Source organism: Quercus robur, chromosome 8, assembly GCF_932294415.1.
Source record: "Quercus robur chromosome 8, dhQueRobu3.1, whole genome shotgun sequence".
Classification (NCBI taxonomy): domain Eukaryota; kingdom Viridiplantae; phylum Streptophyta; class Magnoliopsida; order Fagales; family Fagaceae; genus Quercus; species Quercus robur.
This window is the reverse complement of record NC_065541.1, coordinates 13410947-13482758: the sequence shown is the minus strand read 5'-3', so window position 1 is coordinate 13482758 and position 71812 is coordinate 13410947. Positions and strand designations below refer to the sequence as shown.

Genomic DNA, 71812 nt, shown 5'->3' with positions numbered 1-71812 from the left:
CTTTCTGGTTTAGTATGGATTTTATGGAGCTAAATCTGATACATCTCTCTTCATCAAAGCATCATCTAGTGATATTCTTTATCTACTAGTATATGTAGATGATATTATACTTACAAGATCTTCTATTGTGCTCATTCAACAAATGATTCAAGCTCTTCATCAAGCCTTCTCTATCAAAGACCTTGGCTCACTTAATTACTTCTTGGGAATTGAAGCCACTAGAGGACCCCACGGGCTCTTCTTATCTCAACAAAAGTACATTCTTGATCTGCTCCTCAAAACCAATATGGACCAAGCCAAATCATGTCGCACACCCATGGCAAGCAATCTCAAATTGTCCAAGAATGTTGGTGATCCTTTCCAAGATGTCACTTTATATCGAAGCACAGTTGGCGCCTTCCAATACCTCACCTTCACAAGACCTGATATTAGTTTTTCAGTCAATAAAGTTTGTCAATATATGCAACAGCCAACTGATGTTCATTGGATGACAGTCAAACGAATCCTTCGATATTTAAAGTTCACTATTGATCATGGAATCCTCATTAAGCCTTCTACCAACATCCAACTTCATGCATTCATAGATGCCGATTAGGCTGGTTGTCCAGATGATCACCGCTCTCAAGGTGGCCATTGTCTCTACCTTGGTCCAAATCTTATTTCTTGGAGCTCCAAAAAGCAAGCCACTGGTTCAAAGTCTAGCACTGAATCTGAATACTGTGGTATTGCTTATGCTACTGCTGAAGTCACATAGATACAATCTCTCCTTAAAGAACTCCAAGTTTCTCTTGCCAAACCACTAATCTTATGGTGTGACAATCTTGGTGCTACTTATCTCACTGCCAACCCCATCTTTCATGCCTGCATAAAATATATTGAAATTGATTTTCACTTTGTACGTGAAAAAGTAGCCAATAAGGACATTGATGTTCGCTTCATCTCATCTCGGGATCAAACTGCAGACATCATGACTAAACCTCTTGGCATAGCACGACACACGCTTCTTCGCAACAAGCTCACCGTCTCACCAAGACCGTTGAGCTTGAGGGGGCCTATCACAGCTCATAAGTCTAGCTCACATACTTGAGCTGTAATAGTAACTGTTCCACAAAGCTCTCACTCAAATCTCTCTTCAATTCAAATTTGAATTTGAATATGTAATTACTCCTATAATCTCTCTCCCTAAAATCTCTCTATTCTGTAATTAACCACTCCTATAATTCCTCTTCTTGTATAGTTATGGATTAATGTAAATTCTCTTGTAAAGATGCAGAAAATATAATACAAGTATTCTGTTTTTATAGAGACATCAAATTGAAGTGATCTTGGTAGCATATTCAATGATCAACTTCATCAGTGATGATGATCATGATCCAGATCCATTTCTCAAGGATAGCTCAGGGAATTTTACAACTGTGGCTAATCTAGAGTATTTCCAATGGAAGAGTCGCGAGCAAGCCTTGTTCACCTTTCTTAATTCAACTCTTTCTCCATCAATCTTGGCTCTTACTGTGGGTTAGAAGTCTGGACGAAGGGTTCGGAAGGTGCTTGAGAAAAGGTTTGCATCAGTATCACGATCTCATGTGCTCAGTTTGAGGGATGAGCTAATGAGTATCAAGAAGGGTTCAAAACCAATGGATTCTTTCTTTCAAAGAATCAAAGCGGTTAGGGATAAACTTGGGGTTGTAGTAGTCTGTGTTGATGAGGAAGAGTTAATCCATTTAGCTCTTGATGCCCTGCCTCCAAAGTATGATGCATTTTGTTTTGCGATCAGAATTAGGAATGACATTCTTACTATTGAAGAGTTGAATACACTTTTGAATGCTGAAGAGAGGTCAATCAAGAAGAGGTCCACTCATTCTGATCGTAGAGATTCTACATTATTTGCTATGGCAGCTAATCAATTCAATCAAAGTTTTACAAAAGGAAGAGGCAAGAATGGAAATAATAGAGGTTGTGGCAATGGCAAAGGTGGTAATCAGTTCTCTGGTGGTGGTCAGTTCCATCATAATTAGTTCTCTGGTAGTGGTCAGTTTCATAATACCAATAATCCAGTACTGGATTCTTAATTCTTTCCACAGAACAAGTCCTCTTTTTCTCAAGGACAGAAGGTTGCTTGTCAAATTTGTGGCAAGAATGGCCATTCTGCTTTGGACTGTTATCATCGTATGAACTTTGCTTACCAAGGTAGGCATGCTCCAGCTAAGCTTGCTTCCATGACTGCAAGATCAATGGCTGTAACTTCAGGTGCTAATTAGAATTAGAATTGGTTGACAGACACTGGTGCCTCTAATCACATCACACCAGATTTGTCTCAGCTTTCTCATGCTCAACAACCTGCAACTGGTAAGTCTGTAACAATTGGCAATGGGCAGGATTTACCAATGACACATATAGGCAATGGTAAGCTCATTACTTCATCTCATAATTTCTGTTTGAACAATATTCTTAGAGTTCCTCAAATTGCTTCAAACTTGCTATCTGTTCACAAATTATGCCTTCAAAATAATGTCTTTTGTTATTTTGATGCATATCAATTCTTAATTCAGGATTTACCTACGTGGAAGGTTCTTTACAGAGGGCTGAATAAGGATGGAGTTTATCCTATACCCTCTTCTACTCTGCCTTCCTCATCTTCTTCTCATCTCAATTCCAATGGCTTTGCTGCAATGTCTCCACAGACTTTACTTTGGCACAATAGGCTTGGTCATCCTTGTGCTAAGGCTTTACATTCAACTATATCTTCTTTTCCTAATCATGTATCAAATACTGAATATCCATTTCAATTAGTGCACTCTGATGTATGGAGCCCTGCTCCTATGACTTCTGTTCTTGATCATAGGTTTTATGTGATCTTTGTTAATGACTTTACTCATTTTACTTGGCTATTTTTGTTGAAAAGGATTTCTAATGTGTTTCAAGTTTTCTTACATTTCAATTGATTGATTAAGACTCAATTTAATGCTAAAATTAGAACATTGAGTTTGTTATTACCAATTTTAAGTCCTTTTGCTTAGAACATGGTATTCTCCATCAATTTTCCTGTTCTTATTCTCCTCAACAGAATGGTGTTGTTGAGAGGAAGCACAGGCAAATTGTGGAGAGTGCTTTATCCATGCTTCACCATTCCAACCTCTCCTCTTCTTATTGGTCTTATGCCTTTAGTGCTGCTGTTTACCTTCTTAATAGACTTCCATCTTCTGTTTTACATTTTGTCTCACCTTAGGAGAAATTGTATGATCACAAACCTCCACTTCATGCCTTAAGAACCTTTGGTTGTGCTTGTTATCCTTTGTTGAGACCATATGCCTCTCATAAGTTTGATCCCAAGTCTAAGCAATGCATATTTCTTGGTTACCCTCCTCAGTACAAAGGTTATATTTGCTTAGATGTTTTTACTAGCAGAATTTACATTTCATGTCATTGTGTTTTTGATGAGTCTGTTTTTCCTAGTTTCCTTGTATCTAGTGATGGGTCATCTTCCTCTCCTGCTACTTCATCTTCCTATAATGTGTGGTCTTTCTTCTTTACTTCCAATTTCTTCTTTGAGTTTTCCTCAATCTAGTTCAATTCCTTTTGCTGATTCTGTTTTATCTAATTCTAATCATTGTTCTGAGAGTTCTTCTTCTATTCCATCTGAAAATCCTTGTTCTGATTCTGCCTTATCTGTCTTACCTGTTTCTTCCTCTGCTGTTTCTATTGAGTTTATCTTACCTGTTTCTACTGATGCTCCTAGTCTCTCTACTTCTGTTCCTACTCTTGTCCCTATGAATACAAATGCACATCCTATGCTTACTAGATCCAAGAATGGTATTTTCAAGCCTAAAGTGTTTGCTGTTTAGACTGATTACAGTTGCACTGAGCCCCCTTCCTATTCTATTGCATCTAAGTATCCTCATTGGGTTGAAGCTATGGATTCTGAGTTCACTAGTTTGCAGCAGCAGCATACATGGTCTTTAGTTCCTTTGCCACCTAATAAGAATGTTGTGGGCTATAAGTGGGTGTACAAAGTTAAGAGGAATAGTGATGGTAGTATTGCTAGGTTCAAAGCTAGACTTGTTGCCAAGGTATACTTGCAACAATATGGTCTTGATTATGCTGAGACCTTTAGTCCAGTGGTTAAGCCTACAATTGTAAGGATTATTCTTGCTTCAGCTGTTTAGTTTGGTTGGTCTCTTAGATGTTTCTAATGCCTTTCTTCATGGAATGTTGCAAGAGGAGGTTTACATGAGTTAGCCACTTGGGTATAAGGATATCTCTAAGCCTCATCATGTTTGTCTCTTGCACAAAGTCATTTATGGTCTGAAACAGGCCCCTAGGGCTTGGTTTGACAGCTTTACCACTCAGCTCTTCCATTTGGGATTCCATGCTTCTTCTGCAGACAACAATTTGTTCATTCTTACTCATTCATAGCATGTTGTTTACTTACTCTTGTATGTGGATGACATTATCATTATTGGCAGTGATAAGGTTCTTGTTACTGACATAATTACTCAGCTTGGAGTCTCCTTTGCTCTCAAGGATTTGGGTCCTTTGCATTATTTCTTGGGTTTGCAAATTGAGTATTCTGATGATGGCATTTTTATGCATCAATCCAAGTATGCCACAGATTTATTGTCTAATTTTCATATGCTAGATTGTGAGCCTTGTTCTAATCCATGTGCTTCTGCTCATTCTCATGCTTTTGCTGTCAGTCCTCTTCTCTCTGATCCAATAGCCTATAGAAGTCTTGTTGGTGCTTTGCAATACTTGACCTTTACTAGGCCAAATTTGTCTTATGCTGTCCAGAAGGCATGTCAGTTCATGAGTAAGCCTTCTCAGCTTCATCTTGTTGCTGCTAAAAGGATCTTAAGATACTTAAGGGGTATACTACACAAAGGGGTCTGTTTTAGGCCTGGTTCTCTCACCCTTTCAGCTTATTGTGATGCTGATTAGGTTGGGGATCCTTTTGATAAGAGGTCCATCACTAGCATGATTGTTTTCTTAGGGAATTCTCCTATCACCTAGTCTGCTAAGAAGTAGTCTGTTGTGTCTAGGTCTTCCACTGAGGTTGAGTACAGGTCCCTTGCTCTTACAACTGCTGAATTGTATTGGTTGTGTATGCTTCTCAAGGACTTAGGGGTTTATTTGCATCACCCTCCTCTATTTATGGTGTGATAATGTTTCATCTCTTGCTTTAGCCTCAGATCCTATTTTTTATGCCAGAACTAAGCATATAGAAGTGGATTACCACTTTGTCTGAGAGAAGGTGTTGAATAGAGATATGGTTCTCAAGTATATTTCTACCTTGGATCAATTAGCTGATATATTCACTAAGGGCTTGCCTTCCCCTCGTTTTCATGCTCTGTCTTTCAAACTCATGGGGAATCCTCCCCTTCATTTGAGGGGGGATGTAAAGGATGCTGGTGTTGCCTTAAGTGAATCTGCCAACAGAGATTTAGTTCATAGACAAGATTGCATAAACGACTTGTAGTTTAGCAATGATATTGTAAACTTGTATGTAGTTTAGTATGATAGTTTTGAGTATAGGATTAGTTACACTATTGTCCACTTGTATGTTTTCTATTAGTCTTTACAAGATATTGTTAGAGTAGTTTAGCTCTAAAATCTGTTATGATTGGTGAGCCTATATAAGTTGTATCTGATGTAATTTATTGATATAGAGAAGATTCAATTTTCATTTCTTCTTCTTCTAGAACATTCTCTCTAAGAATCACAGATCTCTTTCAGTAACTACATATACGAAATGTTTTGGAGTTCTTTTACTTATCTAGCAACCAAATTGAGAAAGTGTCTTTTAGAAGTGAGAATTGATTTTTTTTTTTTTTTTTTTAAAAACATTATAGATGTGGCTTGAATCTATAAATAATCTGGCATTAAGATTTAAGAGTAATAAAGAATTTTTTTTTTTTTACAGGTAATTATTTTTCATATTTGAATTTAAATAATTTAATTAATGGACAATTTTTCATTTATTTATTAATATTTTGTTTAAAATGCTCAGACCAATTGAGTTCAAGAGGTTCCAATATCTTATTTTCCATAGCTTGATGCAGGAGAAATATATGACAAGATAAATACGATATCATATATCTCAGTGGACAAGAATAATTTAAAGCTTGTGCTTGGTTTATAGAGAATGAAAAACGATTTCTTATTTTGAGAAAATTTTGGTTAAGAGGAAGAGATACATGGTGTTGATGTTTATTTTACAAGGGACAGAATATACTTCATTTCATGTCGTTAACAAACTTTTTGTAAGTTAGTTTAATTCTTTTACTTTATGTAAATTAATGTTTTTCAACTTTTATGAGTCGGTGTCATTAGGATAATGTTATGGATGTTGCATATATTAATAAGTTATTATTGACTTGTGATTAGTTGACTCAACAATGTTACATATACAGGAATTTTACATTTTCTTTTTTATATGTATAATTTTATAAATTTTGGTTAATATTGATAATATTTATTATGGGATAAAGTTTTCCTCCAAACCAGTTTGAAGGAATCTTCTTTAATCCACTAAATAACGATTTATAAAACTATTCACGTATTTTATTTAAATAAGTTACATAATTCATTAAAAATATCATGTAACTAAAAGTATACGTATATGGTCATTTTAACCGTCATGTAGTGTGTTGGGGACAAATTTCTTGAAACTAGTTTGGAAGGAAACTTTTTCTCCATCATATCATACTTTCTACGTTTGTTACATCGAAACAATAAAATTTATGATCAATGACAATTTAAATAATGCAATTGCAAATCTCATATTTTATAATTTCTTGTGTAATTAACCATTCTTCATCCAAAGTGTGCACCACGCTCCTTAAAATACAACAGCATGGTCTCACCCACATAATGCTCTCGTAGTGGACCACTGGCCCATTTTTTGCAGGACCATAATGCATAAAACATATTGCAAAACAATCTGGATGATAATAAGAACAAATTGATAAATGTGATCTTTAAGAAGTGGGGACGTCCAACGCAGGACCTGAACCACTGCATTTTTTTTCTCAAAACATATACTCTTAATAGATAAGAAAAACAATAAATGTTTAGATTTGCATCACTGATAGAGGAGACTGCATTTATGATTCACCAAATGGTTTTACATTTTCAGCTTTAGAGTTTGACCAGCAAAGCCACCAACAATGAATAGCTTGCTTTTACCTCCTGATAAGGTACAAGTACTCTTTCTTTGTTAGCATAACTTATTAGTTCCTTCCATCATCACCTTATTCATCTGTTTTCATATATAGTTATGACAGTATAAAATTTATCACCGGCCACCTTAAATATAGAGGTGCAGATGACTTACCAAATTCTGAGGTGTTTTCTTTATTTTCATTTACTCTTATTACCAAGAAAGTTTAATGAGAACAAAGAAATTGAATGCTTCCAAAAAAAATGAAAACGTTCACACTTCACATGGTATGGGGGAATGAAGTTCAATCACATCTTTCCTATGACAAATTTTAAAACAGCAATAAAATGAAAAGCAAGAGACACTCAAGTTGCTTCACAAAGCAGAAAAGCATCCTATTCTTTTCCCTTGTTATTGAAGACATGAAAAGAAAGTAACAACTAACTTAAACTGGCCATGAAAAGATCTATCCTTCCTTTTGAGTCTTACATCATCATATGATACTAATTGGGTAATGAGATTGGATGTCATTTCAAGAACCATAATAGACCTGCTATATAACAATTCAACATGTATCACTATCTACTAATCCCTATCAAATGCTGATCAAAATCCAAGTTATGACCCAGGTATACAGCAAACATTTAAATGAAGTCAAGTAGTTTGAAAAAGGTACAGTGGTAAGCAACTTAAATGTTTTAACTGCCAGCACATGAATACAATGACCATATCACCATCCAATCCTCCTACCAGGCAAGAATCTAATGCTCTTCACTTTAGATAAAGAACATGAGGTAAAGAGTTCATGTGAAACACCAGGTACAAAGCAGAAACAAATGACCCAGACTCAAAGCAATTTCCTCACCAAGACAAGACCCCCCAAAGCCTCCTCTCTTCATCCACAAGTCTCCATCACTCCAACCAAACAAAACATGCATAAATCAAGCACCATTGCCACAAAAGTCCCTGAAGAAATGGCACACACTCCAGTAGAAATAGGTACTAGAGGCACAGTTGGAACCCTTATAATGAAAGAAATCGAGTACTTCAGCCAGCTCGAATTAAGCTGCCAAGGTAGCTCACAGAAGCCTCAGTTCCCTATTACAGACAAGGCTTCCTCTAGCAGTCATTCCAGACCCACTTTTGGATCCGTGACAGCAACCCAAAAGAAGAAAAATAAAGGCAGCAGGCTCCTACCAGGCATATGTTCTATGGTGGAAGTTTCAGACAACAATCGACCAATCGGGATTTCTGGTTTCAGTTACAGGAACCTTAAATCTGATCTGAAGAAGTTGTAGGCTTAGATAATGCTCTCAGATAGCTTCGAGAAACCCAGCTTCTTGAGACGATTTGTTATACTTATAGGGCTAGCCCATGCTTTATCCTGGTTCCCACATTTTATGTCCACAATTTCAACTATGTTAGATCCTTTCTTTTCAGTTTTCTTTCTACTAAGAGTTCTATCCAGCGCAATACTATCAGAACCGAGCATTGGTATTCGATGAGTATTTCTAGTGTAACTTTTTGTTTTCCTAATAATCTCATGGCTTCTATCATCAATGTAGCTACTGCTTCCACTGCTGCTTGCCCCATCACATGATTTTCTAGCTTGTACCCTTTTAGGAGTTGCAGCACCACAGGGTATTGAAACAGGTACTGCACGTGGTTTAGTTCTGGAAGACAGAGGCATCTGAGGTGCAGATTTGATCGAATCCAATTCCCTTGTCATCAGGGAACTAATTGTCCCAGTGGTCCCAACTCTGATGGATCCTCCCCCACCCTTGATAGCTTCCAGAGTCTGAACCATGTTAATAATATTCTCAAACAAAGGTCTATGCAGATATCTTATTGCACGGAACTTGTAAACCTTCAATTCTTGTTGAGAGAGATGTAGCAACTAGAGCAGATTAACATCCTGTAATGCAATAGCACCACACAATGTATCTAGATGTCAATGTTATGAAATAAAGCTGAATTTCTTTGAATTGAAGTCAGTTTCCTGATATAATTTACAGTCGTGATAACAAGTACATAGATGCATGTGCAAATCTCAATTCAACGAAAAGAGCAGTATAGCATGCAATCACGCACGTGCGCGCACACACACACAGAAACACAGACACGCATACCAAACATGCCTAAATAATACTGCTGATAGATTCTGCAAGCAAATGCAGGTCCATAATAAAGGTTATAGAATAGAAGAAAAAAAGCCATATTCAACAAAGCTTAGCAACAAAGACTCATATTTTTCAAGTGATGGAAATCAATGGAGAATTGAACCCCAGAAGAAGAGACCCAGTAAAGTATGTCCTGAATTGTGATAACTACAAGTGAGTAAAGCATGAATCTGACTGGTCTGAAGAGGTAAGTCCCTACTGAATTTTCACCCAAAACAGAATTCCCCACAACTTTTTTTCATAACAAACCCAATTAAGGAAATGGGTTTAAAGCCTAGGGATTCAGAAGTAGTGAAGTAAATTCTATCTATAGATAAATCATATCTTAAAAGAAATTGATAATTGCTTGCAAACCCAATCAAAATGTTGGCCAATGGGAAAGGAAAAAAACTCCACCAACTTCAACCATAACAATTAGATAACAGTGATCTCAGCAGATTCATTGGTTCAAACCAAGCCAAATTTACAAATTATTCAAATTTAAATAAATAAATAAATCACCATAGATCTTGAAAAGTTTGAATTGTATTTGTAAGCTGATCAACCATGGAAACTAAAAAATTTTAAGTAAAATTACGCTTTTGCTAAATAATTGGAGCCTTATATTGCACCAAAGTAAAGCAATCTTACCCTTAAAAGAAAGCAGAAAGAACTCTTACAGTCTACTGGGTCTTTTAAAATTGCAACAAATCTAAAGACTAACAAAGCTCACTTAGTCATCAAATGTACAGACTTTTTAGGCATAAACAACCAGTTATAAATACAACAACAGTGATTCAAATCCAAATCAAACGAAATTTCAAGATTTTGCAGAATGACATATCATATAAAATTTCTTTAAACCGCTTGAAACAAAAACCCTCCAACTATCAATACCCACAACCAGAATGGTAAAAACTAACTATACAACACTTTGCAGATCATAAAGAATGAGAATTTAAAGCTTACCCACAAAGCAAAAAGCCAAGAACTTTGAGCCACAACTGCTTTAAGATGCCAATTTGGAACTGAGTGAGTGATCACCCAACAGAAAATGAGACAAACCCACAAGACAGTTTTTTCTTAAAATCACTACTGTATAACTAAGGATCTTGAAAGTTTTGGACTTTGGTACTAAATTTTGCACATGTATGATAATGTCACCTTCAAGAGAAGGTATCTAAATCTAATTTCTCTACTTTTTAATTTTTATTCTAACTTTCCACAAACTGTCTGTCAATGTCTGTTGTGTGTCTCATCTTTTTTGGAGTTTTGGAGAGCAGTCAACGCACGCTCCATGGTAGTGGATTTGACACTAACTTTTTTTTTAAATAAATAAATAAGAATATACACTAATCATTGTTTGGTGGGTAATGGGTATACTCTTTTTTTTTTTTTTTTTTAAATGGCCTTTATTAGGGGACTTTGATTAATTTTGTAGTTTAGAAGGGGTGTATTGAGATGAGCTCAGTAATTTGGGGGTCAAGGCGTAATAAATTTTTAAAAAAAAATTAAAAAAATAATTCAATCTTATTGGTGGAATTCCCTGATTCTGGGTGGTTTCCTAGCACTAGAATTCTAAACTAATTGTTTGGAAAAATTTGAGGGAAGAGAAAGTTAAAAAAAAAAAAAAAAATAGGAAAAAGAAAAGAAAATGTTTCTCTCATATGTAATTTGGAAAAAGAGATAAAAGGTGAAAAGAAAGAAGAAAATTTTCTTCTATATCTTTTGTTTGGTTTGGAAAAGGAAGAGAAGGGAAAGAAATTTTTATTTTTATTTTTTTACTTTTAAACCCTTATGAAGTAAAGAGGATAGAGTACTTGAGGGACAAGAAAGTAATTTTGTAATCCTAAAAAGTCAAACTTTGCAACCACAAATTTTTGTAAGCAGACATCAAATTATTATGGGCCCAGTTGTGCCGTGTGTGAGGGGAAGAAAAAAAGAAGAGGAGAGAGTGAAAGGAGTGACAGGAGAAGAAATGAAAAAGAAAATGCATCCCTTTTACATGTTTGGAAGGGCTGAGGAAAGAGAAAAGAATAAAAAATAATATATTTTAAATTAGATATATTTTTTACTTTTTTTTTAATTAAGATATATGTTTTTACTTAAATACTCCAAATAAAATATAAATGTGTTTTTTTTTTTTGTGATAGATAAAATTGAAATTTTAAATTTTATTAGCAGTAGGCCTTAAAAAATTGCACATTTTACTGGGCTTTCTCCTTATTTTTGCCCAATTTGGACAAATGAGAAAAGTGAGCCTGGATGGATACTCATTCCCCCCCCCCCCCCCAATTCTCTCTCTCTCTCTCTCTCTCTCTCTCTCTCTCTCCTATAATGCCAACCAAACAAGAGAATGTCATGTTAACCATGGTTTTAAAAACCGAACTGGCCATAGAACCATTTTTTTAATTTCCGGTTTTTGGCCGATTGTTGACCGGTTTTGAGGCTTTTAATCGGATTGGATTGACTCCCGGTTCTCGGTTGAACCGGTCGGTCCAGTCCGGTTTTTAAAACAGTGATGTTAACATAATTTCCATTCTCTTCTCTTCTCCTCCTTTCTTCTCAAACAACGCGATTATGTTTTTCAACTTGTTTCTCTTCTCTCCTATCAACCAAACAGTAGATATATAGGGTTTCTCTTTCTCTTTGCTTCTCTCTTTTTCCTCAAATTCCAAACACTATATATATATATATATATATATATAATTTTGAAATCTTCTATAAATGTCGACTTTAATATAGAACTACATATTAATTATCTAAAACACACGAAAATGTTTTACTCTAACAATCACCTCATTTGACAATTTGTGACAAAAACACAAGACTATATAAATATCATGGAATACATTATACTCAAGGTACATTATAAATAAGCCTAATCTAAACTTGAACTCTAGAAGATATTTGCAAGAACACAGCTCTAGTCTTGACACTACTTAAAAACCTCTTTCTTAAAATACACTTAAACAAAACGCATGAAGGCATCAAATGAAAAATATGACGAGTTGTAAAAATCTGCTCAAAGCAATAGTAACACATGCAACACATAATAGTCAATAAGAACGAGCATATGGAAAAAAAAAAATACAAAATCACAAGTTTAGAACCATAAAGAACATGTATCATAAATGGTTACAACAATTAAAAAGGTTCATGAGAAAGTAAGTAAAGCAAGTACATCAAAAACATAAAATGTTCTCCCCCTCACTACAGGAATCAAATAATATATACTTGAAAGCTTTTGCGGAAGCAATATAAAACAAAAATCATATTTTCATTTAAAGATCGTTGTACCACACAACCATGGATTTTAAATAGAACAAAATTGCGTACCTCTCTTAGCAACCCAAGCGTGTTGCCTCCCAAGGTATTCACGTCTCTCTCTCTATTTCTTTTGAGTTTTCAGAAGACTGCAGTATCACATAGTAGTTCTGATGGCTAACTACTAAATATGATATTATAAAATCTTATTTTATAGTAGACTTCTAAAATCCTAGAGAGAGATTGGACGTGGGATCCTTAGGGATCCTAATCTTCAGCTATAGGATTTTATCAATAACCTTTTTGAACGTTATTGACTTATCTTGAAACACTTTCCAAAAATATTTCTTAATTTTCTCAACCATATTAAGAAAATATCTGAACTTCTACATATTGCAATAATGTCCATCAACACATTGCAATTGACCCCTGAAGATTAGAGAATTACAAATGAGGTCCCATTTCATACAATTTTATATCTATGTCCTTCCACCATACTATATTCCCACAAGCCACTAGGACTGGATAAATATCATTGTCATGTCCCTAGCTTATGTGACCCTTAATTTCTTGATTTCATAATTTCTATTGGACTCCAAAATATCTTTAAAAAAACTCTTTAAATATATATATATATATATATACAATATTATATATATGAAAAACATTTTTGAAAAATGTCACCGGCCGGTTTTGTTTTGAGTCCAACTTCAATATGAAAATCAACTGAATATACTATCTTCTTTAGAGACCGGTGGATTCATTGTTGAGCATTTATATATTTTACTCATTACATACTTAACCCAACGTGTCTGTATATAGCCTTTAAGATTGGCATCACCAGTTGACATTGTCAAAGTTATGTGCATAATAAATAAATATACACAAACCCCTCATGTTTGAGGACAATAGAAAAATTGCGATAGAACAACCTTTTAAATAACAATGATCACTCCATAAGGTGTCCTTGATCGGATCCAATTCAGTGTATGTACTTGTTACATTACACCCACTTGTTTGCTTAAAGTCACTACTTCAATGATGGAGTAAATCATCCTATCATATAGCAGCACAGCAAGTGTAGACTTCAATGGTAATATTCAATTAATATTCACAGTCTAGAACAATTTAATAATATATGAAAAATCATTATTTCTTGGCTTTATTTCCTTAACCATTAACATGATTTTTTCTACAGAGGTGACATCACATGCCACATTTAAACAATGAAATATACCTATAAAAGTTATGAATGTGAAAATAGAATTTTATCATCAAATAAAAATGCATAGTATTGTTTTTGAGGGCACATAATTCTAACAATACTCTATTCTCCTTACTCAGCCCTATCAACCAGCCTAACTACCATAGTTGCTTTCACTATCAGAAACAACAAGCTCATCATCGTCGTCGTCGTCATCAGCTGGTGGATCCACAGGCTCATCACAACCAACACGTTTGTTCAGTTGATACATGTTAACAAGGAGAGTGTTTGTTTCCTTAACCATTAACATGATTTTTCCTACAGAGGTGACATCACATGCCACATTTAAACAATGAAATATACCTATAAAAGTTATGAATGTGAAAATAGAATTTTATCATCAAATAAAAATGCATAGTATTGTTTTTGAGGGCACATAATTCTAACAATACTCTATTCTCCTTACTCAGCCCTATAAACCAGCCTAACTACCATAGTTGCTTTCACTATCAGAAGCAACAAGCTCATCATCATCGTCGTCGTCGTCAGCTGGTGGATCCACAGGCGCATCACGACCAACACGTTTGTTCAATTTATACATGTTAACAAGGAGAGTGTCCAACTTCTGCCCATGATAGATCTGAGTATCTCGAACCTGATGCACCTCATCATACAAAGAAGCTAATCTCTCCTCAATGCAAAAGAAGCTGGAGCAGAAGTAGACCGACTAGTAGAATAGGCAGCGTCTTCACCAAGATCTTCTGGCAATGGAATAGTAACATTTCTGCCAGGCCTTCTTTGCTTCTGTGCATTAGCAGAATCCTCTGGCGATGAATGAATAACTTTTCTGCTAGGATTTTTTTTCCACTCTGCATTTGGCAATGGAAGAGTAACTTTTCTTCTGGGCTTTATTTTCTTTTGTGCATTAGCAAGATCTTCTTGTGATGAATTAGCAACTTTTCTGCTAGGCTTTGGAGCTACAAAATATTTGGTTTTGCTTACTTTTAGTGTCAACTTGACAACAAATACTAATTAGTAGAAGTAGTAGTTTTGCAAACCCACCCTACATGATGCATAGAAATAAGGGCAGTAGAATGTAACAAAAAGATGCACATGGTTAAAGAGTCAATTTTTCATATGAGAAAATAATATACCAATCAACTTAAAACAAATACAAAAATTTAAGAGAGAAGAAAAGAGGCCCATATGATTAAATCCTGCAAAGAAAGAATCAGGTTGTATCATCAGAATAGCATATATAGTTTTTTGACTGTACAATGTCACTAGACATCTGTCTCTACTTTTTAAGTTCTAACATGACCATGAATCTTTTAGTGGTAGTTTCTCTAACTATAAGCAGATCTTATACAGCATTTCAAGGATGATTACATCTTCTTAGCATTCAAGAATGAGTAGAAGAAGCAAATCTGCAGAAATTTCTAAAAGATAAGAGAGTTAAGGGTACCATAAATCGTGCGGGAGATCTAAATGCAGCATGAATACCAAGTGCAACATCTTTTATATACAAACTAATTGATGTATATCAAAATCAATTAGCGATCAAAAGAAAAAAAAATACTTGATGAAATTAGTATATACCTTGAGATTTCTTTTTGTCTAGATTCCTCTGCCTAAATTGCTCTAATCGCCGCTGGCAGCTTCTTTTCTGGTCATGGAATTCTTTCAATTCATGAAACCTGCGCTCATTTCACCCACCCATGCTCACACCCATTAATCTTGTACAATATAAACACTATTTCTCACTACATATCTGTTTAACCAAGTAAAATAGAAAATTTCTCTCATATAAAAGATGCCCACTAGTATTCAAAGAAAAATAGTTCTATTCAAAATGGTAAATAGCAAATGTATAGGAAAAGACAAAAATTTAATAATCAAATTGTAGTATCTTTAATCTTCTTGGGATTAGTTTTCCGGACTTGCTTCTCTTGTCTAACATGAAGTCTAAATGACATAAAAAAGACGGAACTGTAAGACATTACTTGTGACATAAAGTACAGAAGCGCTGGTCTAAGCCTTGAACAGTGGCACTGGAAGCCTTTTTATGGTCTTCACAGACCTTGTACTCCCTGCATGTTCTAGATACATTGTTGTCGAGTACCTTTCCACAGTTATCCACCCTACATTTTCTCACTGATGCTGTTGATTGTTGATGCAACGATGGTGATGAGGAGGAGAAGGACATTGTTGCGTTTCTTGGTTTTGAAAGGGATGAATAAAGAAAGGAAAGAGAGGAGTCTCTCTTAAATCTTGGGACTCTGAAAACTGCGCTGAAGTTTGGTTGATAAAACAGATGGAATTAAGAAAGTGGACTTGGAATATGAGACAGTCTTCAACTGAATGTGAACCATAGAGCATTGAATCAGTAACTGAAATAACTAACTTGTGTGACTTGGCGTCCAAACTTCTTATCTTAGCCGCCTTTGTATTATTCTTTCATGCATTCACTGTCCCTTAAATAGTTAAATTAGCCAACTATTTATTAGCATGACTTTTGTAACACACCTCTTGAAGGATTTAATATACAGCCCCACTGATCTCAAAAAAATATATACAGCCCCACTAAATTTTCTGAGGACTTTTGTTGAAATTAAAAAAGAATATAGGAAATTGATGATGAGATGTGGAACGGTGGAAACAAAATAGAAAATGACACGGTGATTACGTGGCTTGGCTTGATAGCATATATCCACAAAGGAAGCCCTTTTCTGTATTTAAAGAAGAAAATACGAAATTGATGAAATGGGAAGTAGCTACGTTCACGAAAAATCTCATATATATATATATATATATATATAGACACTATGGAAACTAGGGTTAAACCTAGTCAGGTTTTATAAAATATTGGACTTCTTAGACCATTACACAAAATAAGCCATAAAATGACCATTATTAGATCCTAATGGATTTTCAAAATTCTCACATTATTAGATCCTAATGGATCCATTTCTTCTCTCTTTACTTGAGTTGAGCCTTTTCCTCGATATGATTATTATCATTTCCAAAACTTTTTCAATCCCAATGGATCCTCTCTTTGCTTCTCTCATTCTCTCTTGCTCCCATTCTACAGATTTTTTATCCTAATAGACCATTCTCTTATTCTGGCCATGGTAGCCAATGTCAGATCTAGCTGTTGATGTGGCTATGAAGCTCACAATTTTGTTCATTACAATCGCCCTTTCTGTTGGTCTCTTTAAAGTGCTCCAAAAAAATATATCATTTTTGCAAGTTGTGCATCAAGGATTCCAAGTACAACTTGATGTATAAAAAAGTATACGCTTTCAAAATTATGACAGTTTTGCTGTCTGGTGTTTTTCAGCTAGTTTTTTTTTTTTTTTTTTTTCTTTGTGATATGCTGTCGATTTGGACTTTTAGTCCTAATTGCATTATGTTACCTTGTTGTATTGATTTTCTGCTTGTTCTAGGACAATGTATTTGGTTTGGTCAGTTTTTTCTATTAAAAAAAACCAACTTCAAATGAAAATCAATTTTGAGGTGTCATGGCGACACCTAAAATTGTGACAGTTTTGTTGTCTGGTGTTTTTTAGCCAGTTTTTCTCTTCTTTGCGATATTCTGTTGTTTTAGACTTTTAGTCCTAATTGCATTCTTTGACCTTGTTGTATTTGCATATTTTCTGCTTGTTCCAGGACAATGTATTTGGTCCTGTTTTTCTAATAAAACCACTTCATCGCAAGCCAACACCAGTATGATGAAGTTCTAAAAATAGTAAATACTAAATCCTAATGGTGCATAGATGGAGACTGGCAGCAACATCAATCTTGCCAGGATACTTGTCAAAAAAAAAACATCAATCCTGCCAGGATGGTGTGATATAATCAACAAAAGCAGAGAAGAAAAAGAAGCTAAAAGAGCAAACTTAGTGATAATCTAACCCCATCAAACTGGAAAAGAATTAACAGTACTAACAAAACATTTCAAAGCTTCAAAGATGACATATATAACTACACAATGAAGTAAAATTTTGTAACTGCATTTTCGCTTCATGAGTGAAAGATAAGAACTCCATCTGTAGTAGTCAAATACATTCTTTCATAGTTTTAAAGGGTTGGGAAAAGATTATTAAGCCTGCATGGTAGCCCATAGAATTCATCACTTCTAATATCCGAACTATATAAGCTGAACCTCTCCCACCAATGCAAGCTAGTGTCTTTTTGTGTGGTATCAGTTTCACGAGAGAGCGAGCAATCCAAAATCAAAGCAACCAGTGCAGCCACTGTCGTGTGAGACATGAAGATGACAGTCACCATATCGTCAAACTGCAATTTATAAATCAAAATTAAGTAAAATGCCAATGATGGGAGCATTAACATATATATTGACTAAATAATTAGATATGTAAGACCAACTTAGTTAAAATCTCTTACCCATCCAGAGCTGGTGTGAAAGTGTCCAGAGCGGAAATCTATATGATAATATTCTCTGAAGTATTGTGGTACTGAAATGCCCAAGAAGAAAGAAAAACCCAATATAAATTTTGTTCTGAAACTGTTCAAGTTACAGAATTGGAGAAAGCCAAGACCTGCAGAAGCTGCATGCAACATTATAAACCATGTTACCATTAATTTTCCATTGACAGGACAAAACAAATCACTAAAAACTGAGCATGATTCCCTAATCATTGGGAAGTTAGGGTGAAATAGAATACATACAAACATAGCCAAAGAACACACAGTATAAAGCTGCTACGATTGGTAGAGGTATAGACGCGAAAAGTGCTCCAAATTTTCCTGGTCAAGAACATGATTACCCACATTTAAAATGATTAAATCTTAATTATAATGCAATAGTCATGACTTCAACTCTTCTATATACTTTTAGATGCATTTCAGTTATGAAGATTTCAAAGAAAGTAGTTGATGGGTGAATGATAGAAGTTGTCCTCTCTTCTAGTTTCACATTCTAAGAATAGGATGAAATGTTGCATTCAAATGGGCATGGTTTAGAACCTGATTAATTTTAACACTTAACACTGACAGGATCTCGTCAGTGAATTTTATTTTAGTACAAAAATTTATCTGAAAGAGCTCTTATTTAATATTAACCACTGCTTACTACAAGCGCCAACAAGCTATAAGCATTGATATGATGAGTTACTTGAGCTAGCATACCAAACACAGAGAAGAAAATCATAAACCCTGCTGATATTTGGATGACTCTTCGACTTCCAACTCTTGTCAATGCCAATAGACCAGCATTTTCCCTATACATGAAGCAAATCACAATTAGAAAAGGTAATAAGGGACCAAAATGTTCGAATGCATGTGTTGGGTGTTTTCCTTTATCTGTAAATCATGTTTCGCCATATGTGTGTGACTCGTTGTAACACGCTTGATGATCCAATAAAGAATTAAACATATTTCAATTTTCCTACAGTTCTTTATGTCCTTGAATGGGCTGCTCAACTTATGGGAACTGTTCATGATATTTCAAAGAAGCCAGGAGTTTTTATAGAACTTTGCCTTAATTAACAGATTATATTGAAAAAATATCAAATGAATGGTGTAGTTGGATCTCTAAATCTAAAACTTTTACATTATTGGCTTATTTCTAATTCAATACTTGTTCACTTAATCACTTAACCATTATTCTAACAATGCCAAATGAGTATCAGATTGGATCATTTTATGTTTTTTCAATTACTTCAGTTCAGATCACTATTAACAGATGATATTTAAAATAAACCTACTAGTCCATAAACTAGAGTCAGAGGTGGAACCAGAAGACCTGCATCTGATATGCTCAATTATAATCTGTATTGAATTAGAGGTTTGAGCTTCTTACACTGAAGCAGAAGCGCCAGTTACACAGCCAAACATGCCATTGAGCAAAACTCCTATTCCCTGAAAATCAAACAAATTACAGAAGTGAAGTAGTGGCAAAACTTTATTCTAGAATGAAGAGAGAATCATGATATGTAAATGAGATGTCACATAAACACATCCTACCAGCCAGCCAACACCACGGCCAATAATGGAAGGTGGCACAGGTGTAGCACTGCCATATCTTGCTGTTGCAAAAAATGTACCAGTAGACTGCAAATAGAAGGGGAAAATTAGGACAAGTATTTTTCTTGGTCTTGCAAATTCACATAGTTAACAAAAAATCTGAATTTAAGTGCATTATTTGCTGCAGACTAGTTTCTGCTTTCAGAAGTAAATTAGAGAGCTTGGTGGCAGAGTAGCTAGCTAATAAACAAGAAATACATGTAATTGTTGTTCAGAAGTGAACCTCAAAAAGTGAAACAAAAGAAGCGGCCATCATAGCAAAAGCTTCTCCGGCATGAAATGTGGGGCTTCCCCACTGAAACGGGTAAGGAATATAAACCCTGCATGTGATGACACAATGGCATAATGTCATATAATGTAGTCAAAATTTGTTGTAAGAATGTGAAAAACATAGGCTAAGTTGTCTGAATGATTATGGCCTTCCCATTTAACTGGGTGTATTCAAACCTTGAAAGAGTAAAGTCAGGGAAGGACAATGTTCTATCAGAATGAAAGAATACAACACCATTTCAATGTTCTGTCTTATGTAAGTAATAAATGTGGCACTGATTTGCATTGGTTCATACTTTTGTAACATCTTAGAAGCGTTAAAATGCAAAGAATAGAAATAACACCCTCCATGATACATAGGATCACCATGATGTGGTAAAAGGATATATTCAGGCCATTCTACTCTAGATGCTATTAAAGCAGTTAAACAACACAGGGAATTAAAATTATAAAAAATAAAAATAAAACCTCTTTCTCATTATTCTATATGTCAAGAGTATTAATGTAGAATCTCGTGTGGCTTTATGAACAATATGCATGGAATATCAAAAGGGAAGATAAAAATCTACTTTACAAATAGGCCATTATGGATTTAGAACATGATGTCTAGCTCCTGAGTTTGGGGAGAAGGGGTGGTCAAACTTTGCTTTTAGGTGCATTATGTAACTTTACATTGTTAATTGTGATACTCAAATGTCAATCTTAGATATCTTATTGATGAGTCCTCATCAAAGTAAGAGGGGAGATTTCTGTGTTTTCAAGAGGAGGGAAGAAAAAAAAACTAAATACATATATGACATTGTTTGTAAAATCTCACCAAGGGGCAGCTGTAAAGAGTCCAGCACGATCTGTGCGGCAACTAATCTGAGTTTTTGCAGGTTTGTTGTTGTACACACCACTTGAGGTGAGAAGTTGTGCGTATAACCATGCAATTGCAACTGTGAAGAGCACTGCAAATCTATCCCATATTGGCCTCTTTGATTTCAAAAATTGAGGAAGATACTGCAAAAGCATAAACCAACAACAGACGTGAAAATTAAAGAGCAATAAGAATCACAATCATCAAACTTCAAATGATAGAGATACACACACACACACATATATATATATATATATATATAAAGCACATCTACCTCACTCTCCACTCCATCTTATGATGGGAGGGAATGGATTTGAACTAGAGCTTATTGGCAATTTGAAAATAAAAGATGATCATATTAAGTGAAACATTATGCAGTAGGAGAATTAGGCCTTTTTTATATCTACTACTGTCCTAAAAACATAGTAGACCAATTGAATGACTATTTTCCTCGATGCATCCTTTTTATAAGTGATGGTCCAGTCAACTCTACTTCGTTTAACAAGTATTGTTATTGCATACAAAGTAATAGAGTCTTCTTCATTTCTGTCTCTCTCTAGAAACAAGAGAGCCTTCTAGTGGTTTGTCCTAGAGAGAATTTAATCCGAGCAATTCTCAAATAACTGATATGATATGGTATGATCCTAAATGGGTGTCACCCAAAATAAATAGAGTAAGCTCGGGGTAAGTAGAGAACCTGGCTACTTGCCTGTGAGATGAAAACCACAACAATCAACCCAGGAAGCCCAATTTCAACACATTTTGCCATCTACAACATAAGAAAAGAAGAAGAACAGGGAAAATCTTGCAAGTCAAACAAAAAAGAATGCTTTGATAAATTTTTTTAAAAAAATAGCAATATTAACCAGGGGCAAAGATGAAAGTTTTAGAACTCTTTACCATGGGGAAACCAAGATGATAAAGACCAAATCCCGTCAAAGTTACATATGGAGCAACAGAAAGGGGGCTAAGAAACCTAATCCAAGAAGAAATTAAAGATATCCATGATTACGATATAGCAAACATATTATTTTCTTGTAAACTAATTAACAAGACCAAGATTTTATGAAACCGGGAAATTATGGATAATGTACCTTACAGCATTTCTCCAAAAGCCTAAGAAACCCATCACAATCTGGAAACATGCAGTAATAATTAAAGCACCTTGTATTCCTCTCATAGTCTCTATGAACCTCTGAAAATTCACCCATGAGGCAAAGTCATTAGTACAGCACAATGTCAAAACACTCAATTAAAATGAAAAATTACCAAAAAGAAACCAAAGAAATGTATAAAGATTAACCTCATGAGGATCTACGTATGCATTGTATCTACGAGCTAATACAATTGAAGTTGTGGGTATAATATATGCATATGAACCCACAACCACAGAGGGAAGTCTGGTCCCAAATAAAGACTGCAAGAGTGTGCTCAATCCTGAAACGAAAAGTAATGTCTGTATCACTCTAGCCTTCTCAGCCTGTGATGACAAAAAATAAAACTCTAGTAAATTAAATAAGTTGACAAATTAATTAAGAAACAAACAAACAACTTTAAAGAAAATGAAGTGTAATCCTTACATCACCGCCTCCCATTTGAGGAACAATGATACTTGGAATCAAAACAGTAATGCCAACAGTCAGAAGATAATGCTGGAATCCCAACACAACAGCTTCAGCTGCATCATGACAGAAATGTAAGTCCTTCTCCTCATCCAAATTTGGACTTAAATTACAACAAAATAAGAATTTTAAAAAAAAAAGATAAAAGATAAAAAAAAAAAAGACATAAATATTGAATTAAGAATATACATTAATCATTGTATTGGTACATCTAATTGATAAAAGGATCAGTACAATGATCCAATAGAACAACATAAAGATCAAAGGAGAAATATAACATCAAGAAGCAAAATCAGTAAATCAAAATCAGTATAAGACATATGAGAAAGAGTACGGACGCCATGGAGGAGGACTGTTAATGCAATACTGAATGCCGGGTAGCTGCTCTTTTACTGGTTGTGGTTGAACCTCCTCAGGCTTTTTGTTGTTGTTGTTGTTGCCACCACCATTATTACCAGTATTGCCAGCATTGTTGCTGCCGCCACCACCACCACCGTCTTGGGCCATGTTATTTTGAGAAACTGTTACAAAGGAGGGAATGGTAAAGAAAATGTTTATTATAGAAGAAGGAGAGCTATAAAAGTCTAAAATGGTGACTAGTGCTCTTGAAAAAATTTGACCGTTACATGTATTTATAAGGAGATATTATTATTAAAAAAAAAATCAAACTAATTTATTAATAATAAGAATGATAATCAGAAATTTGTACCATTTATTGGTCATACTTAATGCTGCATGCAGCAATGCAGAAGCTATAAAGACTATAAGAAATTTGAAATAGTTTGGGAAGAAGAAGAAGAAAGAAACAAATTATGATGGTTAATTATTTACTCTTTTCTTCGCAGAGCCATGAGCAAGGTCATCATCTTCTACAATGTACAATCTACTTGCTCTAGCAGGTCGGCGTAGTATGGATTTACAAAAATTATACATGCTTAACTAAAAGATATGGGAAATTGATGTCAATTTGCTGGCTAATTTTTCACTATTAATTAATTAAATTTATTAAGAAAAATGTATCATTTTAATTACCATTTATATATACTAGCCTCATCACACGCGCCGTGCGATAATGGTAATTTTTTTTTTTTTTTTTTTGTTTTAGTGTTGAATGTTTAAAAGTAATACAAAGACAGTTTGATTATTTACTTGGGTTTAAAGTTTGAAAATTTGATTTTAAAATAAAATGTTGTAATTCTATTATTTTAGAAGATAAAAAGTGGTAATTCAGATAAAAATGAGAAAAGAAACAACCTAAAACTTAGAAACAGTAAATTACTCTTTTAACCCGTTTGTATTTTTTTTGTTTAAAATTGTTTAACTAAAAGATATGAGTATTTTTGAGAGTTTAAAAATTTGTGTAAGGATATTTTAGTACGTAAAATAATGAAATCCTAATAGAGAATTATGTTATTAGTAGTATAGGTATAACACAATATCACTGTTAATTTTTTTTTTTTTTTTGGCGAAAGAATTCATTTCTTATTAGTACTACTGTTAGTATCTAATTAAATACCACCACCATCCAGTATTCTAGTTGGTTTCCCATTAAATTTTTTTTAGGAAAAAAAAAAAAAAAAAGAGTATTCTACTAGTTGGTTGTCCAACCTCAATTACTCCTAAGAAAATGAACTTTTAAACGTTCAAATTCAAATCTTAATCCACATTTGTGACCATTGAATTTAATATCTAATCAAATCTAATTATTTAATTATGAAAAAAAAGTTTAAAATACTACAAATTTTACTACATAAATGTTTTTACCCTTTTTGTCGGTTACACTATTTTACTTGCTGTTCTCATATTACATTGGTTACCTTAAATTACTCTATTGCCTTACTCCCTAATTTCCTTTTTAAACCACCTTTGAAAAGTCAGTACATTTTTTATATTTTCATATTTTATAATGCTTAGAAATATACTATTCAACCCATGTGTACCCTTAGCGCAATTGTCACTTTATAAATATATTAATATATTTGGTACACTGAATGTAGATTAGATTAGTAATAGTAATCTTTATTACTAAGAATAGAAGTCATTGTAATGAAATAACTATTATTATTCATAAGTTTAGTTGTTATATATAGAAAGCTTGTAAAAGATAATGTATAAGGAAACTTTATATTTTTGGAAATATATTAATTTTAAAATCTATTATATGCACTAAGGAATAACTATTACATCCATTTTAAAGATGAATAACTATTCTTCAATTTAAAGAATAATTATTTCAATATAATAACTAATCCATATAATAAAGATACAACCAAATAACCAAATTGCTATTACACATGAATAACTATTCCATTACATGAGCTATTACAGCATACCAAACGTACCTTAAGGCTCCGCTTGAGAGTTCATAAGGGAATGGAATGGAATGGAATGAGATGGTCATAAGGGAATGGAAAGGAATGGAATGTATTTAAGTAAGGGAAAGGAATGGAAAAGAATGAAATGGAATGGAATTAAGTAACCTTGATTGGATCTTTTAAAATAAAGGAATGGAAAGGAATGGAATGTAAGTAATCCTGTTTGGGAGCAACATGGAGAGAATGAAATGGAATCATTTTATGACAATATTACTATTAGACCCCTATTTTAAAATAAAAGTTTGAATATATAGGGGTATTTTGGGAGTTCTAGTAAAAAAATCATTAAATCTAATTTCATTCCCTCCCATTCCTCCCAATTTCGGGGGGAATGAAAATTTGAGATTTTAAGGGAATAGAGAGGAATGAGTGTTCCCTCCTATCCATTCCATTCCCTCTCACTTAAACTCCCAAACAAGGGAATGGACTTTCCATTCCCTCCATTAAAACTCCCAAACAAGAGAAGGGAAGAATATTCTAAAATTATTCTTTTTATTCCTTTCCATTACATTCCATTCCCTCCTCCCAAGCGGAGCCTTAGGCTCCGCTTGGGAGTTTATAAGGGAATGGAATGGAATGGAATGAGATGGTCATAAGGGAATGGAAAAGAATGGAATGGAATGGAATGGAATGTATTTAAGTAAGGGAAAGGAATAGAAAAGAATGGAATGGAATGAAATTAAGTAACCTTGATTGGATCTTTTAAAATAAAGGAATGGAAAGGAATGGGATGTAAGTAATCCTGTTTGGGAGCAACATGGAGAGAGTAGAATGGAATCATTTTATGACAATATTACTATTAGATCCCTATTTTAAAATAAAAGGTTGAATATATAGGGGTATTTTGGGAGTTCTAGTAAAAAAATCATTAAATCTAATTCCATTCCCTCCCATTCCTCCCAATTTCGGGGAGAATGAAAATTTGAGGTTTTAAGGGAATAAAGAGGAATGAGTGTTCCCTCCTACCCATTCCATTCCCTCTCACTTAAACTCCCAAACAAGGGAATGGACTTTCCATTCCCTCCATTAAAACTCCCAAACAAGTAAAGGGAATAATATTCTAAAATGATTCTTTTTATTCCTTTTCATTCCATTCCATTCCCTCCTTCCAAGCGGAGTATAAAGTGTTTGTGGTATGTCAGGAGTAAGTCTCTAGGAGTGAACTTCACACATATATAGAACTTCTTTTTTTTTTTTTGAGAAACAAACTAACCGTTAAACACATACACACTTAATTACACTCTCTCACCAAGCTCAAACACATTACTTAACCTAAAGTACTACTACAAAAGGGATATACACTTAAATTAGACTAGAGTTAATAATTACAATAAAAAATAAAAAATTATAGGAAAATGTATATTGTACCATTGTTTACAATGACCAGGCCTTAATGTGCATTATTAATTTTTTCCTCACTTAAAAAAAAAAATCATATCAACGTTTTTTATTTTGGTTTTAAGATCTTAGATTAATTAACTAAAAAACAATTAGATAAAGTCTTCTCGACAAAAAACCAAAAAAAAAAAAAAAAAAATGATCCATCTTCAACTATTTTCTTTCTTTCATTTTTTTTTTTTTTTTTTAATTGGCTTAAACAGTAAGATTTGGGACAAATGTTCACTTGAATAAGGTTGTCCCCAGTTCACCCAAAATGTTCATCTCTTTCAAAAAAAATTAAGGCTCTGCTTGGGAGTTAATAAGGGAAGGAAATGGAATGATCATAAGAGAATAGAATAAAAAGGAATAGAATAGAATAGAATGTATTAAAGTAAGGGAAAAGAATGTAATTAAGTAATCTTGATTGAATGTGTTAAAATAAATGAATGGAAAGGAATGAAAATGAATGGAATGTAAGTAATCTTGTTTGGGAGCAACATGAAGGGAATGGAATGAAATCATTTTATAACAATATTACTATTAGACCCCTATTTTGAAATAAAGAATTGAATATATAGGGGTATTTTGAGAGTTTTAGTAAAAAAATCATTAAATCTAATTCTATTCCCTCTCATTCCTTCCAATTTTGGGGGGAATGAAAATTTGAGTTTTTAAGGGAATAGAGAGAAATGAGTGTTTCCTCCTACCCATTCCATTCACTCTTACTTAAACTCTCAAATCAGGGAATGAGTTTTCCATTTCCTCCATTAAAACTCTCAAACAAGGGAAGAAAAGAATATTCTAAAACTCTTACTAATTTTTTTTTTTTTTGAATAAAAAGGGATGAGATTTTTAGCAATTTGTATTTTGCAATAAAATGAATTGAAGGTTTAATTCAGTTGTATGATTCATTTTTTAAAGCAATTATATGGTTTTCTTTAATTGGAGAATTTAATAAATATCTCTAAAGGGATAATTTTTTTTTTTTTAACCCTAAGAAATGGTACCGAAGTTTGTGTCTTTTCCATACTTTTAGGAAGCTTAATGTAAACTCCAATTTAATTGAGTTTAGCTAATATTAAGTTTTTATTTATAAAGAGAGAGATAGTTTCAATATATGGCTTCCACTTTAAATGATTGCTCTCCAAATATTTTATTCAATAATAAAAGACTTTACTAGTTGAAACAACTGAAACCCACAACTACTATTAAGCTAGAGTTAAAGTTATAGAGTTTAGTGTGAAAGGATCCCCTTTCATTTTAATCCTCCTATTCTTTCTAATTTTTAGAGAGAGAGAGAGAGAGAGATGTGGACATGTGGAATTTAAAAACTCTAATGGTCTTAAAAACCCCCCACGTAAACCACAAAATAAAATAAATTCACAAGATTTGTTAAAAATTGGAGGGAATTTGTTATGATCCAAGCGTCTGACATGGATCCCGAAATGGGCGACCTAGAGATTAGATTAAAATAACTAATAGATGAGTGGAATCACCAAAAGAGAAAATGCTACCATTGGGTCAATGTCGCTAGAGTGAGCCGTCGAGAACATCAATTGCAAAGCATGGTGATATGTTCTGATCTTAGTGTCCCATATGGATTAAGTGTAAGTTTAACCATGTGTTTATAAGCTCTTGAACACCCCCCTTACAAGCTAGTTTTAAAGGGTGAGTTCTACTCATGAGTTTGTAACATTTGGCACCACTCCTAGTAATTGGGTGAGTGGAATTAGCAAAAGAGAAAAGGCTACCATTGGGTCAGTGTTGCTAAAGTGAGTCATCGTGAACATCGGTTGTAGAGCGTGGTAGTATGTTATGATTCTAGTGTCCCACATGGATTAAGTATAAGTTTAACCATGTGTTTATAAACAATCATAGTGTCTACAATGCCTTAAAAAATACACTTCATTAATGTGCAACATGTACTTGAAAGTGAAGAGGAGTTCCCACAGAAGTTTGCGAGCCATTGGTTTAAGGCGTGTTGATTAACACTTTGATGTGGAAGGGGATTGCTCATCTACTATTGTAATTGCCGATCGACAAGAGTAATTGCCAATGTGGAAGGGTTTTTTTTTTTTTTTTTTTTTTTTTGTAAATTTAAAAAAAATTGTTTCTTTGGCTTCTCGTGAGTTTTTGACATCCTGCAAATATGGGACAATAGAGTCAATAGACTATTAAATAGTACTAGTAGTAAGTCACAATGTCTATTTTATAGTTTTCACACTTTCAAAATACATCAATATAATAAAAGATCAATAACTTTATTATTCATAAAATACTTAAATTTATTCTCTCTTTTTTTTTTTTTTTAGTATTTTAAAGTTATATGCAATAAATAAGGTTAGTGATTGAATAGATCACATCTAAGTAACATGAAATTTGGCACAATGAAAATATATAATTCAATAGTGAGATTTTGATTCTTGGATATACTAATCCAAGTCCAACAACATCAGGGACAGACCTACAATAGGGCAGAGGGGGGGGCCATGCCCCCCACCCCACCCCCCCCCCCCCCCCCACACCAATAAAAAGAACTAGTATATATAAGAAAATGTGTTTGTGATTCAGACCAATGATTGTTTGAGTGCACTAGATTTGGCAACATTATTAATGTCGAATTTTGAGTATGCATCATTCTTTTCATAGAAGCAGATAGATGAAATATACATGGGAGGCATTATTCGATCAAAATAGATGTTAGACAATGATTGTAAAAGTCTTTGCACTGGGTCATTAAATTTTGTCTTTGTCACTTTGTGTGGTGTGGGCTGTGGTGGCCAATATATTATATATATGAAATTGTGTTTGTCTCTTGTGATTTAATTTAATTCTTTGTGTGGTTGTGATTTAAGTCTTTGATTTTATACATTGAAAATGAGATTGCTGCAAAATTTGGTACAGAATCAATCATAAACGACTTTAGAGATTTAAAATAGTATCAAGTTCCATTTTGATATTGTGTTGAAATGTTTAAGAAATACTTATTTTATATGTTATACTTTGTTGATGTTTTTATAATATGAAATGTTTAAGAAATACTTATTTTCTATGTAGTATTTTGTTGAATATGAAACATGTAGGATTAAGGGCCCAAATCATGTATTGGGCCTTGGGCCTTGACCGGGGATGTGAGCAATCCGAGGACGAGTGAATGGTTCAAACCCAGGATTCAATGAGCGAAATACAGATAGGAGGATAGTTCGAGGAGAAATATCTCCTCGAATATGATAAATTCGTCTCAAATACGTATTCCAACAATCACGATGACCTTCCAAGAAGCTCCAGTGATAAAGATGTGCCTCATGAACATACGAGAAAAAATGAAATCTAAAAATATCTAAGAGAAAGTTGTTACCACCACATTAAATGCACTGCAACTACTTTTCTGGCCGCATTTATATGGAAAAGACTTCTGAACAATACTGTCTTGGCCATCACAACTTACAGAAAGCCAAAGAGGGTATCCAATGAGACATGTACTCAAGTAAGGGCTCAGATGATCAACAAGTGTAGAATCAAAATGATCCAAAGGAAGCTATATAATGTGAGAGACCCTCAATGAGATGGGGATCAGAACATTCATCAGAGAAAGTATTGTAGGAATCTAAATTGTATTTATACTCAATTGTGATCAACTTATAAAAGGGAGACCTCCTCGGACTGTAAGTCTATTGATATCAGGATTTCTTATTAGTATTTGATTGTTATTTAATTCAATATTAGCCGTTGTCCAAACTCACTAAGGCCTAGTTCTTTGATCCACTCTCTACAAATTTATTGTATTTGACTCACTGGGCCAAGACCCTATAACTTGGGCTTGGGCCGCAAACCGTGTCCCTACAAAATAGATGTTAGTTTTTATTTTCATAATTTTTTTTTTGTTTTAAGCTTTGGCCCCTCCCAAGTTCGAATTCTGGTTCCGTCTTTGAACAACATGTTATTGTTAATAATGGATAGTTGCACCTCTCTCTCTCTCTCTCTCTCTCTCTCTCTCTCTCTCTCTCTCTCTCTCTCTCTCTCTCTCTCTTCTATATATTGCAGTATTATTTAGAAAATTTTGAAATGACCAACATTTTAACTTGAAACAATCGGGTCTTGAATTGTCAACCCCTATTCATCTCTCTCCCTCGTATCTCTAGTATCTAGATTAAAAGAATTCACGTTCTTGCCGTGACAATCTGCAGTGTTTTCAGGAAGCTAAATTGTGTCACATCACATATATAGCTACCCCAAATACACTGAATAATGTGAAATCCTTATCTTGTGTCCACAATAAACAATGAATTTGATCCATTGTACGACACCATTTTTAAATAAAGAGAACAGTATCAATCTTTGATAAAGAAAGGAGTACAGATCATATTCATGGTAGACTTTTTTAATTTTTTATTTTAGCAACAATTCAAGCAAACATGAAGACGAATTCCATGCCCAAGGCCAAAGATCTAAGAGGTCGTACTTGTCATTCATAAATATGAAATGCCACCTTATTTTTTTTTTTCAAACCGATAGTTATTACTTTATCATTGTAGGGTCTACCTTAATCAAATTCTCTCTCATTCAACAGGTTTAACCTTCACTCTTTTCTTATAATAAAGACAATTAAGAACCTAATCACTTTATTTAACCTCCACTAACAACCTTACCCACACCATAACCAATTCTAACAAATACATACCCCACTCACATATTTTTTTCAAACGTCAATATCCACTCATCTTTTTCTCTCTCTCCATTTTAAAATGTAATTACTAATTAGTACATTTTTTTTATATTTTTCCTAAAAAAATCTATTCAATGATTCAAATTAAATAGTATAAATCTAAATGTGTATTCCTTATCAAGTTAGTTTAAGATCCTCCCCATTTAAAATGGAACCATTTTCTTGATTCGAAATGAATTTTTGAGTTTTAGGAGAGGATTCCTTGAATCCCTCTCATCGAAGTATTTTTAACTAATTATCCTTAGAATAGAAAGAATTTTTTTATTTTTTTATTTTTTATCTTGATTAAAATTTTAAATAATATGATAATTTTAAGACATCAATATAAATGAACACTTATCATTTTAAATGAAAAAGAAAGATGACATCAATCTTATTTTATTACCCTAATATGTATCTAACGTAAAATAAAATAAAATAAAAATTAAGATATACTCTATTTAAAATAGATCCATTTCGAGCCATTTAAAATTTTAAATGACAGGGCTTTCTGTAACGGTCAAATCCACCGTTAAATTTTTTGCTTCCCTCTTATGTTTAACCGACAATCCATATAAATAGAAATAGAAAGGATCTTGTTTTTATTACCCAAACTAAAATTTGAATCAATCTAAGATACGAATTTAAAGTTAAAAAAGAAAAAAGAAAAAAGAATGTTATTCCCCACAACCCCAACCCTCCATCACATTGTCATTGACAGTCCAAACAAGATGAAGAGTCAAGATCACCCCAAAAATCTAATCAACATTTCCCTTCCATTAAAAGTCACCATTGGTCCACATATTCCCTCCCTTTCACACAAACCCAGCTCCCCTCTCTCTCTCTACTCACTCACTCACATAATCACATTCCCCCATTCATTTTTTTCAAAAAAAAAGAAAGAAAAAAACACCCACATACACACACTTTTTTCCTTCACTCAAACTCACTCCAAAAAACAACACCTAGATCTCAAATGTAACAACTCTCTCTTCTCTCTCTCTCCTTCAAAAATGTCATCCCAACAACAGCAACAGCAAGAACCCAAATCCAATCCAAAAGCCACAAAGCAAAACACAAGATCTCCTTCCATTTCAACCCACCTAGCAATGGTGGAGCTGAAGCAGAAAATCCTGACCTCTCTCTCGAAACTCTCCGACCGCGACACTCACCAAATCGCCATCGAAGATCTCCAAACCACAATCCAGAACCTGTCCCCTGAAGCCCTCCCAATGCTCCTCAACTCCCTCTACGACGCCGTTTCCTCCGACCCGAAACCCTCCGCCCGCAAGGACTCCCTCCGCCTCCTCGCCTTCACCTGCGCCGCCCACCCTGACTCCTCCTCCGCCCACCTCACCAAGATCATCGGCCACGTCATCAAGCGCCTCAAGGACTCCGACTCCGCCGTCCGCGACGCCTGTCGCGACGCCATTGGCTCGCTCTCCAACCTCTACCTCAAGCCCCCCGCCGGCAATAACGACAGCGTCGTGGGCCTGTTCGTCAGGCCGCTGTTCGAGGCGATGGCGGAGCAGAACAAGGTGGTGCAGTCCGGTGCGGCAATGTGCATGGCCAAGATGGTGGAGTGCGCCGCCGAGCCGCCTGTCTCCGCGTTCCAGAAGCTCTGCCCTAGGATCTGTAGGTTGCTTAACAATCCTAACTTCCTCAACAAGGCTTCGCTCTTGCCCGTCGTCGCTAGCTTGTCTCAGGTTTTGTGCTGATTTCGTTGCTTTTGCTATGTGCATTGTGTTCAATCGCTGTAATTTTGAACTGAAATGTGGTTATTGGATTTGATTTTGGTAATTCTGTTAGGTGAATTGAGTGGAGTTGAATTCAAAAATGTGTTAGATTTGGTGGTTTTAGTGACTTGTAATTAATTTGGGGGAAAAAAAAAGAAACCATTTTTGGCGGTTTTAGTTGAAAATGTATGTGCATTCGGTTTAGTTACTATGTAGTAGTACATTGTGCATTGTATTTGGTTTTGGATTCGTTTCGATTAGTATGTGGTTATTGGATTCGATTGTGGTAATTGAATAGAAAGGAATTGAAGTTTGTGGTAGATTTGGCGATTTTAGATGAAAATGTATGTGGTGACCAGATTTGTTCTAGTTACTATGTACATTGTGGGAAATAATCGAACTGAATTGTGGTACAACTTTGTTATTATTGGTAATTACACAAAAACACTTTGTGAGTATTTTTTTTGATAGGTAAAACACTTTGTGCGTCTTGAACTCGCGTCCTTACCTTGACTTTGCTCTTACAAGGGACAAAGTTCCATTTGAGGTAGTCTTTATTGGCTGAATTTGTGGTACATTTGGTGGGGTTTTTTTTTTATTGGAAATTTTATGTTATGGTTGTATTATCTGGCTGAAATCTAAGCTCTGTATGTTTCATTTGTTAGAAAATATAGGAATTCAAAAGATATATTAATTTGTTAATAACTTGGAACAAGCTAGTGTAGGAACAACTATTATATCTTTAGGCCTATATTGCACAATCTAGGATTGAAAGATATATATTCATTGCATGCTACAGCTGGACTTGAGTGGCCATTTACAACTTGTTGAACAAAAAATTTGTATAATTTTTTTGAGAAAATAACACATGTTTTGCTTTACCAGGAGAGGAATGAAAATAGCTGGTTATTTTGTGTTTGAGATGTTATTAGAAGTATTATAAACAACCGTTCCAGATTCCACCAATAAAATAATAATAAAAAAGATCTTATAAAATTAGAATAAAGCTATAAATATATTACAGAGGCAATATGAATATCTAATTCACATTCATTTTTTATTGTAAAAATTTAGTCTTTAAAGTTCTCAATATTGGAAAATAATTATTGAGTTTTACACAATGTTACATGAAAAGATGATATCTAATTAAAACTTATAATGTTATAAAATCCCAAAGAGAAATTGAATCTAGAACCTTGCATGTGGTGTTAGTTTTGTCCTTTCTTAAAAAGTAGTCAAGCATAGAGTTTTTCACTTACACTTTTAAGTAAAACATATATATACTTGTATACCTATATACAACTATGTGTGTGTGTGTGTGTACGTATTAATTATATTTTGATACTACTGGGACCCCCAACAAAAAGTTCTGGCTTTGTCCGTGGGAGCAAGATTATGAATTCTCAAGTAGTGTGATCTTGTTACAGGTGGGAGCAATTGCACCTCAAAGCTTGGAAAATTTGTTGCAAAGTATTCACGAGTGCCTTGGGAGTACAGACTGGGCAACACGTAAGGCAGCAGCTGATGCATTGACCGCCTTGGCATTGCATTCAAGTGTTTTGATTTCAGATAAAGCTGCCTCCACACTGACAGTTCTTGAGTCTTGCCGTTTTGACAAGGTGGCTTCTGCAATCTTTTTTGAAATTATTGTTGTCTGTAGCTGTACTTTATAGTTGCTTATCTCTCTCTCTCTCTCTCTCTCTCTCTCTTTTGCTGGTCACTAGGTGTAATGTATTTTTCTTTTTTCTTTTTTTTTTTTTTAATGTTAAATTTAATAAAGGAAGATCAACATACTTTTGTTTGTGGCCTTGTTACATGATCTTTCTTCAGTGGGATCCTGTAATTGTATATCCAATAGACGATTTATGCTTCAGTGCTTAAAAAAAAAATTTCTTGCTAATATTTTTGTCATTTGTATATAATCATTAAAAAAATTAAGGACAAGTAATAGAAGGTGAAGTTGCTAATCTTTTAATAAGTAAAAATACTTTTATTCATAAGAGGAAATAGTTTAGATAACTAGAATATGTATCGTCCCCCTAAAGATTTACAATTCAAATAATCTAAGAATTCTATAAAAAGAACACAAGGGGATGCTACCCAATGCAGCCCATGCAAACATCTCAAAACTGATTGTTTGATGACATGGTTAGAACATTGACTCTCTTACCAAGCATCAAGTTGGATTAAATTTCTATGATTTGTGAAAAAACATGTTTCAATTTTTTTACAGCTGAAGAATTATTTTCATGTTTGTCATTCCTTTCCTTAATTCCTAATTTGTTAAAAGATAACTATCTTCTTGAAAATAACTCAACATTCTTGTGATTAATTGGTTTACAGATAAAACCTGTTAGAGATAGCATAACAGAGGCATTGCAATTATGGAAAAAGATCGCAGGCAAAGGAGGAGATGTATCTCCAGATGATGAGAAACCCTCTCGTGGTAGGCACATCACTAATGTTTTGTTCTTCAGAATGATCCTTAAGTTATTCAGTTGTTTGTCAAAATTGAATTGTCTTTGTTTTGCTCAATTTTCAGATGGTGAAACTCCTGGGGTTGCTGAATCATCTGAGAAGAATGGCATGAAAAATCCAAATCCTAGTGACAGGAGATCAGAGCAACCATCTAAGAATTCATCTAATGGTACTTCCCCTTCTTCAGATTCTGTTTCTAAAGCCAAAGGTAGCAGCTTTTCAGAAAAAGCAGTTGTAATATTGAAGAAGAAAGCACCTGGCCTTACTGAGAAAGAGCTAAACCTAGAATTCTTCCAGAAACTTGAAACAAGGGGTTCTGATGATTTGCCAGTGGAAGTAGTTGTTCCTCGTAGATGTCTCAGTTCTTCAAATGCAAACAACGAGGAAGAATCAGAGCTAAATGATACAGAATCAAGGGGAAGGTCAAATCGCACTGGAAATATCCAGCATGATGATTTTCATGGATCTTCCAACAGTAAATATCGTAACATAGAGAGAGGAGCTTCTGCTCCATATTCTAAACGTGATCTTGATGACCTTGCACGGGATAAATGGCCTGAAGAGAGGATAAATGGAAGAGACTCTAGAATGAGAGCATTAGATGGTGATGATAGAATTGATATAAATCAAAGGGAATCATCTGGCAATCGTGTGGGTTTCTCCAAAACTGATGGTCAATCTGAAGGATCCTTCATCAATAACAAAGGAAATTGGTTGGCTATCCAGAGGCAGTTATTGCAGCTGGAGAGGCAACAAGCTCATCTGATGAACATGCTGCAGGTATACTCAATTTAGGCATCAATTATATAAGAACGTTCTTATATATGCTTTTTTAAATGAGTGGTAACTTCTTATATTGTAGGATTTCATGGGTGGTTCTCATGATAGCATGGTAACTTTAGAGAACAGAGTAAGAGGTCTTGAGAGAGTTGTTGAAGACATGGCGCGGGACTTGTCAATATCCTCAGGTCGGAGAGGTGGTAATTTTGCAATGGGGTTTGAGGGATCTTCTAATAGGCCTTTAGGCAAGTATAATGGTTTCCCTGATTACTCTACTGCCAAATTTGGAAGGGGTAGTGATGGGCGGATACCATTTGGAGAAAGAATTGCCCAGTCTGATGGAATTGCTATGGGCATGAGAGGAAGAGGTCCTCCTTGGAGATCTGACATGTCTGAGGCATGGGATTTTCCCACATCTGGTACTTCCAGAAATGGGCAGATTGGCTCAAGGAGAGCTCTAGGTGGCAGTAGTATGGATGGTAGGTCACCTAAATCAGACCATGAGAGTGATCAGGGTGGCAGCAGGAGAGCTTGGGATAAAGGAGCTGGACCTGTTAGGCTTGGTGAGGGGCCTTCTGCAAGAAGCGTTTGGCAAGCTTCGAAGGATGAAGCTACATTGGAAGCAATTCGGGTGGCTGGGGAGGACGGTGGAACTTCTCGGACTGCAAGAGTAGCTATCCCTGAAATGACTGCGGAAGCAATGGGAGATGATAATGTTGGCCATGACAGGGACCCTGTGTGGACATCTTGGAGTAATGCAATGGATGCCCTTCATGTTGGTGATATGGATTCAGCTTATGCTGAAGTTTTATCTACAGGGGATGATCACTTGCTTGTGAAGCTAATGGACAGATCAGGCCCAGTGGTTGACCAACTCTCAGGAGAAGTAGCAACTGAGGTTGTGCAAGCTGTTGGACAATTTCTACTAGAGCAGAACCTTTTTGACTTATGTTTATCTTGGATTCAACAGGTATGGCTTTTTTCATAATCTTCAAATTTTCTTCAAGCTGCTGAGTATGGCATATTGGCATGTATATTTCTTATTGGTATTCGTTGACCTGCTAGTTTACAGTTTTCTACTTTTTCTAATGAATCATGTAAATAATGTCAACACTAATTATTTTTATTTTTTATTTTTTAAAAATTGTTAAACCTTTTGGTACTAAGGTTTTAAAAATTAAGAAAATATGGGAATCTTTCTTTTTTGGGTTAAGTAAAAAAAAATCTGACTAGATAGAATTAGATGTTGACAACTGCTCTAGTAAGAAGTTTCCCACCGTTAGCTTTAAAGCATAGTTTCAATGAAATTATAGTGTTGTATTTGATGTACAATTTGAGAGGAAAATTGATGATGTTTTGAGTTCTATAATAAGTTGTGTTCCTATATATAATTCAAAAGGTTGTTCTGAATAGTATATTATCATATTACAATCTGTTCTTAACTGTTTCTTTCTAAGCATTAAAATGCCTTCTTAAGTTGGTCTGTTTCTTACCATTTGGTCTCAATTTTCAATGTGTTCAGTTGGTGGAAGTATTGTTGGAAAATGGACCCGATGTTTTGAGTGTTCCTATGGAAGTGAAGAAGGAGCTTTTGTTGAATTTACATGAAGCTTCTACAGCAATGGATCCCCCTGAGGATTGGGAAGGTGTGATGCCTGACCAACTCTTGTTGCAGTTGGCATCAGCCTGGGGAATTGATCTGCAACAGCATGAGAAGTAGCCCCCCAGTTGACAGCCTAGGTAATGGGATTCTGTACTTTATATGCGAACATATTTTGATTGGGTTGATCAGGTTAATACATCATGTATTTACATAAGTTGAGTGAAAAATTGTGAATGAACAGACAATATTTTGAACAGTTACGCAATTGAGCATTATGCATCAATAGGGAAGTAATTGAAACTGGAGTCAAGATGGGTATTCTTAATAAGTAATTTAGACTCAACTTCCCCATTTTGTCTTTTTTATTAAAAAAAAAAAAATTATTTATTTAAAGCAGACTCAAACCATCATTGTAACTAATGGGTCAAAAGCTTTGTGATTCAGAGATATTGTTTAATCAATCCCCCCTAATGTGAACTAATGGATACCCATATTTTTCAAATTAGGACGCTGCAGCCATTCAGTCTGGGTGCGGGGGGCATTTGGACTTGACTGAAAAAATTACCATCTTATGTGTTTTCTTTGCAGATCTCAATCCAAATTTGAAAATACAAGCAAGCTTGATGGAGAAACTAAATGCAAAAGAACTGTAACCCAATGACTTTAGTTCAAATATTACATTCTTCATAATAATATATATATATATATATTAAAATTAATTAAGGACTAAAGGAGGATGTTCATGCTTGACACTACCTCTCCTGTGGTGAAAATTGAGTTTGAGTGAAAGTGCTGGGCTTAGCAAATGAGGGTTAAGCATAACTAGGTGGGAATATTTGTGCACGTCATCTCCTCATGGAAGTGGAGCAAAACTAGAATTGATAGCCTTTTCTTTTTTTTTCTTTTCTTAATTTGTCCAAAGACATGGAAGAGCGAAAAACTGCCATGTAGAGTTTTTTTTTTTTTTTAAATAAAATTTTTAATTCAGTAGTTATAACAGAAAATGAGAGATTTAAACTCTACATGTTTTAAAAACATCAAGAAATGCCAACTATTTAAGCAGTAATGCTAACTATTAAGTAGTAAGACTCTTGGCTATTGCCGTGAGCTGGACAAACATAGAACATAAATGATAACAAAAAATAGAATTAATCAAATAAATGCACAGAAAATGGACTTGGGCTTTCGTTTCTTTTACAAAAACACTGAATCTGAGTATTCATCAAGTTACATGGAAAAAACCGACTAAAATGGAAAGATTTCATATATACAAAGCTCACTCTACATTCTACATCCCAGTGCACCCACCTTCGTCACTAGAATTACATGGGGCCTTCATCACAAGAATTACAGGGCCACCGAGGCACCGCATGCATCCTCAACCACTTGCCAAATTGGAAATGCTGCAACATCAAATATGGCAGAAAATTTTACATCTGCTCATATGATGAAGCCTGATTTCGCAGGGGAAAAACTTTCAAGTCGCTTGCAGATGTACCATTGTCAAAGATAATTCTCACATTGCTAGCACAGAAACTCCATCATTGTCAATCAGCTACCACACACCAGAGTTTTGAACCAAAATCCAGCATCATTTGTTGCAATTGGGGGGGTCCACTTATTACTTGGCCGAATACCAGTTTTGAGCACACTTGGCATCAACTGATAGGTCAACTTGAAGGATATTCTTGCCATTGAAGGGTTTGGACATGCACTCAACAACTATGGCCTTCGCAACCTCAGCCGACTCTGTTGGTCCTTCCAAGATAACTTCATCATGAACCTGCTTTCCATGATGTGATGGTCAAAAGTTTTCAACAAAATATGTACTAAGGTCACATGGAATATAATATGGCATAACAAGAGATTTGGTCGCATGGAATATAAGTGAAAGCTTACTTTAGATGTCCTCAATATCAAATATAAGGCATATTAAGAGTATAGATGGAGAGCTCAACAATTTGTACTAAGGTTGAATGGAATTTAAACAATAATTGAAATATATGAATGGACATCTTTTTGATAGATAATAATGTTATTCTAACAAAGATGAAAAAGGTTGCTATCCTATGATTGGATACTAAGTGAACAAGTCTGCCGCACAGAAGATTGTAGACCTAAAAAGTAACAGAAGCACAGGAACTCTAAAATAAAGAAGGATGCTACATGAAACTGGAGCTGGATGGAGCTTTCCATACTTCTACAGTGTTATTTGAACAACACTTTCAGGGTACGCCCAACACCATAGGCAACATCTATACACAGTAACCAGAAAAATCAAACTTGTATAGCTGGCTAATATCAGATGAGGATAAGGCTATCGAAAATTACTATCTATAAGTTTTTAAATATCAAGAAATAGCACTAATGAGTGAAATTTTTTTGGATAAAAAGCCAATCAAGATGGCTTTGAAGTGTACACATAACTCCATTGCAAGATATGAAGAGAAGTGCAGAGGTCAAAACAAACACGAACTAGTTGTTGTGCATAAAGACTGGAATGAGAACTAAGAAAATAATTGTTGATGGTTGAAATCATAAATTTAGGAGCTGGTTAAAGAAGATGAAAACGTTCATAAGAATTTAAAATTACTTCAGTAATAAATTTGAACCAATACTAGTCCTGCCATGTATATTATTCCAGGAAGAAAAATAGGTAGAGAGAGAAGCTAAGTTTTAAGGCATGATATTAACCTGTAAAAGCAGTTTCCACCCGAGCTCCTTCAATCGTGCATTTTTTGATATCTCTAACATAGCACACATGGCTACATCAGCAGCACTACCCTGTTTCAATCACCTAAATCAGAAACCACTAAGAAGTGGCCAATCATAACTTTATTTTAGAGGGAGGGGAAAGCAGGAAAGAGGTATCTGCCCTATTTATTAGCAACTAATATGATTTAAATAGACACATCATCAGATCCCAAAACTGACATTTTTAAGCAATGGCTAATAGTTCTTGTGGAGGTTTGCATTTTGACCTTTTAATGATGGGAGGGTGTTATTCTACATTGTTAAACAATGAAAAGTTGGAGTGAGAAGGAGGATTAGATGAATAAGTTCATGAGAGGAGTAGGCAAGCCTAATAGGAATTATTGAGGGTGAAATATATCTACAAGTATCTTAAAAAGGCAGGGTTTCAAATAAAATATAATGGGGCTTTTTTTTTTCTTTCTCTGATCAGGAGTTTGTGTTGGTGTTATTGGGGTAGTTGTAAAAGAAGATATGGTGCAATAACCTGAGGAAACTGCTATCCATATCTGCACTTATACCCCAAAAGGATTTGTCAAGTTACAATTGGGGCTCCTCGTAATCACTTTTAAACCCAAACACACACCCGCATAATAAATGCTCAAACAATTTCATTCAATCAAATCCGCACAATTTGGGGAATCACAACTTCCCCCACTTAAATTCCTGATGTCCTCGTTAGAGCTTACGTTGTGTTGTAGTGCCCCCGAGCCACATGGCATTACCAAGTTTGCTCTGATACCATTTGGAACAATACGAGGAAAACATTAGTTGCAATTGGGGTTCCTCGTAATCATTGATAAACCCAAGATCCACCTAGACGACACCCATTCTAGACTCACCACACGCCCGCACAACACACTCACCAAGCAAATCCACACAATTTGGGACATACGATATATAAGTGGTAAAAAGGAGTAGCAAATCTTTTTATATTTTCTTCTGCGAGGGGTATAGGAAAAAGGGCAAGGGAGCTTATTAAACCATGAGAGATAGGGAGCATGAAAAAGAGAAAGAAGGGACAAACCTGTACTGGGGTATTGATAGCAGCCCGCTCAATGTGACCTTTTTGAGAGTTCGTAGCATGGGCCACTGAAGGGAACTGGCGGGCTCGTCCTAGCAATGTGTGTACGCAATTTTTCTCACGGGCTTCTTTTTTACGCTCTACTTGCCAGTTCAACACTTCTTTTCTATCACTGTACCACAGATCAACTGTTTTCTTTGCTTCCTGAACAGAAACCTGAGTACAAAGAGGCGATCAAATCATTTTAAATTGGAAGAATGCAAGTCCCTCATAATTGAAGGGTCATACTAAAAAATACCTTCCAATCCCGGGAAAGCCCCACTGGAGTTTTTCCATATGCAATTGAAAAGTTAAGCATTTTAGCTTTCCTCCTTTCAGAAGCAAAGGCATCCTGAAACCATTGAAAGGGGGAAAAAGTAATTGAGTTTGAATCTTGGGGACAGAGACCAGGTTATATATTTCCTGATTTTTTTTTTTTTTTTGACAAGTCAATTGCATTAAATAACAGGATATACCCACTATTACAATCCAGCGGTTGTGTTGGCAATATACCCAATATTACAATCCAAATACAGAATCTATGAAATCATACAAATTCCATGTTATTGAAGAGGTTTACACATATATTGTCCTCTTGAAACATAGGTTTACACGTTTACACATATCGGTGTCAACATGATTGCTTAATTATTTTCATAATTTAATCTAAGGGAATTGTGCTCACAATGGGCAGTTAACCTTCACTAACAGCTGGACAAAGCAACTAATATAATACAAGCCCCATAACAGTGTTACTTGCAACTTTAAGAATAAAAGCCATGCCTTAGTTACCACAAGTGAATAGACAATTATAATAATCTCTCTCCACCCATTAGCAAGAGGGAGACACGCAAGGAACTATCCTCCCTCTGCAGCCCTATCTGACGCCAAACTGTTTTGCTTTTTTCTTTTTTTTGACAAATAACTGGTTTGCTATTTTTACGTTATTGTTATATCTGCTGCTATTACATATTAAAACAAGAGAGAGAAGCATCAGGCATATATCTCTTGTTCTCTGCAGCAAATGTATCATTTTAGACTTGGAAATAGGAAAATTATGTAGTCATAGTTTACCTTTAATAGTGGAACTGGGGGTTTATCTTCACCCGGTTGAGGATGCCACTCAAGAAGCACATGCTTTTTGTCAATGGCTTCACGAATATATGGATACATATTCATTGCAGTCCTTGAATGGAAATCTCCACCAAGTCTAAAGGCATCCATCATGCTCTTACAACTGGCAAGATGTGCAAGAATCCTAAGTTCCAGCTGTATTTAAATGCCAAATTCAATCAACACATGGAATTCAATGCAACCACTGAAGGTAGGTAATTAAAACAACCACTTACCTGTCCATAATCTGCTACGATAAGGGAATTCCCAGGTGAAGCTATGAATGCCTGACGGATCTTATACCGGTCCTTCTCTAAAGCAGGCTGATTCTGATGAAGCAAGAACATTACACGTGTAAGTCTCTAATACCTTTTAAAAACATGAAGTTACAGAATCTAGCCATGATTATGTAAATTCCATCTCTAGCCCCAAGTTGTTAATATTTTAGTTGTTTGATTCCATGAGACATGGAGTAGTGTAACACATTAAATAACTAAGAAAAAAAAGCACATTTTCTTTTGCATCTTGTTTTCAGGCAAAGGACAATGTTAAAATGTCAAAGAAAACTAACCAAAAGCTAGTAAGGAATTTAGATTGCAATCTAACCCTGTGCTGAATTTGTCACATACTACAATGGTGCATCCAAAAAAAAAAAATCAAAAAGAAAATATTGTGTAGTTGAAACTTGGAATAGCTCACACTCAATAGATTTAGCACTAATTAATTTAACAGCACTCAGGTGCAAGCATATTTAATTAGCCATTGAGGTTTTAAATATATATCTTTTTTCTAAAAAAATTATACATGACTGCAAATTCGATCTCTAGCCAAGTTGTATATTATTTTAGTTTACACATTCGAAGATACATGGATTGGACTATTTTAAAACATCTATAGTCAAAATATGAGCTCGTTGCTTTTTTGGGGTTAATTGATTATATGAAAAGTGAAGAGATACAAAAGGAACCTGTAAATTTGGTCTCCTAGCTGATAAGCGCCCGGTTTCCGTGTTGATATTTAATGAACAATGAATACGCCCATTCTTCCCTGATATATTACTTCCCTGTGGTAGAAAGAAACCAGCATCATAAGATAGTTCATACATTGTACACTAAAAACAGAAGCAAGAAAGAAATGTTAGCTTTAAACAACTCTCCTGCCCACTGCCACTGATTAACATTGGGGCTTTGTCCTCCTAGCATCTAATTTTCCTATTTCCAAGTCTAAAATGATACACATATGTATAGATCATAATTCTTTAGAGTAATTCTTGAAACCAGATAATACAATAATTCAAGGTATAAACTATGATAGGGATGGACCGGATGGTGTCCATCAGTTTTGATAGGGCCTCGTTCATTTGCACCTATACTGGTATAATTATGAAATAACTTAGGACATCTAATAGGTTAAGGGTTCTTTAAAAGTTAAAAAAGTGAAAATAAAATAAAATAAAGTAAATAGAAGCTTAATATTCTTTCCTTCTAGAAAATAGACTTTTCACTTTTTTCCTCCACAAATGCCATGTTATTCACCGTTCAAGTATGAGCAAAAATATCAATCATTTGGCTCATTAAATTCAAGCAAACCTTACATGATATCCATCTTTACAGTTCATAGATACATTTGAACAGTTTAGATCTACAACATGTCTCACAAATCTCACAAATATAAGTAAAAATAGGCAAGATTTTATCTGTGCATGGGTATTTGTTGAATCTAAAATAACTAAACATGGAACCAATTCTGGTCTCAATCATCTTTAACACTATAAGTATTGTATTCAATACACAAAGCACACAACTCCCATAGCTTGGAAGAAATTTGGACCAATAATGCCTCAACTACTTAATGCAAAGAGTCAATTACAATACTATGGATATGAAGTTTATCCATTCTACGGAGATCCAGTATATTTGGTATTGAGGTAAATATGATGACCAAAATCAGAAAGACATGTTAGCAGCAATCACCTGCAAGGGGAGTATGAAGTTGGATATCAAGGAGTCAATGGAGCAAACTTCACATAAAGCAGAAATGGCATGACAAGCCTCCCTCCCGTCCTCCTCCTTCTCAAAAGCTTGAAAAGCTATGCCATAAGCAGATTTATCCTCATCCACAGTTGATTTTTGTTCTTCTGAAACTTCATTTTCAGAGGCACTTTCAATGTTGTCATCTGGTTGCTCATCATTCACAAAATCATATTCTGCAGAAACCTTTCCAGCCAGGGTCTTCAAAGCGTCACCACTAACAGAGGGCCAACCAGATGCTGTGAAGATGTCAGTTGGTAACGGTTCATCAAGGATTCTACTCAGACTAATATTGCGATATTTTGTGGGACTCTTCTTGCCATCTTCAATCACTTTATCAACATTGGGAACTTTGAAAATCCTCTCAATTGGAAGAGTTTCATCAGGGTCCTTGCTGTAACAGAAAATAATAAGGTTAAAGAGTGCAGACTTTATTGGGACCCCATTTGCCCGGGATGAATGTGCAATAGTAAGGTCAGTTTATTCACTAGGCCCACATGTTTTAAATTCTTCCCTTCCTTCTTTCACCTTTCCTTATTAAGTAGTGTATTGTATGATTACTTCCCTTCCAATAACATGGAATATAAACTTTCATAGGAAACATCCCAATGAGCCTTGGCTCAAATGAACTTCCTCCTCACACAAGTGTGGTTGGAGACTTGAGATCATGGATTCAAAACTCATTGTGTGTGCATGTGACTTACCAATTAAAAAGAAATTTAAAAAAAAAAAAAAAAAATCACAACTTTCACAAAAAACATAACATTTCACTTTCATGAATGTCTCTCATGCAGGACCATTGGCCTAGGGGCCAATTTTCTACCATATGCAACTATAAATTTTACTGGAACTTGTGACATTCAAAGAATTGTATTCTTCTAATGTCTACCCACCCCCCCCCCCCCCCAAAAAAAAAGTCATAAAAATAAAACAAAGCCTTAATGATATTGAAGATAACAAAAATAGGGATATTTAAAAGATATCAAGAAAAATTTTATATAAATAAATAATAAGAGTAACAATTGTGTACGTAAAAATTTTAATCTTTCAGCTGCACCACAAGAATAAGTATAATTTCCTTCAAAGGTTAGGCAAAGTTTTAAGTATTACCACAGAATAAATTACAATGTATTTTACCACCAAAGGTTCTAAATTAAGAACAAATTTCATTGCACTGGAATTTGACCTCTTAACTATCTTTATATTATTTCAGAGTAAACTAGATGACAGAATTCCTAACAATGTGCAATTAATCTATGGCAGCTGCACTTCCTCACTGTCCACAAACAAATAGAATTAAAAACAAATACACCCACATAAGTTATAAATAAATTGTACCTGTTTGCAATGCCACCAAAAAAAAGCTGGCGCAGTTGTGCATCACTCCCCACATTCATGTACTGGGCATCAGAGCAATACCTAGATGCCCAGTTGCGAAATCTATTTACAGCAATCTCTTGTTCGGCTTTGGCTACCTTCTCCACCTCAGCAAGATATTTCCGATCAACCAGCATTCCCTCAGTTTCCATTTTAATCAAAAGCTCACCAAATGGCCGCCAGTATTCCTCATAAAAGTCAAACATGTGTTTTCCATCAACTGTTTTCCCATCAAGTTTCCATCGCATTTGTGACAGTTGGCTTTTTAAGCTCTCATAAAGCTTTAGTGTGCTTTTTGCATCTAAAACAGAATAACAAATCCATGGTTTCCGCTCTTCTCTTTGTAGAATTTCAACAGGAGAAATGGTGATAATCTTGCCTTCACATCCATCTTTTTTAATTTTTTTCGTGCCAAAGATGTTTTTCATCGAGATTTTACCAAACAAATCTTCTTCAAGGCCCAATTGAATTCCAGACATAACCTTTTTATCACTGGTAAGTGCTTCAAGAGAATATCCACCCTTTGTTCGTCTTGATGAATCCCATAACCGTGCCATGTGCATTGTGTCAGCATGAAAACCAGAGACCTTAAGCCCATAGTTCTCAATAATATGGTTATCAAAGCTATAGTTGTGCCAAACCTACAGAGAAGACAAGTGAATTGTCATTTCCAAGTATGTTTCAAAAGTATAGGTGCACACTAGTAGTTTCTCACAGTAAAGTAAAATGGTATGCACAGGAAATTGGACAGCTCTTACCAAAAAAAGAAGTGGTATATTGGCATAACAAGTATTTGACAATATATAATAAACTTACCATTATAAGCTTGGGCCAATACAAATCGGAAGACCTCCTTATAAGTAACAAAACTTTTATTGAAACGAAAATGAGTATGCTCCCCATGTACACAGGCAGTGTACAAAAGAGGCAAAAAAATTCACCTAAAGTTACATAAATCTAGACATTTATCCAAGGTAGAAAAAGAATGGCCACTTAAAGCAGCTATTCATTAAAACACGGAACCTAATAAATACAATTTTAGCTCCAAAGACAAATGCTCAACCTCTTCAAAAGTACGCTGTTTGCTCTCTCCAAATGGTCCACATAACACAATGTGGAACCCCCCCCCCGCCCCCCACACACACTATACTAGTATAATAATGTTGAGCAAAGACCCCACTCCAACTACTCCACACCCCTCTTCAGCATAACCCAATGGACTCCAAATGGACAAAACACCAAAGACCTTAATTCGTGTACTAAACCACAATGTAGTAAATGATTTGTGGTCTCCCCACTGAAATTACACATGCAAAATCGCTCTACAAGGCAGGTATTCTGCTTTCAAAGATCCTCCAAACTAAGAATTCATCCTCAAGTTGCTGTCCATGTGAAAAAATACTACCTTAGTAGGAATCTCAACCATCCAGATTTTTCCCCTCCTGCAAAATGGTCCTTCCCCTATAGCCCCTCTAGCATTCCATAATTTCCAAGAATCATCCAAATTGGTTTCAGTGTCATTTCACAAAGGATTTCCCGTTCTCCCTTATTGACTGAATGAAGTGGAATCTTCCAATGTTATGAATTCCTCCAAGCTATTCAAAAGCCACTGTGCTCCATTTCTACCCAAAAAAATTAGAGTGAAGATGGTACAGATCTCACTCATAAATTTTCAAGTTATAAGCAGTATCCCCTTCACCACAATATCAAATATTTTCAATACCTTGCAAAACAAGCTTCTTCTCCCATGTTAACACCACAGGATTAAATTAATTACAACCACCTCTCCACCCGGAGGACCTCACAATTTTGCTGTTAGACAGCGGCAGGGATGGTCTGGTAGAGGTGCTGGTAATTCCCTAGGAGAAAGTTTTTGGCACTCACAAGTTTCTGGATTCTTCACAGCTTAGTCATTATCTTGTGTTATTTCCTTTCTTTTTTTGATAGGCAATCAAAGATTTATTGTATAAAAAGGACATCATGTTCATGATGGTGAACATTGTACTTAAAACGAATACAAGTAACTCAAGAAGAGATATGAACAAAAGGGAGAAAATCAGAAATGGAAATACATTATGTAAAACCCCAAATTCTAACCCATTGAAACAAAGACCCAACTAGCATAGGCTTCAAAAGATCTATAGATCTCACAATATCTTCAAAAGTATGATTATTACATTCCCGCCAAATTAACCACATCAAACAAACTGGAACCATATTCCAAATATTTCCTTTCTCTCTTACCAACAGAATGCAATTAAGATATTGACTAAACTCGGGGACAAATAGACTCAAAATCTGAATTCTTACAAAAAAAACATAACATGGTTGCAGAAGGCTAGGGTAGGCTTAAGCATGTTAATAATCTTGCAATCTATAATACACACACAGAGAGAGAATGGAATGATGGGCAAATGGAAAGAGAACATCGCGAACCTATCACGGCAGGACACAGAACATGATACTCTTGAAATTAGCCCATTAGTAGCCATATGATAGGCGAAGATGCTAAAAAGTCCCTTATTCCATTGGCAGAAATCAATGAAATCCTTTTTTTCAAAGATTTCCCAACAGAAGCAATTTCATGCAAGTAAACAACAACAAAATCTTAGTCCCAGAACTTTTGGGGTCAGCTATGGATTCTCAACAAACTAATTGAGGTCAAAAAATTGCCTCCAGTTACACAAGGAATATTGTAATCGCAGTTATAAGGTGGTTGACATGAGCTATTTCTCAATACTTGTACTACATGATACATCTACCATTTAATTAGCAATCATACTAATCAAAATGTGCCACAAATCAAGAGGACCACAGAGAAATTTGAAAGAAAAAGAAAAAAAAATTACCTTTTTTTTACAAGTAAGAAAAAGTTTTATTAAAGAATGTCTACTTTATGCCAGAAAAACATAAAGCAGCCAAAAATTACCTTTTTTATCGATGGGTCTTCAAAGAATGGAGCAAATTCAACCAAAAGATCCCTACCACCACCATCAAGGACATCAACCCAGATACAGGACTTCCCATTTCCAAAATCTGCTTCTGGCCCAGAATATATACTAAAGCATATGATTTCCCCATGATCAACAGGTGTTTCTTGCTTCACTTCTATCTTTGCTACCTGTAAAGAAGTAATTAACAGAAAAGATAATTTAGCGCATGGATGTAAGACTTTCAAATAGCTTAACAATACACAACTTTAAATATGCATAGACATAGAGATAATGACAACAAAGCCTTAATCCCAAAGCCTTGGGCTCGACTATAAAGTATTGGTAAATTACACACGCACCCAATGGGTTTTAAACTCAAGACCTCACCCTCCAATGCACCTAGAACTTATAAGGAGAGGAGATGCCAATTGACCTACAGCTCATTGGTGGTTATAGATCCTCAATAGACTATTCAAGATCAGCCATAATTATTCTGTTTTGTCATTCTATTATATTCAAAGTTATACTCTTTATCACCACCTTAATTAATGTGCCCTTTTTAATTACATTTACCAATGTTATTTTAGGTTTTCCTCTACCTTATTTTGTACATGAGACATGAATCAAATCACAACTTTTCACTAGTACCTTAGTCAAACCATCTACTCTTCCCTCATCCTTCATCAGGAATGAAAGAGCCACCCCAATCTTCAAACGAATTTCTTTATCAATGGAAATATAAATAAAATATATACTTCTAACAACCATATACCAATTAGTAAACAGTAAAAATAAGATAACCTTAGTAGAATAATACCTCAGTATCACATGCATGGACAAGATGTCTATACTTGTCTGTAAGCATCCCAACTACTTCCTTTGCTATAGTGATATTATCAACAAGAAGAACACTGTCATAGATGCTATTAAGCCTCTTGCGAAGATCCAGCTGCTGAGATGACCGTTTAGTTGTAGTGAACTCTTTGCCTAAACCATTGGTAAGTTCAGGACTTGGTTTTCCAATTTTCTCCAAGCTCCTTGATGAGGACCAACATTTCTGACCATTCACATCTTTCATGGCTATATTGCTGTTGCCCTGACCATTCACATTTTTCATGGCTATATCGCTGTTGCCTCCACATGTTTGTTCAGCAGAAGCTGAGTCAGGTGCAGCACGATCAGAAGTTAAAACATGTTGTTCACTATTTGTAGAAGATGCATTTACCAGACTAGTTGTTGCATGTGGTTGATTACTAGGATGTTTGCAAATATCATGCTGATGTTTTTTCTTTTTATCTTGAAGCTCATGTGTTGCTTCTTCCCATTTTTTAGCAGGACGGACCAATGGGCTACCAGGCAAAGTACTGTTGAAAGCATCAAGAAAAGCACTACTTCTGTTAGCACTACGACCTTCAATCTTAAGAGTTGGTTTGCGAAGCATCCTAGGTTCTGAATTAGAAAAAAACTCAAGCTTCCAAGGCAAATTCTCGTCATTCTGGATTGTGCACCCTCCTCGTCTGTAATTATTCCCAATGCAACAATAACAAGGACAAAAAAACCACAATAAGCTGGTATAATCTAAATGTTGCTGCATGTTAAGGATGAAAAGGAGCAGAATTAATACATACATAAAGAGCAGTGACAAGATTTTTTTTTATTGCTAAGTCACATAACCCCCGGTGAAATAAAGACCGCGGCTTCAATCTTTTTCAATATAATCATCATGTAGTATCATTTTTTTTCCCTTTTTTGACCTCTTTTTTTTGGTATCATTGAGTTAGTGAACCACATGAATACCATCAAGAACCTAAGCTATAAACCCAGACACACAAAAAAATTTGTCACAAATCAGCATAAATCCATATGGGTCTAAATTAAAAGGCAAACTGTAAGTTGTAATTATTCATTTTGCAGAAAAATTCTATATTGAAATTTCTAATAATTGAGAAGAGGTGGCATTGTTAATTCATTTTCAAATTACAATCGTTCCAACAAAAATCCTAGGAACTGAAAATATCCAATGCATCAAGGAAGTATATACCAAGCCCAGGAACAAAAAAACCTATATAACCCAAGAACTCAACACTCTGTATATCCACAAGAATTAATTCAGGCGTTTAAACTAAAACCCAATAACCTCTCATATATTAGCCAAGAAAAAACAAAAACAAGAAAATGTGTACAACAGAAACCAAAAAGAGCACACATGGCAAAAGAAGCATCACAAAGAACACCCCAACCAATTTAAAATTTGCAAAAAGCATAAAGCAAATTACAAATATTACCAAAGAATTAACACAACATAAACAATAAACCCCATAAACCCAATAATGGCCTCCCTACAACCACACACACACACACACACACAAAAGGGTAAAAGGAAGAAGAAGCAGGAAAAAGCAAAACAAGCAAATGGGTGTGACAGAAACTGAAAACCCAGATAGCAAAAAGCATAAAATATGAAGAAGAAAAAAAAGTTGGAGGGTTGAGTGAGAATGAAAAGTGTTATACCTTTGCAGGACTACAGAGGAAGCGAAGTGGGAACAAGAAGAGAAAGTATCATGGGAAGAAGGGCGTAAAAAGAAGGAAGAAGAGGGTCTAAAGAGACCATTTTGGGTGTTGAACCCCATAGCCATGACTCTCCCAACTCTGCCCAGCTTGTTTATACAAGAAGCCGTGTTGATGGGTGTGGCTGGTGGTAATCCTGTAAATAGAGTGGGGCTTCAGGGGCCTTTTCCTTTTATTCTGGGTATGGGGTTTCTGCTGAGTCTGATAGTGAAGCAGAGCAAGAGCAGAGTGTTGCCATAGGAGAGAGACAGAGAGAGAGAAGAAAGCAGAAGAGGCTATGTTCTTAAACCCTGGAGAGACTCAGTGAGGAAAAACAAACGGACAAGAATTATAATATTTAGGCCAAATTTCGATTTATTCTAATTTTCAAATTAGCCCCCCAAAACTCCACTATTTAGATTAGCTCCCTCCTGTTAATGTGAGCTCATTCTATAAAATTTTTTCTTTTTTTCTTGTTTTTTGGATTTTTTTTTTCTTTTTTTCTTAGATAAGCATAAAAGTTAAAACGTACATTCCTTTTCTTTTTTTTTTTTTTTTTTATTCTTGGGATAAATACTATAGAATTTCAATTTATGATACATGTTTCTTGATTTTCTTTTTTTAATTATTATGTCAAAATACCAATTGATTTTTTATGTAAGTAAGAATGGAACAACAAATTTTTTATTACGAGAAATTGCCAAATAAGCATAAAACACACAAACATTTTAATTTTGGTTGAATTCAACCTCACAATTTACACATCATTGTTCTCATTTATATTTTTTAATTGAATTTAAATTTCATTTAACTTGAATATTCTATAATATGATGAAATTGAGAAAAACTTGGTTACAAAACCCTATCCTCATAAACAAAGCTTCCTCTCCTGTAAAGAAAACCTCTCTAGGGTCAACTTATAATGTCCCTTTTATATTCCAACAAACAGGGCATGAAATTGAGGTTAACAAGTTATTAAGCCTTTTAAGTTGTTCATTTGCATAATCTTTATAGTACACAAGATCCCCCTATGATTTATTCATAAAACACACAACCTTTGATGAAGTTTTGAATGTAACATTTAACCCTATTGTGGTATTATTTTAAAGATTTTGTTAATAAATGTCCTAAGGAAAATTATTAAGATTCATTTAATTTTTTATTAAATAATAATTTTAAAAAAAATTAAAAATAAAGTCAAATTATACACATATATCCAAAAAAGCACACATAACCACAATAAATTTGTGCATGTAAGCCAATAATCATTAATATGTATATTTTATTTTATTTTATTTAAATGTGCATTATCACTCATAATTTAGCATTTATTAATCTTTAATTTGTGCCCTTTGGAGTACTCCTTAACATGACCATTATTTTATATGTAACACTTAACCTCTCTATGGAATTAGTATATATGTAAACCATTAAACATCTATTAAAAATAAACGGTGAATTGCCTATATAATAACACATAAGGGCTTTGTTTTACATTCAAAAACCCTAATGGAGTTTTTTTTTTTTTTTTTTTGAGAATCTAATGGAATTAAATGTTATATAATTAATTATTTACACATAAGCAATACCACTTGAAGGGATTTCGTGTTTTTAGGGGTTGAGGTTTTGTGTATAGTTTCCTAATTTTAATTTTTTTTATAAATATTAAAAACTTGAAATTAAAACATTAATATGAAACTAGTTAACACCAAATTAATATGGCTAACTTTTAATTATATTTATCATCAACTTGGTCCTCTCTAGTTGTCTACAAATCTTGATCGAAGGGGACATCAAATCAATAAGCTAGCTTATTGAAGAAAAAAATAATAATAATAATTAATTTGCTTAAAACCACTTTTGTCTCCACTTTAAGCAAATAAGCCCAAGTAAAACTTCTTCTAGATCAGACATAAGAAAGAAAATTAATGAATAAAGTTCCAGTGCATAGTAAAAAATAAATAAAAATAAGTTCAGCTCATAATTGAGCATTTCTCTTTACTAGCTTTCTCGTTGCATCACCCTCAAAAAAAAAAAAAAAAAAAAAAGCTTTCTCGTTGCATTTTGGTCCATAGTGATTTTAGAGAGAATGAACCTTTGAAAACAAATATATTATCCACAAAAAGTTAATTATTTTATAGAATGCTTCAAAAAGAAAAAAGTGGGGGAAAAATATTTTACCCAAGCATAACTCTTATTCAAATGATGAGAAAATCAAGAGATGACGTGTTGTCTAACTATTGGGTTACAAATAACAATGGCGCTGTTCTGAGTTCTGAGTTAACCCTATTGTATCTTGGCGGGAAATTCTATCAGTGAAGTGCGGCAAGACAAGCTATAACGCTACAGTACATGCATCGCATGTGCAATTGTGGTTCACTTTTTTGTTTACCAATAATAAGTTACCTAACATAATTTACAACAAATTTTGAAATTGATTGGAGGTGATAAATTGTTAGTGGTGCATGATAAAATAGTATTAGACAATTATTAGTAATCGGTTTATAAGAGAATTAATAACATACCAACATATCAATTGTAAAATTTGTTGTAAAAATTATCATACTTAGAACATCCACAGCAGTAAAACTAAAAATTTAGCTTTTTAGCTTTACCATAAGTTACTTTATTTATTTAACGTATACACATGTTGCAGTAGTGGATCTATTTTAACTTTCAACACAATAAAATAATATAAATATTATAATTAAATAATATATCTACTACAATAAACAACCATCACAACCACACACACAACCACAACCGTCGTCGCCACCACCACCACAACAAAGAAAAAAAAAATCAACCAGCCCACACTCACTCGACCCACTAGGCAACACCCATACCCACCACCACGAAACCTACCCGAGCCACCACACCACAACCCACCGATGCCGATGAATCCAACCGACGACGATCTATCCACCACAGCCCAATGATGCTGATCTACCCACCACAGCCCATTGACTATTCAACCACACCACAGCCCACCAATGCCGACAAACCCAGACACCCACCAACGCCAATCTACCTACACAACCACCACCACCACCACCGGTGAGACAAAGAGGTGATCAGCATGGGTCTGAGGCGATCGGCGGCTTGGGACGGCTGGGTCGAGCCGGCAGCGATGAATGAGGGAGCTTGAGAGAGTGACGGTGAGTTTTGAGAGTAGCTTAGGACGACTGGGTCGGGCCAGCGGCGGTGAATGAGGGAGCTTAAGAGAGTGATTGAGAGAGGATGAGAGCTTGAGAGAGTTTTGGGAGAGGATGAGAGTTTCAAATGGAATGATTGAGAGAGAGAGAGAGAGAGGCACAGAGAGAGAGAGAGAGAGAATGAAATAATATTTTAATCAACCAGTAGAATAAAATAATATTTTTTTTAGCTCTCATGAACAGTGTACATTTATCTATAGATGTGTACTGTAGCAATGGAGCAAAAAGAAAAAGATTTAGCTCCACTGCTACAGCTTGATTTTGGTGTTTGAGGAGCTAAAATATAGCAATATAGCACAACTGCTGTGAGTGCTCTTATAGCATTAACTATATTGTATGAATAATATTCGGTGGTTTCAAATTTTATAACGACACATGTCCATCTTACTCAAACCATGTGTGGGTCCACATGTTATGAGAGAGAGATCTTATAAAATTGTCTTATGAGATACCTTCTCCCCCACCCCTTCTCACATAAGGGGAAAATGGTGTTAGATATGAGTTATAAATTAGTTTCAATTTACATCATTGTCCATTATAACAATGTAAATGTGCCTCTTTCCTTATTGTTTTGTCACATTTTCATTGTTATTTCAATTAAAAACAATGTCTCCCCTAATCCCAAAGGATATTGTTTATGGGTGGGTTATGTTGGGCATGCTAATATTAATGTAATATTAATCTCAATGGTGTAAATTGTAAGTTTTTTTTAGTGAAATGGTTGATTTAGATGCGATTTCAAACTTATAAGATACAAATAGCATGTAAAAAGATAAATGATCAAATTGATGAGATTTGATTCAAATCCCTTAAGCTAACAAAAAATAAAGAAAATCAAGTTTGTTAGGATGATAAGTGATTAATTAAATTTACAATTTTCTAATAGTTTAAAATTTTGGAACAATCAATAACTTATCATGGTATCTAAGAAGACGGTCTTAAACTTTGGATAAGCGATAATTTATAGAGTTGACATTACAAGTATAGGATTCTAATTTTTTTTAATTGTATATATATTCGCAATTTGATAATTACAGTAGTAAGGGAGGATTTAAACTTAAATGTCTCTATAGGAAATACCAAGAGGTATTAATTGAGTTACAATCTGTTAATGATTGTATGTTATAATTAGATAATTGATTTTATGATTTTATTTCAAATGATAAAATTCACAATGTTCGTTGTATATGATTATCATATGGTGTCATTATTAAAAATTGTTGGGCAAAAGCTAAGAAGGAAAAAAAGAAAAAATATATTGGAGTAAATGGTATTGGTGTAGTTCATTAATTTTTACAATATTTGCAGCTCAGCTTGGGGTTAGTTCTTGACTAATTTAGAACAACATGGTGAAATTTCATGAAACAGTTGAAAAGCCTCACTGGTACCTTTTTCTTATTCCCAACCCCCCTCAATACCATCATCTAGCTATCGCACTGCACATCTCCATTGCTACGTTGATTAGCATCGCTACTGCACTTCCCAGAACCCTCTTCATTCCTGGGTACGGATAAAAATTCAAGAGCTGTTACAACATCACTGATCAAAGGCCGAGTATCAGCTTCCTCTTGGAGACACATGGCTGCCACTGCCAGAGCTTGGTATAGGCCCTTTACAGGGTAGTTATCTTCAAGCAGCGGGTCAGCCATTAACGTAAACTTTCTCCTATCTTTAAATAGTGGTTGTGCCTGCAAAAGATGAATGTGATCAGTTTTCAAGGCTTCAAGTTTTGGTTCTAGCTTGAACCATCAAACTGTTATCTATTAATGATGGTGTTGAAGAAGATTCAAAGTGCTTGATGATAAAAAAAATGTTAGACATAACTGTAGTAACAAAAAGGATGCAAGAAAACTTAAAAACTGTTGGAGCATTTTTCAGTTCTTCATTGGAAGGAGTGTCAAAAAGTGCAAAGTTTGAAGTCTAATTATGTTGCAGAAAAGATTTGTTTGGAGAACTTCAACCTAATAGACATACCCAAGAAACTAGATTCTGCTCTTCCGAGGGTCTTGCATTGTCAATGACTCTTCTTCCTGTGATTATCTCCAAAAACACTACTCCAAAGCTGTACACGTCAGATTTTGTGGTTAACTGGCCTGTGAGTGCATACTCTGGTGCACAGTAGCCATAGGTTCCCATCACCCTGGTAGAGACATGGGTCTTATCCCCGGTTGGACCTAGCTTTGCAAGGCCGAAATCAGAAAGTTTCGGATTGAAGTTCTCATCCAATAGTATGTTTGATGCTTTGAAATCACGATATATCACTGGAGGATCAGCTGTTTCATGTAAGTATTCAAGCCCTCTTGCTGCACCTTCAGCAATTTTCATTCTGGTATTCCAATCCAAAGGCTCTGCGTCGGGAGGTGCCTCTGAAAATCAAATTTATGCGTAGCAGAAAATAGTTGTTAAGACACCTTGTGGTCTAGCTGCAATGCATGTTGCATGTATGATCTGTCTTGCTAGAAAGAAAAATGAAAGGCGCACAACAAAATTTTTACAGTATGCAAGATTTGAAAGTAAGACTTTGATGCCAAATTCAAAATGTTGAATGAAAATAAATTCAGCCTTGGATTTAGTTTGCTTGACTAAAAAGACATTTTAAGCACACGATGAGCATAATCATATTAAGTTGTTGGCATATTTATTAGCTAATTTAGAAAAGACCATGTTTGAAGGAAAGAAGGTTCAAAATCTATATTTTAAATTGGATAATTTATTTCAAAATCTATATTTTAAATGGGATAATTCATTCATATTTGTCCAAGTCTCCCATCTGATTCAATGCTTTAATAAATGATGCAAATTGAGTTATTTGGGGATACCAAGAAGGTGATCCTCCAAAGAACCATTGGGCATGTACTCATAAGCTAAAATCCTCTGTTCCCCATCAGCACAATATCCAACCAAATTGACAAGGTTAGGGTGGTGAAGAAGACTCAACATCAAAACCTCTACAAGAAATTCTCTGTTTCCTTGGAATCCATTCCTGTCGAGTTGCTTAACTGCAATAATCTGGATGAGATGAAAACACAAAATTATTAAACTTTGTAGACCCTTTACTCTTTTCTTTTTACATGAAAGTCTAAAGTATAGATTGCAATGGTACTTGATTCGTGCTAGGAATGATTCCTTTGTACACCCTCCCAAAGCCTCCTTCACCTAGTAGATTGTCAAGGTGGAAGTTTTGAGTTGCGACACACAACTCACGGAAAGTGAAAATCCTAGCAGAGATATTTCCCTTTCCAATCTTCTGTAGCTCTTCAGTTATGTACCGTCGCCTACTGCTATCTGCAACATAAAATGTGTTTATAACAAAGATTATAATTTGGTGCTTATAAATGTCCCTTTCTAAATTTGAACCAATATCTTCATCAAATTAACGAACACCCCCAACCCCCCCCCAAACCAAAAAATAAATAAATAAATAAAGGATTTATACAAAAGTTTATGTTCACAAACATTTGGTGACAATGTGTAATAAATATTATACATCTGTAAGGTTTAGTGCTTGCATTGATTTAAGTGACCGAACTTGTGGAATTTGCAGGAACCAGGAAGTGCTTGATCTCCATATCTCAAAATAACTATTATGGCAAAGGACATATATGATCCTCGGATTGAGAAAAATGCCGAACCTAAGACAATGGGACAGCAAAATGCAGATATTTGTACATGAATATTGTCCATGTCACTTGCTAACAATGTAGAAACCAAAAACTAAGATTATTGTACCTACCAAAAACTAGAGGCTTACACATCTCATAATCTGAATACATGATTGAAAGGCAAATAATTTTCTTCCTTTAAATTCAGCGTAAGTTGCAAAGGTTGAGGAAAAATAACATTGAAACTAAAAAAATTTTACCAGATTTGAAGGAGAGCTTTGTGAATGAGGCTAAAGTTTTGGTGTCGTGGTATTCCTTAATGCTTTTTTTCAATGACCTTCTGTTGATTTTCTCTTGTGACATACAACAACTAAAGCAGTTCATCTTCCTCTTCCCTCTACAGCTTCAACCCTTCCACATCCACATTCAAAAGATCATCAAAACCTTGCATTGAATTGTCGTAAAACTTTATACGGGCACGTCTATAGATGTTCGATCAAATTCAATTTGCACTAGAAATGTAGTTTGAAATGAAGAAATCAATCCATTTCTCCCTATCAATTTGCTAGGCCCCGGAAAAACCAGATCTTCTCGCTGGTCCCTCAGGAAACCAAAGAAGATTATCCCATTATTATGTTTTGCTTCATTTTGCCAACAAATCCATGGACTCCGAATTGGCAAATGACTTGGTCAATTTTGCTATATTTGGAAAAGGAGGTTTACGCCCGTCTTTTCTTAACTGTCTCTCTCTCTCTCTGTCTCTCTCTCATTTTCAAAAATCCGTTTAGGCAAAATGGATATTGATTCTGTACATGCTTTTTTTTAGGCCCCTATATACCATGATTTGTATTATACCTTAAAAGCGGGACATCATCATAGCCAACTAAAAGCAGATACTACATCCTAGTGTTAGATGAGTAAGCATTTTAAGAAAACTATGATTTGCCAAAAAACAAAACAAACCAAATTTAAGCCCATCTGTAATTGTTACCTCAAATTTAGTGAACCAATCCTAAATTTAAGGTTTCACTAAAGTAATTCAACACCACAAAATTGATTTTTTTTTAATTTCTTTTTTGTATTTTTATATTGATAGTTGGGGTGGGGCGATTTAAACCTCTAGATATCTCTATTCTTGATTAAAAAGACTCAAATTCTTCTCCCCAAAAAAATGTCAAAAGGATTAAAAATTGACACTTCACTTAAACCCACAAATGAAAACATGTAATTTTTCCAATTAAATTTAGATTCTTGTCATCGATATTTATCTCTTATAAAATAAATACATTTAGAGATAATTATATTAGTGGAGCTCTTTGAAAACATATTAGTTTCAAAAAAAAAAAAAAAAGATTCAAGCCCTTTAAATATCCAAACCTTCAAAAGTTACGGAACGTTTGAAGAAGGGAAATAAAAAATTTTAAGCAACCACAAAGCCTAGAGATTCTTTCATGAGCAATGCTACTCACATAATATTTTTCACAACTTATTTCATAACTTACTAAATGTCAAGTTGTAATTAACAACATTACACAAACCCACCACTGACACTGCTTTATTATATACTTATCAAAATCGGCTACATTAAAGGGTTGTGAAAAGATTTTGTCCTTGATAATTGTTTTGACTTTTGAGTGATACCAGGAAAATAATAGCCTATTTACTACATAGATTTTACAAATTGATGATCATCAATCACAAACAAGTAATTCAGACATTCATTTATCATTTTTTTTTTTTTGAAATCCTTCGATCACTCATTGACACATCTATTTATAAATGTTACTCCGTATATAATAAAATTTGTACTACTTTTAACATTTTCCTATTGTTCTTTCATAGGTTACTTGCCAACCTTGTTTGATATGAGAAACATGTTTATTGAACTACTCCAATCAAAAATCACTCTTGGAGAGAAGAATCAGAGAACTCTAGTAAATAATTTTCATAGAGATTATATTATGTACGCAAATCGCAATCAACAATCATTTTCTAATCAATTTTCAGACTACAAATTCAATAATTTATTTTATATATATATATCCAAGGGCGGAACTACACTTGGACTAGGGGGGGCAATTGCCCCCCTAATTTTTTTTTTTAAAAATATTATTATATATGTGTATTAATTTTAGTAATTTTGTTTTATAAAATTACATTTTATTTCCTTTTAACAATATCATTAATTTTTTTAAGAGTAATGCTATACTCACAAACTTTTTTATAACATTTTTACAAACCTTTTTGGTAGCAAATTCTTATTGGTTCGCATATGAGCACACCACTCATATAATTTTTTTACTTACCAATAACCACTTATTACACAAGTAATTTATAAAAACTTGCAGTTCTATCATTTTCCTCATTTTAGTGACCATAAAAAAATTTATAGATCTAGGGTGAGTTTTGTTCAGCTTTTTGTAAAAGTGCATAATGAAAAAGTTGAGTTTTCAAAAAGTGCATAATGAAAAAGTGCACTTTCAAAAAACTGAGTGTTTGGTAAAAACTGTTAAAAAATGCTTTTTGAAAAAGCTGAGTGTTTGGCTAGTACTTATAAAAGTAGCGGTTTGAGTTGTAAATTACCAAAAAGGACAATGTATATATAAGAGCATTTCCAGGAAGTTAGGCAAATTTTTGAACTGTTTGATATTTACCTTTTGCCTACCCACTTTTTTAATATTTATTTTTTAATCAAATTTTATTTTTTCTTTTTCTATTCATTCTCAACAATTATATTTTTCAACAAAAAGTATTACATTCACAATATTTTTTGCAATACTTTCACAAGAATCATAACAAAATCTTATATGAAAAGTTGTTACTAGTTCTAATTTGAACCCACCACTGAAATTATATTTTTACCTACCAATATTAACTAATTACTTAAAATTTATTGTGAAAATATTGTGGTATTATTTTTAAATTGTGATTTCTTATTCTTTGCCTTTTCTTTCATCCATATGTTTCCTTTTTTTTTTTCTTTTCTTTTCTTTTCTCTTGCATTTTGTCCACCACACACGTATACACATCACATCCTCTCTTTTTTTTTTTCTTTACTTCCACTTGATTCCAAAAGCTACCTACCTCACTCTTTCTTTCTTTTTTCTTTACTTCCACTTGATTCTAGAAGCTCCCTCACTCTTTCTCCAGCTCTCTCATTTTTTTTTTTTTTCTTTTTCTACTTGATTCCATAAATTCCCTAGCTCTCTCTATGATACGTCTCACATAATTTTGCTTGCCTTTTGGTGTCATATCTTCAAACACACACAGACACGCATAGAGAGAAAGGAGAAATCGCCTTAGCTCTACCACACCGCCACCGCTGCTCCTCCTCCTCACTACAGAGTGCATGCAACTAGGGGTCATATCGGCTTCTATTTTTTTTCCTTGTTCTTGATTAGTTGTTGTTTCTGATTTTAGATTTGTCAGATCGGCTTCTATTTTTTTTTCTTGATCATTTATTGTTGTTCTAATTTTTTTTTTCTATTCTTGATCTGCTATTGTTGTTGTTTTGATTTTAGATTTGTTGTTTAAATTATATTAGTTTTATGAGAGACATAATTTTTTTGCTTTTATTGTTGTGGTTTGATTAATTTTAAGATTATGTTTTTGAGATTGTATTTTGATTATGCTTGAGTTTGTATTTCTCAGATCAGATTAGACAGAAATAAAATTTCTTAGATCAGGCATGAGAATTAATGAGGACTTTTTATCAGGGTAATTTGGTAATTGGGTAACCAGCCCAACAGATACCTTAAACGCGCATGCGCTTTTTGGTTTATGGACCTCCGGCGGTCCATAAGATTTGCGCATTCTCAACGTGTTTTTTGCCTTTGCCCAAAACGCACAAAACTCTCCAACTTTTTAATAAACATGCGTTTCAGCTCCTAAAAGCTGAAACGCTGAAACAAATGCACACTTAATATCTAAAACAAAATATACAAGCCAAAAAAAGAAAAAGAAGCTCAACAACAAAAATTACCAGTAAAACTAAAAACAAAATTATGCTCAATTAACTAATTTTATCCAAAATAAATAACCCTACCCTTTAAAAAATTCTAAACAAAAATAATTTTATTCTTACATACAAAAGTAATAGAATTAGAGATTAAAATCACTGCACATAGCCAACAGTAAAGCCGCCCCTAACACAAAGTTCTCCGTCCCTTTATATATCTAAAATTTGCTTTTGAACATTATAATTCCACTAATGGTGCACATTATTCTAAAATACTTTTAAAGCACTCCGAAATACTTTTGGCACGGACCCAAAACAAAGTAAAGGGTGGTGAATAAATGCCACTCACATTTACCAAAAATTTTAAGAATTACTAGAAAATTTCTGGTTTCACTTTTTCCATAATATAACAGAGAAATGGGTTCTGTGACGAAAATGCCCCTGAATAAAACAATGGGGAATTGGGGCTTTGTCTTTTTGGAACGTCTGTCCAGCTTTCACTGATGCAATAGCCAACACCTTTGTCCTGCAAACACGCACAGAGTATGACCGTATAAGGCAAAGTTTGGAAATGTAAAGCAAATGAAACAAACAAACAAAAACCCATAAAAGTTTTTCAGTTTAACAAAAAATCTTTTGAGTCCAATTTTTCAAACTTTTCTTAACATCAAACAATGGCTGAACCCCCAAACACCATCTTCAACTTCAGAAAGGAGCTCATGGTTTTCCCCATAGGTGACCATAAGCCAACTCTGAGACCAGCCCATTTTCTCAACCCATCTGTGAATCTCACTGATGAAACAATCTTTGAGCTTCCTTCACTCTCTCCCTCTTCACTACCACCCACTTTTGAGCCCTCAAAATGGCCTTTGAAGCTCACATTCAATGGTTTGCGTTGGCAACCACCGACAAATTGGAAAGCTTGGGTCGATTCCTTGCGTCCCAAGTATCAATCTATATGGAAGAAAGCAGGTATTTTTGAAGCCATCATGAATTCCACATACACAATCCGAAAAAACGATGATTTGGTTCTTGGTATTGCTGAGAGATGGTGTTGTAAAACCAATACGTTTATTTTTCCTTGGGGTGAAGCAACACTCACATTGGAGGATACAATGGTTTTGGGCGGTTTCTCTGTTTTGGGGCACTCTGTTTATGTTTCTTTGGAAACCCAAGAGTTGAAGGAAATAGAGGAGAAGCTGGTTCAAGCTAGAGTAGAAACTGGGAGGAGTAAAGCTCGTAAGGCTCGCCCATTGCAGTGGATGAAGTTGTTAAGGAATAGTGGGAGTGAAATAGAGCATGAAGCATTTCTTGTTATGTGGTTGTCAATGTTCGTTCTTCCTAATTCTAACTTGATTAGGAAGCAAGTTTTTCCCATTGCTATTCACCTTGCTAGAGGAACCCGCATCGCGCTTGCCCCTGCAGTTCTTTCTAGCATTTACAGGGATTTGTGTTTGTTGAAAAAAACCATTGTTGGTTTGAACAAATTTGACCCTGGTGATGATGAAAATAGTGTGTTAGAAGTGATCATTCGGTCACCGTTTCAACTAGTTCAGCTTTGGGTATGGGAGAGATTTCAAGCATTGCAGCCAAACCCCAAGTTGGTCCTATGTGGTGAGCCTGTGTTTGCTAAATGGCATAGAGTTAAAAGTGTGAATGTTGAGAATGTGAGGTTGGCTCTAGACTCGGCTGGGGACACTTTTCTTTGGTTTCCTTATGCTTCGTATACTTGTAACTCGGATTTCCCGAGATTTTATGGAGAAAAGGAAATGTGGGTACCGGTTGATCCTAATTTGGATGAAGAAATAGAGACATTTGCTAGGTGCTTGAGGGTCTCCCAGCTTGTTGGACTTGGCTGTATAGAAAAGTACTTTCCACATAGAGTTGCAATGCAATTTGGAATGGATCAAGATGTTCCAGGTTGTGTTACTCAATGCAAAAAGACTCCTGAAATTGCCTGGAACGATTACGGTAAGCTGATAAGTGATTTGAAATTATATGTTCCATCAAGGTATTGTGAGAGTGGTGTTACCTCTCGTTACTTGAAGTGGTGGAAGCAATCAAAAATATCAGGCCAGCAAGACTCGATTAAGCTTATTGCAAGAAGGCAAAGAAGCATGAGAATGCTAAATCAGGCACCACAGGCTTCGAAAGGCAACGACGGTGATGTTTCTCCTGGTTTTCCTCCCAATTTTGACAAGGTCAAAGCAGGGAACTCTGTCAATGTAGATAAACGTAAACCAACAGTTGAGGAAGATATAACAACACAGAAACAGGTACCAATGTCTTCAATAGGAAGGAAGGGAGGTAATGATGCTGATGTTCCGCCTGGTTTCCCTCCAAAACGTAAAAAGGTTGAAGTAGGGAACTCTATCAAGCAAGTCAAATCAGCAAGTGAGGGAATGATATCTTATGGCATGCATGAAAGTGTAGCTAAAAGTTTTTCATGTGGAAAAGATGGAGTCAATGATGGAGCTATTAGAGAGATGGAGCCAATGATGAAACCCGTGGAAATACTTACAGGTGAAGCTGAAGTAAGAGGTTTAGAGAGAGCCATGGAAGGTACAAGTGAGGGCAATGCAGGAAGCGTTGTTTACAACAGGGTGAACATCTATGATAATGAAGGAGAAGGTAGTAGCTTCAAACCTGAAATACCAGGACTGGAACTTAAAGGTCGGATTATTATGCTTGAAAGAGAGGTTGTTAAGCTAAAAGCAGCAATTTTTGGCAACAGGTTTGAGGAAATACCTACCAGAGAATGCAGGTCTGCCCAATAGCAGCACAACAAAATTTCTTTGCTTAATTTATATGGATAACTTATGTTATACATGGTTGAATGTATAGGATGAAGTAAAAGCAATAGTTAGGTGCTTATAGCCTATACTTCTAGCTGAACTTGAACCTCTTACATCAAGTAGAAACCTTTTTGGGATGATTTAGTGCCTATGCATTAGATCTTTTAGATTATTGGACAATGATATGTCTCTGTAGTCACATATGATGGTAGTGTTGAAATCTGTTCAGCAGAAGACAGTGTAGTTAACTATCACAAGACATGGTAGAAGAAAGATATCTAGTAGCTGAAAATTTTATTGCTCTCTGTACAAAACTTTTAAGTTCTAGTGTTAAGAATTTCAAGGCATTTCCGTTTTCATTTGCTCTTCACTTTGATTTCTGCCTTGCAAGTGTAGGCTTCTTTGAACTTTTTAATTCACCTGGAATCAAACAAAGTTCGTTGACTAATGGTTTATCCAATTAAGTAGCTACTAATGGTATCTCTAGTTTGTTGTACCTTAACTTCTTGTGTGGAACTCTTTATTACTGTTCAAGAACTCGTGTTTTACTCCATTACTTAGCTCCATTTTGTCTTTGGGTCTAGAAAGACCCATTTGACACTTTATTTGGTTATTCATAATGGCAGTGGGTTGTAGAGTTGTGATGCTTTGGAGTAGATTTTTGTGTATCAAACCTGCGGAATTTGGCATTTCAAAATTTTCATGTTCATCTCTCTTCAGGTAAAAATCATAGCATACATGGGATGAGAGACAATAGTCATCCGAAGCAAGTCAGATACTCATCAGTCATCACAGTATACGTGGGACGAGAGACTATACTCATCTGAAGCATTAGTCAAATACTCTAGAAGCCCTGAACAACTATCAAATTTTGATAACTGATAAACTATTACTTGGTTCCAAAAGTAGATTGTGTTTAAATTTAAGATATTCTACTTTGATAAAATGATAAATTATCAATAATTCTAAAAAGTTAAGGATCAGTTTGGTAGAGCATTTTAGTAACATGTTTTCAGCTTTTAAACAACATTACACGTATTTCTACATATTTTTTCACTCATATGTATTTTAAAAAAATACAAACAATATTACTCAAATTACTCTATCAAATATACCCTAAGATGTTAAGATAAATGGTCCGTTTGGATAGAACTTATTTTGTTGAAATTGAAAATTGAAAACATTATAGCAAAATAATTTTTAAATGTGTAAATAATACTGTGAGGTCTATTTTTAATGAAAAAATTACTGAAAAGTGAAATTTGTGGGTCCATAAATAATATACAAATATACTGTTTACAGACAAAAAGTCAACAAGTGCAACTACCAAAAAATAAAAAAGGCTAAAGCACGTTAAAAGCAAAACGTTAAAAGCAAAACGTAACGTGGATGCAATAAGCTGAATCGAAACCCCACGAAAGATTCGTTATTATAACTATGATTGGAAAGGTAAATTGCCTTCCATCTTTTCCCAGAAGAGAACAGCACTGTGACCTAAGGAAAGCCTAGTGTGGCCCACGTATGACACAAATTCTAGACTCATACAACACTAGACGGCAAAGCATGAATCTTACAATCAACACACTAGCTTTTACAAGGCACACTCCGTCTCACTTGCACTCACTTCACTTGCATACATTTGCACACACTGATACCTCACTTCTAGACACCTAGGTAATGGCACTATGAGGACTTTCTTTGCTTCACACCATGACTTGGTGGTTTTATACACAAATGAGCTACTTTAGCTGCATGTCGGTTTAAGTCTCCGACATTGAAACTTACAGATTCATCATTTTTCTGTCAGTACAGCCCCTATTTTGCAAACTTCCAGCTTCTTCCTTCCTTTATCTATAAGCTTATAGGTTCTAGCTTACTATTTTATTTCTTGCCCAAGATATCTTCTAGAACAATACAAAAAGTTGTGGCAGAGATCTCTAGAGAAATATCTCATAGAGGATTCCGAAGAAAGATATTGATAGAGAAACTATAGATTTATAGAGAGAGGCTGTGCTTATTTTTAAGCATAACAATTATCAAAATTAATCATTTTACTATTGTTGGGGACCACAATTTGGGTCTTAGGACTATTCTAAAAAAAGGCTTATAGGATGCAATATTAAATGTCATAAAAAATTTAAGTATGTCTTTTTCATTATCAACTGATTTTGAGGTAGAGTAGAACAGCTCACAGTTCGATAAGTAGTATCAAATCTAAGGTCATGAATTCAAGTCATGGAATTGTCATCGTGAGGGGAGATTGTTGGGAGACCACAATTCGTCTCCTATGACTGCTTTAAAAACAAGTCCATGGGGCACAATGCCAAGTGCCATAAAGGACTTGAGCATGTCTTTCTCATGACTATTATATATATATATATATATATATATAAGAGATAGAATTTCAGCCTATAATGTTCACTCTATAATGATTGATTTTATTATCAAGCTAAGATATCAATCAGTTCTTGGTAGAGACGGAGTTCAAACCTAAGCTATCTTATTTAACGATAAGAGATTCTACTAGTTGATCTAATTGGAACTCACTCCTCATTAGCAATTGGTTTAAAGGTTGAGTGGCACAACTCACGATCAGACAACTATTATTCTAACATAACCTTTAAAATTTGATACGTTGTTTATCACCAAAAGAAAAAAAAAAAAAAAAAGTAATTGAGACATTCATTTATTATATTTTTGAAATCTACGGATTATATTCGTTATCAATTTTCAATTTGTAAATATTATATAGTAAAATTTATAGTATCATTTGACATTTCTCTTTTATGAAGCAAATTGGCTTAGGGTGTGTTACCGAAAGTTGATGATTATAACATACTCACATTAGAAATTTTAACTACCTTAAAAACTTAAAAGAACTGTTGTTGAAGACCAAAATTTGACAAGAAAGTTCATTCCATGAAAAGAAAAGAAAGACCATGGGCATTGACAAAAGAAGGCCCAGCTCGTGAAGTTAAGAAAGACCATGAAGGCCCAAAGGCCTAAAAGAAGGAAAAAGAAAGAAAAAATGGAGAGGACCCAAACTTGGGCCACGAGCAGGATCCCCATCCTCTAGGAAGCAGATCCTTTGAGGGAAAGCTTAGGAGATCCTAAGAAGGACGTGGATGGCTTAGAAAATCCTAAGAAGGACATGGGCAACCTAAAAGATAGAACAAACCACTCACAAGTATCTTTGAAAGAAGGAAAGATTTGTTAGATGTTCTATCGAAATCAAGAGGCAGAGAGAAGTGAAAAGGACGAGTGGTATCCTCAGGTTTAGTACCTGACATAGGAACCGAGGGATCTCGGTCAATGCAAAGGACATGCAGCAAAGGGAGGATGGTTAGAGGCTTTCCAAGCTCACCCATTGCAAGGAAGAATCTATATCATTTCTAGGAAAAGGCCAAACCAGGAAGAGTCAACATCAAGGCCCTAGGACCTTGATGTGTCCTTTTAAAGCCTTGAGAAGAGGACCTTGGCTGACACATGAGAAAGCTAAGGTGTATATTCAGATTCCCAACAAAAGTGATTAAAAATCCAGTAAAACCAGGTATCATCTTTGTAACCCATGGTCCAAGCCCATGGGATCCCAAGTTAGTAGTAAAGGAGAAGTGATTTGGTCGGTAGGGGAGTGATTTTTGGTGAAAGGAGGATCCTAAAGTTTTCCATTGGTTAATGTATTTGCTTGGAATGCATGAAACAATGGAAAACTCAGTTCCTCCATGTGCATGACATCTCCCCACAATTTCCTCTCAATTGTCATTTTCAATCAAAGTTGTCACCCATTTCCAATAAGGCATCTTCAATTTGTAGCTAAAGCCAAATACTCCTTTTGAGTTATAATTGCCAAATTAAGCTAAACCTCTGCCCAATGCATTCTTTCAGATTCCTGTTAAAGGACATAGTTTTACCAAGCAGACCAAGGAGGTACTCGCCTCGGTGACCAGACCATGTGCACTATAAAAAGAACACCAAAGGATAACAAAGGGGTTAGTTTTAAAGTTTGGGAAAAGAGGGAGAGTTCCAGAGATTCAGATTGATAATTCTGAGAATTCTAAGAGTTCAACAATGGAAAGGGGAGAAAGAAAGAATAAAATAAGAGAGCCAAGGAAGAGGACTTCGTCCCATATCCTTGAAACCTTTCAAAATATCACTTAGACTCCAAAGAAACATATACAAAAACATGCACACATCAGATATCACTCTCTCCCAAAAAATCCTCCTCACCTAACTATCATGGAAGGAAATGTCCAAGCAAAGCTACTTGGACTTGAGTTCCAAATCCCACAAGTCTTGTGCCAAAGCACTAAGTCTACGAGAGTTGAGGCCAGGATCCTTGTGGCTGACTCATTTTCATGAAGATCATTTACATATATGTATATGTTTTACAATGTATATGCTAACTTGAGGAACTAACAATTACTTGAGAATATTTGTATTATATAGTTCTTATGTAGGACCTACAAAGGTATAGGGAAAGGACAAAATCTAGTAAACATGGAAGAGGATCCTGTGGCCAGGGAACTCACATTTCGGATTCCCAGATTAAAATGCCCCATGGTGCAAGGAACCAATGTCTTAGGTTCCATGGATTAAAAACCTAGTATCCCTAGGAACCACGACATTATGCTCGGGGAACCACGAACCCACATCTTGGGAACCATTGGTGGAGGTACCTCCACAACATCTTTCCCACGTCTTGGGAACCGCTGGTAAAGGAACCATTGCAACATCATGGAGGAACCAGGTGAAAGAACTCTTTTTAAATGTTCACACAATAAAAGATAAGCCCTAAATATTCTATTTTAACCTCCTCCTTGTTATGAACATTATGAATAATTATTTTACTCATTTTGTAAGAGTGACAAATTATTTTACGACATTAAAACACTTACAATGATATTTTGTTGCTTAGGAGGATATCACATTTTTGCCTTGAGGAGCTCTATGTGACTTGTGCACAAACCGGACCCAGTCCAACCAACAATCAATCATCTATCCTTGAAGGCCCAGGATCCTTTGTCATCAATGGACCTAGGTACCATCCAAAAAAAAGGAACCCACAACTATATTTTTTATATTATTTATAGTAAGGTTGTAGTTTAAGATTACAACCAATTTTGTAGCTAAATTTTGTCCATTATTTAGTGATAGGATAAAATTTTAACATATGATATCCGTTCTATGATAATTATTGTTCATCATCAAGCCAAAATATTAATTGATTTTTGTTACAAGCAGAATTCAAATTTCAAATTACTTCTTCCACAACAAAAAAAATTATCAATTAAATTAACTAAAACCCGCTAAAAAAGAATTGTTTTGGTTTAGAAAACGTACTAAAAAACATTCTGAAAAGTTAACCCAAGTCACCTCAATATCTTTTAACTGTTAAAATAGACATCTAGGTACACTGAAACTGGCAAAGGTTTCTTTCCCTTGTAGGAGCTTCTCTCCCTCTCTCCGTAAGAGTACTCTCCCTCCCTAAGATTCCTATCCTGGGGCTCTCTCTTTGGTCATGCTTTAATTCTACTGAGGCATGATCAATTCCCAATCTTAACAGTATGGAACAAAAAATCCTAGATGGGCAGCAAAAGCTGCAACTCACTAAAGAAGAAGAAGAAGAAATCCAAATTACAACCCAAACCAAACCGGACTTGCTAGAGGAATGCTCGTTGAGTCTATTTGGAAAAATACAGTCAGATCGACTACAAAATCAGCGTGCACTCAAAAATACACTAAGATCAACATGGAAGATGGGATGAGATCTCAAAATAGTAGAGGTGGGTAATGATATCCTTCAGTTCAAGTTCAGTTCTAGGTATCAAATGGAATGGGTAGAAAAAAATGGACCTTGGAACTTTGATAATAACCTCCTCCTTTTATGACGGTGAAAAAGGGCTTAACAGTAGCAAACATGGAGTTCTCACACTCTCCATTTTGGGTTCAGGTATGGGGCTTACCTTTTGAAAATATGTTTGAGGAAACTGGGAAGGGTATTGGAAGTAAAATAGGTAACTACATTGAAACTGATAAGAGAGCATGGCAATCCGATCAAGCCAAGTTTGTGAGAATTAGAGTAGAATTGCAGGTGGACAAACCTCTTCGGAGGGGAGGACATATAGCAAACTTGGATGGTGAAAGGTTATGGGTTACTTTTAAATATGAGTGGCTCCCAACAATTTGTTTTCTCTATGGGAGAATTGGACACGATGATAGACATTGTCCAACATTTTCTGATGGGCAAAAAAGGGAGCATTAATATAGGGATTGGCTCAGAGCAAATGGAAACTATAAAGGAAGTGCAGAAAAAGTAAAACCTAGGAATGAGAGCAACAACCAATCAAATGATGGAAAGGAAAAGACAAGATCTCAAACACCATTTGAAGACACAAGTGGTCCGGTGGCGGAGTATAATGGAGGAACTCAGAAACCCGATAGCCGGTACGGAGTTGGGAATAGTGAAAAGTGGGGGCCCTAGGTGAGGAAGTGGGTTCAGGTAGTCAAGCAGCTTGTCAGTTGCCAAGATGGGACAATTCTGAAAAGGTGACACCAACTACACAGAGTGAAGAGTATGCACATGACTTTCGGAAAGCTCTTAAGTTTGACTTGACAGAAGAAAAGGAAAAGATATGGGTTGATGAAAGCTCAAAAGTGGGCCAATCAAAGAAAAAACAAGGGGATGAGCCGGAGATAACAAGCCCAATGAAGCCCAATATAGCTATACAGATGTCTGAAGATATAGGGTATTTGGATGTGGCCCAAAACAAAGAAAGAAAGCAAAAA

The 71812-nt window shown here is 34.9% G+C and overlaps 6 protein-coding genes across 8 annotated transcripts; 2 read left to right on the top strand and 4 right to left on the bottom strand.

Moving 5' to 3' along the window:
* Positions 1–7663: 7663 nt before the first annotated feature.
* On the bottom strand, positions 7664–10565 carry LOC126694675 (uncharacterized). Its single transcript, XM_050391056.1, has 2 exons — positions 10285–10565; positions 7664–9071 (listed from the first exon to the last, which is right to left on the bottom strand). The coding sequence occupies exon 2, from the start codon at positions 8961–8963 to the stop codon at positions 8457–8459; it is 507 nt and encodes a 168-aa protein (XP_050247013.1). The 5' UTR covers positions 8964–9071; positions 10285–10565; the 3' UTR covers positions 7664–8456.
* A 7141-nt stretch (positions 10566–17706) lies between these two features.
* Positions 17707–23092, bottom strand: LOC126693916 (putative nucleobase-ascorbate transporter 10). The gene is made up of 14 exons (XM_050389972.1): positions 22924–23092; positions 22544–22641; positions 22267–22443; positions 22058–22158; positions 21864–21939; positions 21661–21732; positions 20922–21106; positions 20058–20154; positions 19775–19861; positions 19611–19669; positions 18938–19029; positions 18479–18556; positions 18194–18357; positions 17707–18085 (listed from the first exon to the last, which is right to left on the bottom strand). Exons 1-14 carry the CDS (start codon positions 23090–23092, stop codon positions 17867–17869), a joined length of 1674 nt encoding a protein of 557 aa, XP_050245929.1. The 3' UTR covers positions 17707–17866.
* An 8791-nt stretch (positions 23093–31883) lies between these two features.
* On the top strand, positions 31884–37952 carry LOC126694673 (microtubule-associated protein TORTIFOLIA1). Its single transcript, XM_050391050.1, has 6 exons — positions 31884–32751; positions 34209–34400; positions 35125–35227; positions 35324–36039; positions 36122–37009; positions 37562–37952. The coding sequence occupies exons 1-6, from the start codon at positions 32059–32061 to the stop codon at positions 37757–37759; spliced, it is 2790 nt and encodes a 929-aa protein (XP_050247007.1). The 5' UTR covers positions 31884–32058; the 3' UTR covers positions 37760–37952.
* An 816-nt stretch (positions 37953–38768) lies between these two features.
* Positions 38769–51794, bottom strand: LOC126694671 (DNA polymerase I A, chloroplastic/mitochondrial). The gene is made up of 12 exons (XM_050391049.1): positions 51421–51794; positions 49727–50426; positions 48906–49097; positions 45938–46617; positions 44543–44993; positions 43537–43632; positions 42806–42898; positions 42531–42725; positions 41716–41808; positions 41421–41633; positions 40337–40426; positions 38769–39425 (listed from the first exon to the last, which is right to left on the bottom strand). Exons 1-12 carry the CDS (start codon positions 51543–51545, stop codon positions 39264–39266), a joined length of 3090 nt encoding a protein of 1029 aa, XP_050247006.1. The 5' UTR covers positions 51546–51794; the 3' UTR covers positions 38769–39263.
* Positions 51795–55999: 4205 nt separating this feature from the next.
* Positions 56000–58861, bottom strand: LOC126694674 (probable serine/threonine-protein kinase PBL23). Of its 3 annotated transcripts, none has more exons than XM_050391051.1 (5): positions 58520–58861; positions 57775–57999; positions 57491–57680; positions 56646–57037; positions 56000–56359 (listed from the first exon to the last, which is right to left on the bottom strand). In XM_050391051.1, the coding sequence occupies exons 1-5, from the start codon at positions 58655–58657 to the stop codon at positions 56096–56098; spliced, it is 1209 nt and encodes a 402-aa protein (XP_050247008.1). In that variant the 5' UTR covers positions 58658–58861; the 3' UTR covers positions 56000–56095. The 3 variants fall into 3 exon arrangements, with proteins under 3 accessions (XP_050247008.1, XP_050247009.1, XP_050247010.1); XM_050391052.1 differs by having other exon boundaries at positions 56000–56391; positions 56642–57037; positions 57775–57956; positions 58534–58861; XM_050391053.1 differs by having other exon boundaries at positions 57775–57956; positions 58534–58861.
* A 4044-nt stretch (positions 58862–62905) lies between these two features.
* Positions 62906–65008, top strand: LOC126695894 (uncharacterized). The gene has a single exon (XM_050392689.1). The coding sequence runs from the start codon at positions 62906–62908 to the stop codon at positions 65006–65008; it is 2103 nt and encodes a 700-aa protein (XP_050248646.1).
* Positions 65009–71812: the final 6804 nt, after the last annotated feature.

Coding starts and splice junctions, on each gene's coding strand:
- LOC126694675 (XM_050391056.1), bottom strand. CDS start 8,963: ATGGTTCAGACTCTGGAAGCTATCAAGGGTGGGGGAGGATCCATCAGA.
- LOC126693916 (XM_050389972.1), bottom strand. CDS start 23,092: ATGGCCCAAGACGGTGGTGGTGGTGGCGGCAGCAACAATGCTGGCAAT. Junction 21,940..22,057: donor TTTTGGAGAAATGCTGTAAG/GTACATTATCCA, acceptor TTCTTGGATTAG/GTTTCTTAGCCCCCTTTCTG. Junction 18,358..18,478: donor TGTGTTCTTTGGCTATGTTT/GTATGTATTCTA, acceptor TGTTGCATGCAG/CTTCTGCAGGTCTTGGCTTT.
- LOC126694673 (XM_050391050.1), top strand. CDS start 32,059: ATGTCATCCCAACAACAGCAACAGCAAGAACCCAAATCCAATCCAAAA. Junction 32,752..34,208: donor TCGTCGCTAGCTTGTCTCAG/GTTTTGTGCTGA, acceptor ATCTTGTTACAG/GTGGGAGCAATTGCACCTCA. Junction 35,228..35,323: donor TGATGAGAAACCCTCTCGTG/GTAGGCACATCA, acceptor CTCAATTTTCAG/ATGGTGAAACTCCTGGGGTT.
- LOC126694671 (XM_050391049.1), bottom strand. CDS start 51,545: ATGGCTATGGGGTTCAACACCCAAAATGGTCTCTTTAGACCCTCTTCT. Junction 42,726..42,805: donor TCGTAGCAGATTATGGACAG/GTAAGTGGTTGT, acceptor ATTTAAATACAG/CTGGAACTTAGGATTCTTGC. Junction 41,634..41,715: donor GGCTTTCCCGGGATTGGAAG/GTATTTTTTAGT, acceptor CTTTGTACTCAG/GTTTCTGTTCAGGAAGCAAA.
- LOC126694674 (XM_050391051.1), bottom strand. CDS start 58,657: ATGAACTGCTTTAGTTGTTGTATGTCACAAGAGAAAATCAACAGAAGG. Junction 57,038..57,490: donor TTTGGAGGATCACCTTCTTG/GTATCCCCAAAT, acceptor TTTGATTTTCAG/AGGCACCTCCCGACGCAGAG. Junction 56,360..56,645: donor AGCAGAATCTAGTTTCTTGG/GTATGTCTATTA, acceptor CATCTTTTGCAG/GCACAACCACTATTTAAAGA.
- LOC126695894 (XM_050392689.1), top strand. CDS start 62,906: ATGGCTGAACCCCCAAACACCATCTTCAACTTCAGAAAGGAGCTCATG.